This window comes from Spea bombifrons, chromosome 11 (assembly GCF_027358695.1).
Source record: "Spea bombifrons isolate aSpeBom1 chromosome 11, aSpeBom1.2.pri, whole genome shotgun sequence".
Taxonomy (NCBI): Eukaryota; Metazoa; Chordata; class Amphibia; order Anura; family Pelobatidae; genus Spea; species Spea bombifrons.
The window spans coordinates 1,857,702-1,912,914 of record NC_071097.1 but is presented as its reverse complement, the minus strand read 5'-3'; the positions used below and the strand labels follow the sequence as shown (position 1 = coordinate 1,912,914).

The 55,213-nt window shown below is 41.3% G+C and overlaps 7 protein-coding genes across 8 annotated transcripts in view; 3 read left to right on the top strand and 4 right to left on the bottom strand.

The window, feature by feature from the left end:
• LOC128468177 (pulmonary surfactant-associated protein D-like) overlaps positions 1–1,550 on the bottom strand; it is a 2,146-nt gene extending 596 nt beyond the window's left edge. The window contains exons 1-5 of the mRNA XM_053449872.1: positions 1,447–1,550; positions 1,164–1,362; positions 914–1,030; positions 720–803; positions 1–122 (exon numbers count right to left, since the gene is read on the bottom strand). The exon at positions 1–122 is cut by the window's left edge and continues 596 nt beyond it. Coding sequence (XP_053305847.1) covers positions 1–122; positions 720–803; positions 914–1,030; positions 1,164–1,344 — 504 coding nt within the window. The 5' untranslated portion in view covers positions 1,345–1,362; positions 1,447–1,550. The remainder of the gene's footprint in view (positions 123–719; positions 804–913; positions 1,031–1,163; positions 1,363–1,446) is intronic.
• Positions 1,551–6,154: 4,604 nt separating this feature from the next.
• On the bottom strand, positions 6,155–15,399 carry LOC128468172 (pulmonary surfactant-associated protein D-like). Of its 2 annotated transcripts, none has more exons than XM_053449864.1 (4): positions 15,104–15,399; positions 14,791–14,907; positions 14,316–14,399; positions 6,155–6,755 (listed from the first exon to the last, which is right to left on the bottom strand). In XM_053449864.1, the coding sequence occupies exons 1-4, from the start codon at positions 15,348–15,350 to the stop codon at positions 6,376–6,378; spliced, it is 828 nt and encodes a 275-aa protein (XP_053305839.1). In that variant the 5' UTR covers positions 15,351–15,399; the 3' UTR covers positions 6,155–6,375. The 2 variants fall into 2 exon arrangements, with proteins under 2 accessions (XP_053305839.1, XP_053305838.1); XM_053449863.1 differs by lacking the exon at positions 6,155–6,755 and adding an exon at positions 11,817–12,246 and having other exon boundaries at positions 15,104–15,393.
• Positions 15,400–17,378: 1,979 nt separating this feature from the next.
• Positions 17,379–19,818, bottom strand: LOC128469280 (pulmonary surfactant-associated protein D-like). The gene is made up of 3 exons (XM_053451101.1): positions 19,782–19,818; positions 19,310–19,393; positions 17,379–17,824 (listed from the first exon to the last, which is right to left on the bottom strand). The coding sequence occupies exons 1-3, from the start codon at positions 19,816–19,818 to the stop codon at positions 17,445–17,447; spliced, it is 501 nt and encodes a 166-aa protein (XP_053307076.1). The 3' UTR covers positions 17,379–17,444.
• Positions 19,819–21,495: 1,677 nt separating this feature from the next.
• Positions 21,496–24,171, bottom strand: LOC128469279 (pulmonary surfactant-associated protein D-like). The gene is made up of 5 exons (XM_053451100.1): positions 24,162–24,171; positions 23,715–23,840; positions 22,896–23,003; positions 22,558–22,641; positions 21,496–21,912 (listed from the first exon to the last, which is right to left on the bottom strand). The coding sequence occupies exons 1-5, from the start codon at positions 24,169–24,171 to the stop codon at positions 21,533–21,535; spliced, it is 708 nt and encodes a 235-aa protein (XP_053307075.1). The 3' UTR covers positions 21,496–21,532.
• A 3,957-nt stretch (positions 24,172–28,128) lies between these two features.
• On the top strand, positions 28,129–29,964 carry LOC128468188 (E3 ubiquitin/ISG15 ligase TRIM25-like). Its single transcript, XM_053449883.1, has one exon. It carries the CDS (start codon positions 28,138–28,140, stop codon positions 29,368–29,370), a length of 1,233 nt encoding a protein of 410 aa, XP_053305858.1. The 5' UTR covers positions 28,129–28,137; the 3' UTR covers positions 29,371–29,964.
• Positions 29,965–33,765: 3,801 nt separating this feature from the next.
• LOC128468183 (membrane-spanning 4-domains subfamily A member 8-like) lies at positions 33,766–39,437 on the top strand. The gene is made up of 8 exons (XM_053449878.1): positions 33,766–33,821; positions 34,247–34,309; positions 35,515–35,662; positions 35,840–35,959; positions 36,732–36,788; positions 37,177–37,314; positions 37,683–37,805; positions 38,713–39,437. The coding sequence occupies exons 3-8, from the start codon at positions 35,525–35,527 to the stop codon at positions 38,860–38,862; spliced, it is 726 nt and encodes a 241-aa protein (XP_053305853.1). The 5' UTR covers positions 33,766–33,821; positions 34,247–34,309; positions 35,515–35,524; the 3' UTR covers positions 38,863–39,437.
• A 1,202-nt stretch (positions 39,438–40,639) lies between these two features.
• LOC128468184 (membrane-spanning 4-domains subfamily A member 4D-like) lies at positions 40,640–45,619 on the top strand. The gene is made up of 8 exons (XM_053449879.1): positions 40,640–40,671; positions 41,114–41,176; positions 42,111–42,258; positions 42,481–42,600; positions 43,221–43,277; positions 43,678–43,815; positions 44,161–44,283; positions 45,240–45,619. The coding sequence occupies exons 3-8, from the start codon at positions 42,121–42,123 to the stop codon at positions 45,387–45,389; spliced, it is 726 nt and encodes a 241-aa protein (XP_053305854.1). The 5' UTR covers positions 40,640–40,671; positions 41,114–41,176; positions 42,111–42,120; the 3' UTR covers positions 45,390–45,619.
• Positions 45,620–55,213: the final 9,594 nt, after the last annotated feature.

Genomic DNA, 55,213 nt, shown 5'->3' with positions numbered 1-55,213 from the left:
CTGCGGGGAAGCCAACTGGCCTCCAGCCCTAGAACAGATTTGGACGGCTTCTCTATAAGTCACTTCTACGTCTTTTGAAATGTAGATTTTCTCCCCGCTGCTCCTGCTGTTCAAAAACAGGGCTGGAATAATGAAAGTAAGCGTGAGTCGTGTCTTATTTTATTTAAAAATATACAGTGGGTTACAGTAACGTTTTTGCAGGATGTCGAGATTCCTAGAGTATTTGGCACCCGGGGCAGACCCTGTATGTGGCACCATCCCCCCCCCCCGCCCACATACACACAAAAATTAATGTTGGCAGGAATATTTATTTCACTAATTTTGGACTTTATGTCAACTGGAAAAATAGAAATCTTGAAAAATAAATTATGAACTCATAAATAAATGAAATAAGTTAAAATAGATAACATTTACTGAACAGATATGGTACAGCATAACTCCTATCACTGTATACTGAACCAGACATTGACGGTAGTGCAGCATAACTCCTCTCATTATACACTAAGACAGACATTGACGTGCCAACAGCCTGCCTGTGCCACCGCTGCAGGCAAGGTGGTTGTGCCACTTTACAGATCTCTGGTCAGACATCACCTAGAGTATCAGGGGCAGGCAGACTAAATGGGCTTAATATTTACTTGAGGTCAAATGTTAAAAACCTAGAATCCTTCAGGTTCTCACTAAATGGTATATGGTAAATGGTAACATTTACTACCAACCTTTCTTCTGCGCTTCTAATGCAGTTTTCAATGATCTGAGTTCTTGTTCATTTGCGTTTACTTGAGCTTTGAGAGCTTCGAGAGCTGAATGAAGAGATAATCACGATAATATTAATATTACTTTACAATTTCATAAGAATAATTAGTAATAAAAATGATCCAACGTATGCTTGTTTTACTGGTAATACACATACCTGATGCCCCACTGTCACCTGTGTCCCCCTTTGGACCTGGTGGTCCTTGTGGTCCTCTTTCCCCAGGCACCCCAGGAGGTCCCTGAGGTCCACTTTGACCTGTGATTCCCCGTGGCCCTTTAATAAAAATTAAAAATGGTTAGAACGTTATTTAATCTTCTAAAGGACTTATTAAGTAATATAACAGTGGAGAACGCACACAAGATCTTGGCTGACCTACCACCAAGGGTTTGTAAAGTAGGTCACTTACCTTGATCTCCTTTATCACCCTTGGGTCCAACGTTACCATCTCTTCCTGGTAGACCGTCTTTCCCAGGCGACCCACATGCAATAGTAAAGGATTCTTCATTGGTGTCTTGGCATATCTGGACACTGCTTCGGACAAGGTCCACACTCAAAGCCATGATGCAGAAGATATGAAGACTCTTCATTTTGGCCAAGTTTAACACCTTTTTGTGAACATAGTGTTAGTGACCTGATCATTGATGGTCATTTTATGTTAAAAGTTAGCAGTTGGATATGGAAGATCTTACCTCTTGTGATGTAACCGATGAGTTACCAGAAGGTAAAAGCCGAATGTGGAGATCGTCTACTGAGGGGAATATATATACATGAGGTGACTCCCCTTTACCAGATAATATCATAATGTTATTATAACTAGATTTAGATAAACAAAGGAGAATATGTGACCAAGGAATGTTATCTATGTGAGAGTGAAACACAATCAACTCCTTTATCTCTCGATGTTGATATCTGAGAACATTTTGTGAAAATTGCCTGCGTTTGCATTCCTTTTGAATTCTGTTTGCAGGAAATGGCTGAAAAACTGGAAACTGATAGAATTCTCCCCCCAGTCTTAACCCCAACTGGAAACTGATAGAATTTGCCCCCCAGGTTTTTAACCCCATCTCAATGGAAATGGACAGATTTTCAGGGGTTTAAAATAGTTTTGAGATGAACGGGCGGATTCTCAGTCTTTTTGCACTAACCTCAAGGACTCGGGGTCATTGGGCAGATTACCCCAGTCTAAGGGTCTTAAGGCGAATGGGCAGGCCTCTCTGATCATGAAGTGGTCATGATGCATGGAATTATCCCATGTATTCTCCATGGATACCCATCTAAACTCTGCTATGGATACCCGTGATAACTCTTTGAGATAGGACAGCACCAACCGCAGAATCAGAGGCATCAACCTCGAGAAAGTACAGTCTTTGAGGTACCGAAAGAACCAAAATGGGTGCTGATATGAATTTCCTATAGAAATTGGCAATGCCCACAAACCTTTGGACACCCTTCCTATTTGTAGGAGGTGGCCATTGAAGGAGGGTTGTGACCTTCTTGGGGTCCATTTCAACCTTGGTACTGGACAGAACAAAGTCCCAAAACACATTCCATCAATTTGGGTACAAGAGATAAAGGTTCTTGACCATTATATTATTTATCTCCCTGTAGTCAACACTGGGACATTAACCACCATCCTTTTTTAAACAAAAAAGATACCAGCCCTAGCAGGGAGGTTGACGGACGTATGAAACCCTTTGTCTATGTAATCTTCGAGAGTAGCAAGTTTGGGTTCAGACATGGGATAAATATGGCCAAAAGGGATAGGAGGACCGAGACATAATTCTATGGGGCAGTCATACTCCCTATGTGGTGGAAGTTCACACGCACCTTTCTTTTCAAATACATCAGAGAATTGGACATATTGTGCTGGCATCTCGGGTCTCCCAGTTAACAACATGATTCTGGGTTCTCAACCAGGGGAGACCCAAAATTACTTTGAAGACAGGAGATGGAACCACATTGAAAATGATTACCTCAGCGTAATTGGGATTAGTATGAATACATAAAGGTTCTTCCGTGGCACCCCTAGGAGTAGTGTTGACCGGTGTCCATATTATCAGGCCAGCTAGAAAGGGAAGATGTTTGGCATCCAGCCTTTCTGTCCCAGAGTCTCCTGTCGATTTGTATAGTCAACCTGGGGAATTCTTCTAAGGATTTGGTTATGTTTTTTGTACAGGCCACTTCATCTCTGTTCACGACGTGGTCATGAAGCGTGGAATTATTCCATGTATTCTCCATGGATACCCGTCTAAACTCTGAAATATATTCTTCTGTGTTCCCTTTCCTTTGTTTTAGAGCCTGTAGAGTGCTAGGAGCGGATGTGGTCCTAGAAGGATCTTCACACAGGGTGTCCATAGCTTGATGGAAGGAGGCCCATGTCTTTGGGCCCAAAGCTGATGTCCTTCTGATAATAATGATATGACTGTATGGATCTTGATGTAGTCTGAAGCGTATGTTCGTGGTTTCAGATTAAACATTATCTGACAGGAGGTCATGATCGTGTTGTATTTCTTACGGTGTCCAGAGAAGCATTCTGGCATGGGTATCTGAGGTTCAGGGACGGCTGCTCCTTGTATGACTGCAGACTCAGAAAGCATAGGAGGGACTTGGGATTAACTTGTAACTGGTGCATTTGTTGCCGTATCTGTTTCCCTCCTGCTTGGATGTCTTGTAGTGACTGGTTAAAACCCACCATTTGTTGTGTAAGTGCAGCGTCAGCTTCAGCCAATCCCGTGGGTTCCATAATGGCTCGGTTGTTATGTTAGGGTTGTTATCTGATGAGGAAAACACTATGCAGAATTGGGAATGATGGCCGAAATCAGGAAACCAGAAGTCAATAGAATGGTCAGGCAAGCCGGGTCAGGAAAGGAGAAGTCAAACAAAGTCAAGCAGGCAATATCAGCAACAGAGGCGGTGGTGAGTGAGCTAAGTGACTGGGAGTACTCCAGTGTCAGGCTCCTGCGTGGACAGTGACGCCTGCCATCCAACTGGATGGGGTAAGGTCCTTTTTTGCTATTTTGATTCTTCCGACATTCGTGGGTCCACATTCATTCACACTCTCAGCTCACGTGAGCAGGAAATAACTTGCATTGACGTCCTCTCCCCTGGTTGGAGGGTTTGAGAGGATGTCAGCGCAGCGCTGCCATTTTGGAGGAAGTTGCCGGGTTATGTCCGCAGAGATGCTGACGAAGAAAGAAGAATAAGGATTGAGGATAGAATAGAGAAGTGAAGGTCAAAGATAGAAGATAAAGAAGATGCAGAAGCGGTTGGCAGAAGTTGAAGTGGTCAGCAGAGATGGTAGGGAAACACTTAGAGAGCGTGAGAGGGAGAGGGAGTGACAGTGTGAGAGAGTGACAGTGAATGAGAGGGAATGTAGGCACCAGTCAACAAACTTTGTTCCCGAATTAAAAATGTCCCCCCCCTCCGAATTTTCAGCCAAACCAAATGGGCAGGGAACAAAAAATCATTGAAAACCAATGGTCCAAAAAGGAACTGAAAAAAATTTGCCCAAAACCGCTTTTTGGCCCATTTGCACATGTTTAGTATATATATAGTAGGTAAAATTTTACTAAAAATTAAAACCATTATTAAATCCTGTGTCGTCTTTGGTGTCAAAAGATCAATTTCAGATTTTTTTTCCAGTAAGAGTGAAATTTGAGAAGAATAATGTGTAGGAATCTGCTGTGTCTTTAGGACCCACTGAATTCCACTCAACTCGTTTTTCTAGAGTGAATATTTTAACTCCGGTTTCATTATGGCCATTTTTCTTGTCTCTTTAACAAAAACCAGTATTATCCACTTTAAGTCAATACATTTTATAAGTCACTTTTTCTACATTGTGAAATAACATAATGTGTTTATAAACGTTACTAGAAAATGTGAGATCGCTGAAGGTTATCTACATGAAGAGGAAACAAAAACAACTCCTTTGTCTCTCGATCTTGAGATCTGACAACATTTTGTGAAAATTGCCTGCGTTTGCATTTTTTGTAAAAAAAATTGCGGTGTAGGATTATCTTATAAACTTTCTGTTTCGAGGAAATGGCTGAATAACTGGGGGCTGTTGGAGTTTGCCCCTCAGTCTTAGGTTTTTTTAACCCTCGTCTCAAGGTCTCGAGTGAAATGGACAGGTTTTCAGGGGTCTTAAACCAGTCTCGGGATGAACAGCCTGATTTTCAACTTTTTTGCACCAACCTCGAGGACTCGGGGTGAATGGGCAGATTACCCCAGTCTCAATTCCTTCATATTCTCCTCTGATTTAATGATATCTGAGCATTCCGATCGGTGCTTTTCTCTCTGCTATATCACAGCTGGAACCCCAGTCTCGGGATGAACGGCCTGATTCTCGGGTGTTTTTGCACCAATATCAACGACTTGTGGTGAATGGGCAGATTCTGAGTGTTCTTACCCCAGGCTCAGTGTCTTGAGGTGAATGGGCAGATTCTCACATGCCGCGATGTCAAGGTAAACCAAATGTCTCAATAACTACCCTAGGTATGAGGGTGATCGTCTGGTGCTGTTATGGGGATTTGGGTTTTCCTTTTAAATTCAATAAATTGTGATGCTAAGATGCTGGGCGAGCTGTTTATATAACATTCACAAAACACCTCAGATGCCAGCACACCAATCAGAGGGCAGGGACTGCCCAGCAACAGGCCTGGTGTCCCCTAGTTGACCCCTTTGCCCTCTCATTCGCTTACCTCAGGCCCTGTCATGCCGCCCTTTTTGCCTAGCTGTCTCCAGGGCTCCCTGTCTCTCAAAACAGCACCCCTGATGCCATGCTGTGCTTGGTGGGTTCTGATATCATAGTAAAGGCAGAGACACACAGGCCCGCTCCCCTCACATATATCCCCACCGGGAGGCCGGGTCGCCAGTCTTTCTTTCTTTGCTGTCAGAACGCAGATATTCGGGCCATTCAGGACAGGTAAGAACCGTGATGCTTTCCTGCTGTAACAACTCAAACCTTAATCAGTCGTCGGTCTCGTCTTAGATTCAGGAGCCGTATGTCTATCCCATGCGTGCTTAAATCCCCTCACTGTATTAACCTCTACCACTTCTACCGGGAGGCTGCTCCACTTATTTACCACCCGCTCGGTAGGTGACCCTACTATAGTGTGGCCCCACTTTGAATAATGTTACAACATATTGTGGCTCGCTGCAGGATGAGCTGATCCAGGTCGCAGTGGAAACCATTGACAGATATATTAAACAAAGGTATATCAAAATAAAATGAAAATGTAAAAGATTTTATTGCGGGAAACAAGTTACAAGCCTGACAATTCATAAAACTCACAAATTTACCATTATAATAGCCTGAAATGTAAGGATTTTTTCCCCAAAATAGATTAAAATCTATAAGATATGCAATTATTTAAAATACATTTTTTTTAAAGGTCTCTGTAAGGAAAACAATCATTTAGGGAAAAACAATCTAAAACATGTAGGGTTAGCTTTTTGTTTTATACGAGTAGAATTCTACTTCCTCTTTTTCTCCACTTTAATAATTAATGGCATCATTGTTAATGTTTTTCATGTCAATTGTGATTATATTTTAGATTATCGATATAATATGAAATGAAATCAACTTGGGTAATAAAATTGTAAAGATGAAAAAAAATTCAGGAGAATTCACAGATGACGAGACGTTTTTCCTCACATACTTGATCGTTCCATTTTCCGTTAAGGAACATTTCCACGCAGTCTTCAGCCTGCTGATAGTCGTCGGGTTGATTGGTTCTCCAGTTTGAGTAGCCAATCAGCTGTCCGTTCAGATAACGGTAACTTCCCTCAAACTGAATGTCGTTAATTCCGAGGAAAGGGTTTTTCTTCTTGTCCAAAGCGATGGCCAACACAGCGTCATTCTCTGCGCTATTCTTCGGGGAAGGCAACTGGCCTCCAGCCTTGGAACAGATTTGGACGGCTTCTCTATAAGTCACTTCTAAGTCGTTTGAGATGTAGATTTTGTTCCCGCTGCTCGTCCCTTTGGTGAAAACCAGAGCTATAATAATGAAAGTAAGTGTTGAGTCATGATTTTAGGGCATTAGGTCAGAAACTTAGGCAAAGGACCTCCAAGGTAATGTTCTCTGGAATATTACCAGTACCACGCGCTACATCAGGGAGACAGCGGGAGTTTAGGGAGATCAATGCGTGGCTAAGAGCGTGGTGTAAGGAAGAGGGATTTGGGTTTTTGGAGAACTGGGCAGACTTTACAGCGGGGATGGACGGCACCTCAATGAGGAGGGGGCTGCAGTGCTAGGGGAGAGGATGGCTAGGGGAATCGAGGATCTTTTAAACTAGGTTCTGGGGGGGGTAAAGATAGAAATGAAGTCCTAGCTGGAGTAGATGTCGCAATTAGTAGAGACCCCAACCAGAATGGATGCCTGTCTAGATCTGGTAATAACTAACAATGAGGAACTTATCTCAAACATTAAAGTAAGAGAACACTTGGGAGATAGTGACCATAACATGGTTTCATTGGAGATTAATTGCAAAAAGCAAATGGGTAACTGCTCTACCAAAACACTTAATTTCAGAAGGGCAAACTTTGATAGGCTAAGGTCAACCATGGAATGTATAGACTGGGATGGATTGTTCTACGCAGATGATACTACGGTCTGTAAGAAGGTAGACATTTCCGAGGAACGAGTCAAATTATTTAAGTATATATTAGAGGAACATTTGAGAGTGTGGCTGCTATAGTTTAATGTTGATAAATCTTAAGTTACGCACTTGGGGAAAAAAAATTCCAAAGGCAAAATGTAACTTTGGAGGGACTGTCCTGACAACAGAAGAGAGGGACTTAGGGGTAGTTATTTCTGAGGACAATGCAGGACAATGGTAAGCAGACAATGCAATAGAGCTTTAGAAAAATCAAGCAGGGTACTGGCATTAGTAGCAGGAAGAGCGAGGCGGTTGAGCCACGTTACTGATCTCTGATCAGACATCACCTAGAGTATCGGGGACAGTTCAGGAGACCTCATCTCCAGAAGGATATCGACATATTGGGGAAGATGGTAAACAGTTTGCATGATAACAAATATTAGGAAATACTAATGGAGGTCATTATCTCAGGGGAGGTGGATACATTTCACAACAAGATGCCATAATCAGAGATGGAATGGAAGGAAGGTTTACTTTGCTGAGAGGGTGGTAGTTAAAGGGGGCAGCCTCCCAGCAGAAGTAGAATTAGTCGATGCTAACACAGCGAGGAAATGAAAACATGCTTGGGATAGGCATCGTCTTAAGTTCAGGATATAAGTTATCCCGGGCTTAAGACTAGACTGATGAAGGTCTTTACATCAGGAAATACAGGCAGACTAAATGGGCTGAGTGGTTATCCGAGGTCAAATTTTATTTTTATGTTAAAAATCTAGAATCCTTCAGAGTTTCTCCAGTAATTGTATAATTTACGAACATTTACTAACCTTTCTTCTGAGCTTCTATGGCAGATCTGAGTTGTTGATCAATTGAGTTTACTTGATCTTTGAGAGCTTCAAGAGCTGAATGAAGAGAAAAACACGACAATATTAATAGAATTAATATTATGAGAAATAGTAATACAAACTATCCGATGTATCCTTCTTGTACTGGTTATACACATACCTGATGCGTCACTGGCACCTCTGTCCCCCTTTGGACCTGGTGGTCCTTGTGGTCCTCTTTCCCCAGGCACCCCAGGGGGTCCTTGAGGTCCAGTTGGACCTGTGATTCCTTGTGGCCCTTTCATAAAAATTAAAATTGGTTAGAACGTTATTTAATCTTCTAAAATATTTATTAAGTAATATGACACATTGACAATTCAGATGTCCAGGCACCTTCTGAGAACATTGACACCCTTCTCTCCTTCAGGATTCCATTGGAGAACGCACACAAGATCTTGGCTGACCGACCACCAAAGGTTTGTAACGGATGTCACTTACCTTGATCTCCTTTATCACCCTTGGGTCCAACTTTACCATCTCTTCCTGGTAGACCGTCTTTCCCAGATGACCCGCATGCAATAGTAAAGGATTCATTATTGGCGTCTTGGCATATCTGGACACTGCTTCGGACGAGGTCCACACTCAAAGCCATGATGCAGAAGATATGAAGACTCTTCATTTTGTCCAATCTTTTAGACCTTTTTGTGAACATAGTGTTAGTGACCTGATCATTGATGGTCATTTTATGTTAAAAGTTAGCAGTTGGATATGGAAGATCTTACCTCTTGTGATGTAACCGATGAATTACCAGAAGGTAAAAGCTGAATGTGGAGATCGTTTATCGGGGGAGGATATATATACATGGTCTATCTTCCAAGGAAGAGGTGACTCACCTTTACCAGATAATACCATAATGTTGTTTTATAGATTTAGCTAAACAAAGGAGAATAAGTTATCAAGGGATGTTATCTACATAAAAGTGAAACACAAACAACTCCTTGTTAATATCTGACAACATTGTGTGAAAATTACTTTTTTCTTTTTTTTAATATGCGGTGTAGGATTATTTTATTATCTTACAAAGTTTCTGTTTCCAGGAAATGGCTGAATTACTGGGAACTGTTAGAGCTTGCCCCTCGCTCTTAGGTTTTTAAGCCCGTCTCTAGGTCTCAAGGAAAATGGACAGATTTTCAGGGGTCTTAAACCAGTTTCGGGATGAATGGGCTGACTTTCATGGTTTTTTTGCACCAACCTCGAGGGCTCGGGGTGAATGGGCAAATTACCCCAGTCTCAGGCTCTCCTTTATATTCTCCTCTGATTTAATGATATCTGAGGGTCACAATTGGTGCTTCTCTCCCTGCTCTATAACAACTGCATCATCATACAATGGAGGTCCTGGGTAAATAAGTAGGTAATATGAACCTACATATGTTTGGATGATGACCCTAATGCTAGGTGGTTCGGTGATCATTTTGTTTTTTCATTTATGCACCTATCTCTCACAAATCTTTGGACACCCTTCATATCTGTAGGAGGTGGCCATTGAAGGAGGGTTGTGTTCTTCTTGGTGTTCATTTTAACCTTGGTAGGAGACAGAACAAAGCCCAAAAACTTGACACATTACAACACTTGCGGTGACGTCCTCTCCCCTTGTTGGGGGTTTAGAGAGGACGTCACCGCAGTGCTGCCATTTTGGCGGAAGTTACCACGTTATGTACCCGGAGATGCTGACCATGAAGAAGATTAAGGATTGAAGAGAGAATAGATATATGAAAAAAGATAGAAAATGAAGATGATACAGAAGCGGTTGGCAGAAGCAGAAGTGGTCTGCAAAGAAGGTAGGGAAACAGAGAGTTCAAGAGGGAGGGTGAATGAGAGGATGAGAGAGTGACAGTGTGAGAGTGAATGAGAGGGAATATAGCCCACATTCGTGGGTCCACATTCCTTCATACTCTCTCACACTCTCAGTTCATGTGAGGGAAAAATGGCGGTGCTTGTGGTGACGTCCTCTCCCCTGATTAGAGGATTGGAGAGGGCATCACCGCAACGCTGCCATTTTGGTGCAATTTGCCGGGTTATGTCCGTGGAGATGCTGACAAAGAAACAAGATTAAGGATTGAAGATAGAATAGAGAAGAGAAGGGAGAAGATAGAAGATAAAAGATAGATGAAGATGCGGAAGTGGTTGGCAGAAGTGGAAGTGGTCAGCAGAGAACATAGGGAAGCACTTAGAGAGCCTGAGATAGAGAGTGAATGAGAATGAGAGAGTGAATGAGAGTGTGAATGAGAGTGTGAATAGGAAGGGTTTGAAAATCGTTGCCTGGAAACGAATGGTCCGAAAACGAGCCGAAAAAAATTGTACGAACCATTTTCGGCCCAATTGCACGTGTTTAGTGTATATAGTAGGTGAACTTTTCCTAAAAATACTTTAATGCAGAAACAAAAATAAAAAATGACTATACCCTGTGTCGTCTTTGGTGTCAAAAGACCGATTTCAGATTTTTTTTCCAGTAAGAGTGAAATTTAAGAAAAATAGATTGTAAAAATCTGCTGTGTCTTTAGGACCCACTGAATTCCACTCAACTCGTTTTTCTAGAGGGAATATTTTATCTTCTGTTTCATTATGGCCATTTTTTTTGTTTCATTAACAAAAATCATTATTATCCATTTTAAGTCAATACATTTTATAAGTCACTTTTTCCACGTTGTGAAATAACATATTGTGTTTATAAACGTTACTAGAAGATGCGAGATTGCTGAATGTTATCTACATGAAGAGGAAACAAAAACAACTCCTTTGTCTCTCGATCTTGAGATCTGACAACATTTTTGTGAAAATTGCCTGCGTTTGCATTTTTTTTTTTAAAAATTGCGGTGTAGGATTATCTTACAAACTTTCTGTTTCTGGGAAATGGTTAAATAACTGGGGACTGTTAGAGTTTGCCCCTCAGTCTTAGGTTTTTTAACCCCTGTCTCAAGGTCAATGGACAGATTTTCAGGGGTTTTTACCCCAGTCTTGGGATGAACGGCCTGATTATGAGGTTTTTTGCTCCATCAAGGACTTGGGGTGAGTGGGCAGATTCTCAGGGTTTTACCCCAGTCTCAGGGTAAATGGGCAGATTCTCAGGGGTTTTTTTTACCCCAGTCTCAGGGTAAATGGGCAGATTCTCTTGTTTTTTTTGGCACCCATCTCGAGGACTCAAGTAGAATGGGCAGATTCTCTGTGTTTTTATTGTTGACAGATATATATTTAAAAAAGATTAAAATAAAATGAAAATATAAAATATTTTATTGCAGGGAACAAATTACAAGCCTGACAATTCATAAAACTCACAAATTTATCATTATAATACACTGGAATTTAAGGAATCCCCCCCCCAAATATATTAAAAATATTTAATTATACATTGTATTTATATGTTTAAAATACCATACTTTTTATAGGTCTCCCTGCTAAGTTAGGGGAAAACAAACCATAAAATAACACGTAGGGTTAGCCATTTGTTTTATACGAGTAGAATTCTACTGGATTCTTTTTTTATATTGAATAAAATAAATTCCTGCTATCTTCTACACGTCTTATTTTTCTCCGCTTTAATGATTCATGCCATTATTGTTAATGTTTTTTCAATTTTGATTATATTTTATATGAAATCAACGTAGATCAAAAACTGTAAAGATGAAAAAATTCAGGAGAATTCACAAATGACGAGACGTTTTTCCTCACAATTCTTATCGTTCCATTTTCCGGTGTCGTACATTTCCACGCAGTCTTCAACCCCTAAGTCGTCGTTGGGTTCACCGGGTTCCCAGTTTGAGTAGCCAATTAACTGACCGTTCGGATAACGGAAACTTCCCTCAACCTGAATGTCGTTAATTCCGAGGAAAGGACGTTTCTTCTTCTCCAAAGCGATGGCCAACACAGCGTCATTCTCCGCTTTATTCTTTGGGGAAGGCAACTGGCCTCCAGCCTTGGAACAGATTTGGACGGCTTCTCTATAAGTCACTTCTAAGTTGTTTGAAATGTAGATTTTGTTCCCGCTGCTTGTCCCTTTGGTGAAAACCAGAGCTGGAATAATGAAAGTAAGCGTGAGTCACGTCTTATTTTAGTTAAAAAGATACAGTGGGTGACAGTAATGTAGCCCATGGAACCAGCATAGCTAAGTGGAAGGGGCCTTGACTGGGTGAGGAGGTGGGCTTAGGATAATGGGGTCAACGAACATTGGTTAGGGGTTAGGACATTGTTTTTTCTCACCAGAATTTCCCACCCTCCCTCGTTGTTATTAGTAGGATGATTGAGGGTCTTCTCGTCAGTATAAGGTGAGGGTGGAACAATGGTTGGTTAATAGGAAATAGTGTGTTTCTGGTTTGGTTGGTCGGTGGCTCAGAACCTGGTGTGGGAAAGGTGCATCTAGGTAGGCTCTTTCCAGATTGGTTTTGGTGTTGGGGTTAATGGTGTTGTTATATGTATGGGAAGGGGATGTCATTGTCAGGGGGATGATTGGAATTACTTTATTGTGTTAATAATTGATTGTGATTGATTCCCATACATATTAAAATCTGTGGCCAAATGTTATCCAAAACAGTTTGTGTCCGCGTCTTATTTGGTGGGTTAAGGTATTGGATATCACCCGTGAAGTCTCTGCAGAATGGCAAGATGCTAATCTTTCGAAAATCTATGAACTCCGGCACAAAGTATATGCCATAGATGCGTAACCAACACAGAATAACATTTAATTCTAGGTTTCTCTACCCAGTTTCCAAAAAAGCTGCATCCTATGTCAACAAATGGCTGCTTTCTCAAGGAGCTCATTCATTGTTGGCTTGGTCTTCTGATGCCTCACCCCAATATGACCTCCGCACCTGTTCCTGCTGTTGTCCAGTTCCTACTCCCCTACCTCTCTCCACTCTATACCACATCCATGATACCAAAGGATCTCCCATTGTGACCTTCCTTATCACCTGACCCCTGGCCTGATTTTTTGGATCTGCCTAAGCTGCCTGCCAGAAGACTCCTGCCTAAGCTGCCTGCCAAGAGACTTCCGCATTAGCTGTCTGCCGGGAGACATCTGCCTGAGCTGCCTGCCGACAGGTTCCTACCTAAACTGCCTGCCGAGAGACTCCTGCCTGAGCTGCCTGCCGAGAGACTCCTTGACTCCTTGGTCAAGTGCACTCCCACTTGACCAATAGACTCCTGCCCTGCCACGTGGCCAGAGCCACCATTATTTGTCTTCAACCTCAGCTTTCTGTTTTTCGTATTGTGCCATCCAATTGGATGGGGTAAGTCCTAACAAAAAAATGTCTTTTTCATTTCAATGAATCTGGTGTAAATTTTTTTTTTCCCAGGACACGATCAATGGCAAGCAAAACTAAAACGACCTTTGAAGTGGAAATATAAACATTTTATGCTGTTAAACTCAGATTTTTTTTTAAAGGAATCTGCTTTATTTTATTTTTTTTAATCATTTAATAATATACCGTATTTATATATATATATTTTTTGGAAAGCTTCACATTTCTGTTGTTGTTTATATACAGCTGAAATTCAAACAGATTAAGAGGTGACCACACAAAAGAAGATTTAAGCGCAATGGTATTTAAGCACAATAACAAGCTGAATCTCATCCAAGTCGGTGCAATCACCTGATATGGTTGGGGAAAATATTACAAAAGGACTTAAAGGTAAGGCAAGGTAGCCTGCAGCTAATACTACGTTCTGTAACAAGGTAGACACATTATTTAACTATATTAGAAGAACAGTTGAGTGTGACCGCTGTAGTTTAATGTTGATAAATGTAAAGTAACGCACTTGGGGAAAAAAAATCAAAGGCAAAATGTAACTTTGGAGGGCCTGTACTGGCAAAAGAAGAGAGGGGCTTAGGAGTTGTTATTTCTGAGGACTTAAGGTAAGCAGACAATGCAATAACGCGTAGGAAAAAGCAAGCAGGGTGCTGGGTTGTATGGCCAGAGGCATTAGTAGCTGGAAGAGCGAGGCGGTTGTGCCACTTTACACATCTATGGATAGAGACCACCTAGAGTATCGGGGACAGTTCTGGAGAGAGAGGATTCTATATTTCCATGTTAAAAATCCTAGAGTTTCTCAATAAATGGTATATTTTACAAACATTTACTACCAACCTTTCTTCTGCGCTTCTACGATACTTTTCAATGATCTGAGTTGTTGTTCAATCGAACTTACTTGACCTTTGAGCGCTTCGAGAGCTGATTGAAGAGATAATCACGATAATATCACTCCGTCATACATCAATTCACAATTATTTATTCATTTTAACCCCTTAAGGACAATGGGCGGTCCTTAAACCCATTGAAAACAATGCATTTTGTGCCCGTACATGTACGTGCTTTGTCATTAAGGGGTTAATAGTGCTCTGGTGGAGATTATTGATAAACCTTCATTCTACGTTACATAAATTAAGGGTTATTAGAATTTCCCCTTATCCCTCTCTTGAACAATCGCTGTAGACATATATAATCACTCAGATAAATAGCATTTAATCAAAAAGCATAATAAAACTGATTTTTTTTTAACAATTTATGAGAAAAAGTAAAAAAAATTATCCAATGTATGCTTCTTTTATTGTTATACACATACCTGATGCCCCACTGTCACCTCTGTCCCCTTTTGGACCTGGTGGTCCTTGCTGTCCTCTTGTCCCAGGCACCCCAGGAGGTCCTTGAGGTCCAGTTTGACCTGTGATTCCCTGTGGCCCTTTAATGAAATGTAAAAATGTTTCGAAGGTCATTTGATCTTCTCATGGATTAAGTAATATGACATGTTGACGCTTCAGAAGTCCAGGCACCTTCTGAGAACATTGACACCCTTCTCTTCTTCAGGATTCCGGTGGAGAACGCACACAAGATCTTGGCTGACCTACCACCAAGGGTTTGTAACCTAGGTCACTTACCTTGATCTCCTTTATCACCCTTGGGTCCAACGTTACCATCTCTTCCTGGAAGACCATCTTTCCCAGGCGACCCGCATGTGATAATGGAACAGGAGCTTTTATCAGCGTCTTGGCATATCTGCGTACTGCTTCGGACGAGGTCCACACTCAAAGCCATGATGCAGAAGATATAAAGACTCTTCATTCTGACCAATCTTTTAGACCTTTTTGTGAACATAGTGTTAGTGACCTGATCATTGATGGTCATTTTATGTTAAAAGTTAGCAGTTGGATATAGAAGATCTTACCTCTTGTGATGTAACCGATGAATTACCAGAAGGTAAAAGCTGAATGTGAAGAACGTCTACTGGGGGGGGATATATATATACATGGTCTATCTTCCAAGGCAGAGGTGACGCCCCTTTACCAGATAATATCATAAAGCTGTTGTAAACTTTATTGGACTTAGTTGAACAAAAGGAAAATGCGCAACCACGGAATGTTTCGTACAAATTAATTGTGCATGAAGGCGAAACGCAAACAACTCCTTTATCTCTCGAAGCTGATATCATTTAGTGAAAATTGCCTACGTTGAGCAATCCGTTGCATAACGTGATGTTTAGTTTCCATTTATTTATTTATTTATTTATTGATTGCTTAGTTTCTGTTCGCAGGAAATGGCTGAATTATTGGGAACTGATGGAGTTTGCCCCCTTAGTCTCAGGGTAGTTTTCTTAACCCCCGTCTCAAGGTATCAAGGGAAATTTGACAGATTTTCAGGGTTTTTTTTACCCCAGTCTCGGGATGAACGGCCTGATTCTCAGTTGTTTTTTTTTGCACCAATCTCAAGGACTCCGGTGGACAGGTGACTTCATTCAGAATATCTTTACCTCCTGGCAAGTCACGGTTTCCATAACGACCTTTATTAAATGTGTTCTTTTAATATAAATATAAACCAATGACATGGTACCAAACAACATGTGTGTACTTGGTTACTATTACTTATCAATGATTTATTGTGATCTAAAATCAGAGCCCACGGAGCTTTCATCAAATCAAAGTGAGCAGAATTTTTCGTTTCTGTACAGTTTTTCTGCTGCATAATTGTCCGCCTTTCAACCGTAACAGCACAACTCCTCCGGCCCTTATTCCGTTGTTTGTAACCACAGGTATTCCGGAAGGAATGGCAACGTGGTTTATGTGGCTTCGCTCTTTTGAAAAAACATAAAAGGAGTTTATCTCGTCTTTATTGGCCAGGTAATGGGTGTTTGAAACATTAACTCTTGGCTGCTTATGAGATATTTATTCTAAGCGGTTATGTTAGGTCACTGTTAAGAAAAGAGATACAGTCTTCACCATATCTAGTTAACTCTCAGGGTATTTGCCCCAATCTCAGGGTGAAGGGGCAGATTCTCGGTGTCGCACTGACTCCTTCCTATTTTACCCCGCTGTGATCAATTAATGCCAATTAATGCTATTCCTACCAGTATGTTATGGTTGGTATCCCTGCTTGAATGCAGGTGACTCAGTTAAGTGGTACCTCATGAGAAATAATAGGAAGTCAAGGTTTCCATGATAGCTGGTATTAGAGCCATTTGGGTAATACGTTTGGCGAGTCACTACATAGAATCTTCACGATGGGCTATTAAATGGTTAATATTTCAAGAGTCTCTTATTTACAAAGTTCCCAGGTATGACCACATACCTTGCATTTCTTTAAGTGGAAATGCAGACGAAGGTAGAAGATAAAAAGATAAAGTGGAGAAGATGAAAGACAGAAAGTAGAAGAGAGAAGATGAAGAACAAGAAGACGTGGACATGGGTTGACAGGGAAGGTAGGGAAATATTTAGAGCTTAAGTGAGTGAATGAGAATGAGAGAATGATATACCCATCTGTTATACGTTGTGAGGTTGACAGAATTTTGGCGTCAATGTTGTCACCGAAGAACTCTTGAAACACAAATCTCATAGAAACATAGAGCATAGAATTTGCCGTCAGATCAGACCCATTCAACCCATCTAGTCTACCAAATAAACAAGGTGGTAGATAAGTGGAAGATGCTAATCCGGTGAGGGATATGGAGGACAGTTTAGGTGATGTCTACAACAATCATCGTACAAAGGTGATCCTGGCCAAGTGGGTAACGTGAGCCTACACCGAACCTAACTCTAGATGGTCCGTTGAGGAGCTTCAACAAATACCATAATTTAAGTCACTACCTTTGTTTTTCCCCATGGAACTCCACATTGTGAATTAGACAAATGACAACATTCATGCACATCATTCCATTTTTTATTTTCGGTTACCGATTTAGTAGGCGAATGAAATCAAAGCCCCTCAGAAACCATTAAAAATTTCAAATCAAAAAAATTCACAAATGACAAGACGCTTTTCCTTGCAATCCTTATCATTCCACTCTCCGGTGGCGTACATTTCCACGCAGTCTTCGTTCTGGTATTGATTGTTGGGTTCACCGGGATACCAGTTTGAGTAGCCAATTGCTTTTCCGTTTATATACCGGAAACTTCCTTCCGACTGAATGTCGTTAATTCCGAGGAAAGGACGTTTCTTCTTCTCCAAAGAGATGGCCAACACAGCGTCATTCTCCGCTCTATTCCTTGGGGAAGCCAACTGGCCTCCTGCCTTGGAGCAGATTTGGACGGCTTCTTTGTAAGTCACTTCTTGGTCGTTTGTAACGTAGATTTTGTCCCCGCAGCTCGCCCCTTTGCTGAAAACAAGGGCTAGAATAAAGAAAGTAAGCGTGAGTCATGTCTTATTTTACTTCAAAAAGATGCAGTGGTCTTTATTGTTTCCGTAGCATGTGGAGGTGGTAGCCTTCCAAAATATATGGATTCCAAGGCAACGACCAAACTGGTCAAAATACATATCGTAAGTACATAAAAAAACATAGAATTTGTGTTTATTACTAAATCTAGGGTGACCCAATGAACCCGATGTTAACATAATTGATATATTTAATTTCTGTTTGTATCTTTTTCATTCCAGTCAACGTGGTGTATATTTCCTGCTCGTGTTCCTGGAAACTCCATGAAATAATACAAAGCCGACACATCCATTAACGCAGATATATAAACTTCTTATTTAGTTAAACTCAAGGAAATGAAAAAAAAACCCTGTTTTTTGAAACACCTCGTGGCTGTCAAACTGGCGGCTTATTAGGTGGATCGGGTTAAGAGGTGGTTTTTTTTTTGGAAGGAATTGGGAATCATTACAGGCCGCGGTCCAAACAATTTACGAAAGTGTCTGCAGCCCCTCTGAGGTCGCAGTTCTCAGATTGACCAGCAGGTGGCGAACTTCTAAGCACATGGCTGGATATAATTCAAGACTGCATTTTAGTTTCATTTTCAGTTCCGAGCTGCATGTAAAAGGTGAAGGAGCCCTGTTAAGAAGCCTGTAAGGTAAGCTGTGCATCAAATTGCCTCTACAGACAAGCAAGGATTATATTATAATTTAGAGCAGCTTCCACAGCAGGCACTCCCTGTGCGCACTACGCTCCCCTTCCCTTAGTCCTGTCATTTTTTTCTTAGCAATAGGGCACTGTCTCACATACTGACCCCCTCCTCCCCTCCCTCGCTCCCCTTCACTGTCAGGAGGGTCTCCACATCCGCAGAGCAAGATCAGAGGAGGCAGATACACGGCAAGGGGAGGGTGCTGGGGCCACAGACAGGACAGAGAGAAAAAAAGAGGTTTTTTTCGGGCAAAAAACGGAATTTGTTGTCCAAAAAATAATTAGCCAAAAACAAAACAAAAAAGTCTATTGTGCAATACAAAGTTGTAGTTAAGTTAGCTCTGTGTCAGTGTTTGTTGCTAGCTTAGATATGTTCCCAACTGGACCCCACAGCCATACCCTGGAAGCCCAACTGGGGGGGTACCCCAACTCCCATGTAACAGAGGCTCAGGATCGCCCTGCGTATAGTAAGGAGGTAACTGGGGTAAAGGACCACAGGGATATTGATGGACCTACCCAAGACACCTTCACATATGAGAAAGCAAACGAAAATTGTAACGTATAATTCAAACTAGGAGACCCCCAAATGACGTGTCTACCCCCCGCATTATCAATATTATTATCTTCATCCTTCCTCCTCCTCAAAATGAGCAACTATTGAACATGCCAGGGAACGACCCACAATTTTTGTTTCCCCATCCATTGATAAGCCAAGAGCGAGTGGCCCGGTATACTTTTATAAATATCTGCTACTCACCTTTCTTCTGTGCTTCCGCAGCGATCTTCAACGATTGAAATTGTTGTCTGATTGAAATTACTTGATATTTGAGAACGTCGAGACCTGGGGGAGGAAGAATGATGAAAACATTACACATTATACATTAACCTACTTCTTACCCTAGTGTACCATTGGAGAATGGTACTAAACCTTCATACGGCTAAATGATCCAGGTTATACACGTTCCTGATGCCAAAGCTGTAGCCCATTTTGGACCTGGTGGTCCTTGCTGTCCTCTCGCCCCAAGTAATCTCCATGACCCCTTAACAAAGAATGTTTTTTTTTTTGGCAGAGACTTTATTTCCGCGTATAGATCGATTATAGATAATGAATACAACAGGTTGACTTTTCAGATGTCTCCTGAGAACACAGAGATCCTTCTCTTCTTCAGGATTCCACCAGAGAACGTTCAAAAGATGTGGTCATTAAAATCAATGTGTAGTCAGCTTACCTTGATCTCCTCTTCCACTGCTTGTGGTGAATGCCATGCTCAACTTCATGATGCACAAGATATAAAGACTTTTCATTTTCTCAACTTTTTATACCTTTTGGGGAAGAAAACATGTTAATGACCTGCTCGTCGGTGGTCATTTTAGTTTGAGGTATAACCAAGCCAATATCTCTTTCTTACCTGTCCAGTTGTAACCAAGGCTTACCAGCAGGTACAAGCTGAATGTGGAGACCCAAGGGGGCAGATCTATATATATATATGTGTCCCATTCATTTTCCAAGGAAGGTCACACACCTTTATTAAACAATAACGCACTTAGACTTAAACCAATAGAGGACATTTAAATTATAAGGGTCGGTACATATTAACTGTGTGAAAATGTAAGATGCAAATGATCGATTTGGCTTGGAATGTTGACGATTCAATTTGTTTCCAAATATTTCCTTAATTTTTTTCGGTTTAATTTGTACTTTTCTTTTGTATAACGACGTACTTCAAGATAGCCACATAACCAGGAACCGCCCAAAGAACTTGCTGCGCCCACCACAGAAATTTGGCAAAAGACATCAGCAGCCTCTCAAGTCAATGGGAAGATCAATAAAGTGAAAGATCTCCTTGGTTCAGGTGACTTGACGGTCTACTTGAACAATTCTCAGCTTATCTGAACCAAGGAGAGCTTTGGTTATCCGTCTTTAACCTTATTGATCTTCTCGTTGACTTGTGCCGACTGAGCAGAACGTGGAGCATAAACAAGGAGATACATGAAGGTCATGTTGTGGGTCTCTGTCACTTAGATGTTGAATAATGGAATATCTGGTAAAATTGAGACTTCTTAAAAGTTTACTTCCTACAAGCACCTTGGCGTTAATCAATGGCGGCTATAACTTGAATGGGCCATGTGGACCAGGCGAGATTTGAAAGTCTCTGATGTTGTTGATTCTGGAGTCACAAACAGTGATGTATTTTGGCCCTTGCCCTACACCTGACCTGGCGCCCCTCACCACCTCCTCACCTGGCTCCCTGTGTGCTAAGTTCCAGGATATGATGTCACAATAGATATTTCTAATTAGATATTTCATTACACAATACATTCTCGGTGGAAAAGAGGTTCATTGAAGGAGTGAGTTAAGACACACAATATCAAATGCACAGATGTTTGTATTTTTATTATGATCACACAGAAAAATATCAATTTATGAGTTTTTTGCCACACCTTATTCCGATAATTCAATTAATAAGACAAGCCAGTTGGTTTCTCTTGCATTAAAGATTGTTGATTTAGATGAGTGGTCCTTAGGCTGATACAAGGAGCATGAAGGCGAGGACATGAGTTAAAATGAGAGATTTATCTAAAGAAATGTTAAATATTATAGTTTATAAAACCGATACCATGGTTGTGCCGAGCCGGCCTAGGCTTCCTAGACCGCATTAAAAGGAGCGCTGTGCCCTTAAGACTTGGGGGGGTTAGTGGCTAGAGACCTTGGGCAGTGCCAAAGATAAATATGCCTCTGATCCAGACACCTCTATGGCCCAACTTTGGAATCAAAAGCCTCAAAGACGAAGCCCCAGATGAAGAACAACCAGCAACTTTCCATTGTTTGTACATCTTGCTCTTTGTATTAATAGAAAGAAGCCCAAGGGGATTGAGGACCACCCTTAGATTAGATTATACATTGAACAGCATAGGATGGTAGATTAGTATTAGATATGAAAGCAATCATTCCAGTGTAATCAACGTACATGGATCGCAGCTACTGAAATTCACATACAACCAAACGTTTTTCCTCGCAGTTTATATCATTCCATTTACCGCTATCAGACATCGACACGCAGTCCTTCACGTCTTGGTCATTTTTTGGTTGTCCGACATCCCAGTTGGTGTAGCCGATCGGCTCCCCGTCGGGGTAGGTGAAGTTACCCTCTTTCTGGAGGTCATTTATGCCAAGGAACGGACCCTTCGTGTACTGCAGAGCGACAGCCAACAGGGCCTCGTTCTCTTCGGCGTTCGTCGGTGACGGCAGCTCACCTCCAGCTTGGTTGCAAATCCCTTTGGCTTCGTAATAATCGGCAAGCTTGGAATTTGTGATATATAATATGTCTCCGCTGCTCGAGCCACTCGAGAAAACAATAGCTGAATAATAAGAACAATAACTATAAATCAATCGCACAGAAAATACAACAAGATTAAATTATATAATTTATCTTGTCTCGTCTCCTTTCAAAGTGATCACTCTCCACTTCATTTTTCTCTTATCCGCAAACACAGCAACAGAGTTTCTGTACCCCAACCCAAAAAGGGGGTTAATTCATCAACGATATAGTTGTTTGTTGGCTAAAGGGTTAACCCAATTCCCAAAACTTGACTTCATTAAGATTGGCCAAGCGTTTAACTTTATGAGTTGCAGATGAGGGCATGCGAGTTAAAATCAACTTTCTACCAACTTCCCCCAATCCACCATGCCCTTTGGAGTAGGATATGGAATAAATAATATTAACCATTTAGTGGGCTCGTTGTCCATCCATGTCTCCCTCCCACCCTCATTGACACCAAATCAGTATTAACCCTTTGAGGCCCATATATAATTTGATACTTGTACAACAGAGTCAATTTGTACAGTACACATAGGTGGATCCACTCACACAAGTAAATATTTGACACGCATGTAGTTGTTATCAAGTACTGTGTATATGAAATATGCATCAGGAAGATGGTAATTAAGATCACACAATCTGTAGAACACAACATAACATACACATTCAGTGCAGGTGGCCGTACCTTTTCTGCTCAGTTCTAGATGCTGCTGCAAAGTATTCACTTTCCCATCCAAAAGCATTATCTGGAATCTCAGAGCTTCGAGGACTGAGTGGAAAGAGAAGCTCATTAACGGTAACGTGCATAGTAACTTAGTAATTTAGGGTGACAAAAGACACAAGTCCATCAAGTTCAACCTTGCTTTTGAGCCAGAATAACACAAAAACACACCATAACTGAAGTGATTTCTAATTGTGCCTCAATAAACCAAAAAGTCTGTCCTTAGTGGCAATACCAACAACATGTTGCCTTCTCTTTTTAAAGAGGCTACTTAGTAAATTTCAGTTACTTGAATAAAATACCTGCAGTTCCGGGGTCGCCTCTCTCCCCTTTTTCACCTGGTTCTCCTTTTTCTCCTTTTAACCCTGGTGGCCCAGAAATGCCTTGGGGTCCCACAGGACCTCTTTCTCCTGTTGGAAAAAAAAAGGATGATGGCATATTCTTTTTTTTTTTAACTAGATCGCTTGGGTCTCACTTGGTCTGCAGGTCTCCCTGGATCTCTCCTTAATTAGTGATTTGTCCCTCGGAAGATCCTTATTCTTCACCAGAAAGTCTACCTTGGCATTCAACCATCTGACCTTCATTGCTTGAAATCAAGTTCTAGGATTTTTTTGTGTGTTCGACTAGTTACTAGACTTGGGCGCTGGCCAACTCTTCGTGTTCGTCTTCGTGGGGGAAAAATTATTCGTGTTCCACGAATATTCGCACGTTCCTGTGTTCGGTTTGGGTGAATATTCGTGTACGTTCTTCGTGTTTGTTTTTTCTCTTTATTTTTTGCCATTTTTTTAGCAGGGGTCAATACGGGGTTAATTCGGTAAGCAAACAGCAGCTTTGGCGCCAGGATTTTAAAGGTCCGTACGAACGACTCTATTGGTCGCAGGCAGGGGCCTCCTCTGCTATCAACAGCTGCTCTTCATTGGTTGATGTCAGAAGAGCCCCCTGCTGGCGACCAATAGAGTCGTTCGTAAGGACCTTAAACTCCCTGTTCCCTTCCCAGGCCGAGTTTCAGCATCAGGAGTTAACTATTCGTGTTCATTTTCATGTTCGCCCGAATACGAATGCATGAGTCTACTAATTACAGCCGGAGTACATTACGTTTTTCCATATTGTGGCATCATCACCTGGTTCTCCTTTCTCGCCCTGGGGTCCTTCCTTTCCTTCTTTTCCAGGGAGTCCATCTTTTCCAGGGGCCCCACACGCAATGAAAGAACACGAGTTTCGCTCATTATCTTTGTTGCGTTTGTCATCTGTGGCAACACATGACAACCCCAACAAAAGAACACACAGGGTATGTATGAAAACCACTTTGTTCGATCTGTGAGCCTATATGGAATAAAAAATATAAAATATTAAAAAACTTACACAACTGCATAATAAAATATTAAAAAAATTGATACAATTAAAAAATATATATCCCATGGATTCCTTAGAACATCAGACATTAAGTAAAAAATTACCATGTCGGTGAATATGCTCTGGAATGAAGGTAACACGCAAGAGTGATAACGTTCTAGAGTACCCCAGCTACTACTACAAAGACCTATATATATACCGGTACATCGAGTCACCTGAGGTCATGACCCTGTGTAAAATTCTTTCTTGAGATGATGCTATCTTGGTTTTTTTTATTATTATTAGGATTTCATGACCGATAAGCCAATTAATTGGACAAATAACGTATTTTTCCCTTGGACCTTCAAAGCTTCAGAGGAAGGACTAGACTTTATTTAATTAATATGGTAGAGAAGAGTAAAAGGGTCGATTACTTGCCGGGGGACTTCCATAGGATGGAAATGTTGGAAAATAGTTTGTAGAGAGGCAGAAAGAGTTGTGGCTCCATCACTAGAGGTCTTCCTTATACTTCTCCTTAATAGTCTATGAGTATGGAGGTTCTGGGTCATCATAACCTGGAACCTTTAGTCATCTTTAGTGAAACATGGTGACCACCAAGAGAAGAAGGACAGATCTGCTTCCTGTCTAGACCATCTAGCACTCAACTTGCTATGGCCGTACAAAGTTGATGTACTCTTTAGGACAACCTAGTGACATCTTCTAACCTTGATCTTCACACCACTTTAGTTCCATATGGTTCTAGTGATGGCCCTTATGGAAACCATCTCTACAGGGAGGTAGAGATGTTCTGGGTGAAGCCACCTGTATTCAAACAGGGATTCCAGCTGGTATATATCAAGGGAAAAGAACCAACTGGAATGCTCAGATATTAAAACAGAGGAGAATATGAGGGAGTCGGCTCTGTGTGACCTGAGAATCTGCCCATTTACCCCGAGACAGGGGTAAAAACCCTAAGAAAGTGCCTATTCACCTCAAGACTGGGGTAAAAACCCTAAGAATCTTCCTATTCACCCCGAGACTGGGTTAAAAACCCAAAAAATCTGCCAATTCACCCTGAGACCCTGAGACTGGGGTAAAAACCCTGAGAATCCGCCCATTCATCGTGCAAACTTTATAAAAGTTCCCAGGTATGACAGTTATTTAAGATATGATGTAAGTTTGTCTGATCCGGTGTTTGCTCATAAAACACACTTAGATCGGTTTATTATTTGGACAAAGAAATGCCCGCTAATAAAATATTTGAGTTAAATATTTATCATGAACTTGAAAATTTAGTTGCGTGTAAATTGAGGGCAGGGAATTATCTTAAATAAGAAATGTAAAAAAAAACCCATAATTTAAATTACATAATGAGATAAAGACCCCGATTTAACCCCGTAAGGACTAGGGCTTGGTTACACTATAGGACATGAGCAATTTATCGTGTTTTTGCTATTTCTTTCTTAAACCAGGGATTTAAAAAAAAAAAAAATCATATACGTATTATTTTTTATGATTTGTTTTGTTTTTTTTTTATAAATGGGACATAAAAAGAACCACATTTTTCCACAGCGTTACAGGTTTATAAAGTATTTACAGCTAGTATAACTGTTAAACATATATTTGTTTACTTTTAAAAAGAAAACTCCATTAATTCCTATATAATTTAATTTTTTTTGCATTTTTTAGGATTTAAAAAAAAAAAAATTAATGATTTTTTCAATTTTATTTTTTTTTAGCCCCACTTAACCATAGACCTAGCCGATCCTGCTAATTAACCACCACATTCATTTCATCGTACAAGCACGGCCTTGGTCATTTGACGGTATCTGTGCATGTGATTGGCTGTAGAAGGGAATCTGCCGTAGGCTGACCGCTCCGATCATGGAGATCGAAGCGGTCAGCCTTCACCAGATCTTGTAGAAGAAGAAATTCTGAAATAGCTGAAGAAGAGCATTCTTGGTGCCGGCTTCCCCGGGTTACTTCTCCACGCTCCTGTTAGCTCGTCCTTGATTCATCGAGCCCTTTGGTTGGGTGGAGGTGTAGACCTCTGGGTGGGGTGGATTGGTGGTAGACGACTTCACCGGCTGTGACCGGGGCAAAACCATAGCTTAGCTTTCCTGCCAGCGGTCTGGGTTCATGCACATAGCCTTTATCGGCTCCATCCTTGAAGTTAATGACATCACCCGAGATGGATGTTTTAATATATTTTACATGGTTACGAGACGGTCGTCAGGTGAATGTTCTAAAGGTAATAAACCCATAAATGTTATACTTCCTAAATTTCAAATGGCCAAAGAGGGCACATTTTAGTGGGTGTGGTTAGAGGTGGATTTGGGGGTGGGGCTTTAGACAGACTGTTCCCTATCCGGTGGGGGCCCCAACACCAGCTCCTCCACCCCCTCCCGTCCGGGCATTTAGAAGAAGAATACTGGGTTTTATTTACCCCGTTTAATTTATAAAGCCGTCTCCTGCTGTTTCTATACACATTATCGGGGCTTTTAGGGCTGTAGAACCCTGCGATACCCTCATACCCAACAAAAATTCTGACCTCCTACAAAAGAGAGGCAACAGGGGAGGAAAGAGGCTAAACAGGGAGGAAAGAGGGTATCAGGTAAAGAAAGAGGGGCACAGAGGAGGAAAGAAGGGCATCTACGGTGGGGAGAGAGGCTTTAGGGGAGGAAAGAGGGGCACAGAGGAGGAAGGAAGGGCATCTACAGAGGAAAAAGGGGCATCAGGGGAGGAAAGAGGGGCATCAGAGGAGTAAAGAGGCTAAACCGGGGGAAAGAGGGCATCAGGTGAAGAAAGAGGGGCACAGAGGAGGAAAGAAGGACATTTACGGTGGGGAGAGAGGCTTTAGGGGAGGAAAGAGGGGCACAGGGAAAACAAATTGACCTAATGAAGAGGATCCCTTTTTTGAAAGTCAGATAATTGGAGGTTCTATTTATCTCAATTAACCATCGAATAACCGCTATCAGCACACGCTTATTAAAAGTTATTCCCTTACTGATAAAAAGATACCCTCGGGTGAACTCCAACTATCGGAATAACTCCGCAGGGTGGGCGCCAAGAGAATACGAAGAACTTACAGTCTTAGGAACACGAAAACATGTCACCGTGCCTCATTTGCCAAAAGGGCAGGAAACGAAACCGTTATCAAGCTGGATTAACCCTTTCTGTTACGCTACAGCACCAGAGAAATTCTTTCTTCCATCGTTATGTCCCTCTCTCTCATTTAGTAGACCATATTCATATTTTTTATAAGTTTTATAAGTACATATATTATCCAAAGCAAGTATAAATGGGGAAAAAATCCTGATTTGGAAACAACTCTATATTGCCATAAAAGTTTTATTTATTTAAAGATTTTTCTATTTATTTATTTTTTTTGTTTATTGGTCCCTCCCTAAAATGTAAAAATCTACATATAGTAAATTATGTAGTTTAGTGAGTTTAATGACTTTGGTTAAAAAAAAAAAACGGACAAAATAACAGGATTATAAAGCCTTTGGGGGGGGGGGTGTCAAGGTTGCAAAGTTGCATGGGGGACCCTCTATAGAATCCCAAATAGGTTCGCAGTCAGTGGGGTTTATTTGTTAAACCGCAAGCTGGGATGAGATCATTCTCCTCCTAAAGGGCTTTGCCCTGCATCGTTCTGGTTCAGAGAGGACATTTTTATAGACAACCATTTATTTTCATGCGCAGTAACTGGTTTTCTCCACTGGGAGGCAGCATTCACCATTTAGGCCATGCACGTTTAAATTCCCTCACTGTATTAGACTCTACCACCTCTGCTGGGAGCCTGTTCCACTTATCTACCACTCTCTCAGTATAGAAACGTAAAACTTCCTTATATTAGATCTAAATACCCCATAGAGGCAATCAAGTATGCCTCAGGTGCAATTGGATAGGGGATGGTTTTTGAAGATGTCACCGGCTGGGAGGCAGATGAAGGCATGTTGTTAACCATTGGACTGCCGGGAGCCCTCCAAACCGCTGAAGAACACGGAAAAGTGATAGCTATTGCACCTGCTTCTACTTTGGTGTCGCTCTCATCACACATCACACTAACCTAGTACCTAGTTCTAGCAGAAGGAGTCTACAGGGTTAACATGAAGTATTTGGGACATATCCTGTACACCGTAGGCTACAAAACACTCCCTTTTTTTCTGTGGCGTCACAGAAGTTTAGTTTCGTTTCCTGATCTCGGCAATGGCGACTGCTGCTGTTATAGAAGAGCTGACCTGCTCCCTCTGCCTGACCGTTTACACCGATCCTGTAACCCTGCCGTGCGGACACAGCTTCTGTCAGGAGTGCATTGAACAAGCGCTGGATGCCCAGGGGCAGGGCAGTTATTCGTGTCCCGAGTGCAGAGAAGGTTTCAAGACTCGACCCGAGCTTAGAAAAAACCTGAGGCTCCATAACATAGCTCAGAATTTCGTACCGGCAAAGGACGGGCCGTTTCATTTAGGAATCCAATGTACCTACTGTATTCATTCTCAAGTTCCTGCTTCAAAAACATGTCTACTTTGTGAAGCTTCTCTGTGCGAGGAGCACTTGAAGGTCCACAGTAAGTCAGAAGAACACGTCATAACGGAACCCACCACTTCTTTCGATAAACAAAAATGCTCCGTCCACAGGAAGGTCCTGGAGTATTACTGCCCCGAGGACGCTGTCTGTATCTGTGTGTCCTGCAGCTTGGCCGGAGAGCACAGGGGACACCAGGTGGAGACTCTGAATGAAGCCTCTGAGAAGAAGAAGGAGAAACTGAGAAATGTTCTGGAGAAACTGACCTCAAAGCGAGAGGAGACAGAGAAACGAGTCGAGAGTCTGCAGGAGCACAGGAGAGAAGTGCGAGAAAAAGCAGCCGGAGAAACGGAGCGAGTCGCTGCCCTGATTAGAGACATCAGGGAACAGCTGGAAGCTCTAGAGAAGAGAGTCCAGAGTGAGATCTCCCAGCAGGAAGAGCAGGCCTTACTCCGAGTCTCAGATCTAATCCAGCAGCTGGAAATAAAGAAGGAGGGACTGTCCAGGAAGATACAAGACATCGAGGAGCTGCGCAACATAACTGACCCAATAACTGTCTTACAGGAACAGGAATCAGACTTTTGTGACGCTGAGAAGGTCAATAATGAGGACAGAGACAGACATATTGATGTTAAAGGAGGTCTTGATGTGAATCAGATTACAGTGATTTTACAGACAGGTTTAGCTGATATTGTGACCGCTGCAAAGAGACGTCTCAATGTTCCTCAGGCTTCAGGCATATCACTGGGTGTAAACACGGCTGGTAATCGTGTAGACAGAGCAGATGTAGTGAAAAAAATATCTTCTCCAAATACGGTCATGGGGTTCCCTGTAGGAATACCATATAATATGATGGATAAAACAAAGTATATGCGGTCCTCAAAAAACTGGTATCAGAGCAGTACCCAGAAACACTAGAATGAGGCTCTGTTACTACGATAGTGAGTGAGGGACAATAATTTAGGGACATGGGGTGTAGAGATGGTCCATCCCAGAATAAAAATAATAATGATTTTATAGCTGTTATAGACTGAACCAGCCTTGCTTCTAGTGGGGTTTGCAGAATATGTGTTAGGAACCCCCCTTTATGTGTGTACCATGGGAGCGGCCATCTTAACTTCCTGTTCCACATGACTACCCCCTCCCTTTGTAAATGGTAATTGGTTAGACCCCCACTGATTGTCCCTTCTCCGAGGGGCCAGGATTTTTATAGAGAGTAACATTTAATTTAGGAAATCTGATATGACATGTACTCATATCTCATTTTTTCAATATATTGAATGTATTCCAACGATGAACGTTCTAGAAACCCATAATGGTTGCTAGAACGTTCACATTTCTAGAACATTCATTATTTCTTTTATCTTTATCCCATAACGATTTAATAATCTCATGAATTATTTGATTTATGCAAATGGGATTATCTTCTAAGAATTGGTTGAGCTCCTGTTTAATCCATTGACTCCAAAATGTATTATTGTCAATCATTTAGAATATTTTAATAGTTTTTAATTATGCTCATTCTTCCAATTAAAGGAACGGGGAAGAGGGTGTTCCCAGAGGCTCCGCCCTTTTGCCCAATGTAACCTGACGATGAACCTCTGCAAAATGGCCGAGCTTTTGGGCATATCCTCTCCCCAATTGAAGGAACGGGGAAGAGGGTGTTCCCAGAGGCTCCGCACTTTTGCCCAATGTAACCTGACGATGAACTTCTGCAAAATGGCGGAGCTTTTGGGCACATCCTCTCCCCAATTGAAGGAACGGGGAAGAGGGTGTTCCCAGAGGCTCCGCACTTTTGCCCAATGTAACCTGGCGATGAACTTCTGCAAAATGGCCGAGCTTTTGGGGCGCATCCTCTCCCCAATTGAAAGAACGGGGAATATGGTGTTCCCAGAGGCTCCGCCCTTTTGCCCAATGTAACCTGACGATGAACTTCTGCAAAATGGCCGAGCTTTTGGGGCGCATCCTCTCCCCAATTGAAAGAACGGGGAATATGGTGTTCCCAGAGGCTCAGCCCTTTTGCCCAATGTAACCTGACGATGAACTTCTGCAAAATGGCCGAGCTTTTGGGGCGCATCCTCTCCCCAATTGAAAGAACGGGGAATATGGTGTTCCCAGAGGCTCCGCCCTTTTGCCCAATGTAACCAGGCGATGAACTTCTGCAAAATGGCGGAGCTTTTGGGCGCATTCGCTCCCCAATTGAAGGAAGAGGAGAAAAAGGGGGTTCCCAGAGGCTCCACCCTTTTTCCTGAAGTAATCTCATGATGAACTTCCATGAATTGGTAGAGCTTCCGGGCACATGCTCGCCCCCCTTTGGGCTTATGAGAATTGTAGATCCCAATAGTCTCAGCGTTTTCTGTGAATAACACCAAACAGAATGAAGAAAAAAAATGCAGATATCACAGGAGAATCCGAAATTATGCAATAGAAGGTAACAGAGTGAAAATAAGGAGAACAGCGACCAGCTGGTCGGACTGTCATATTTTCCGCTGATAATGAAGACGATGAATCCATATTTCCCATGTGACCCATATTTCCTTTCCGGTGTCCCTTCAACTGTAATCTGAGTTTAGTATCACGCTGCATTTTATTAGTAGAGCACCAGCAGATTCCATTGCACAATCGGGAAGAATACAAAGTCACCGGTGTTAAAATTGACGACACAATGAAATAATCATACAGACACACCTTCAGAGATACTTCTTAGGTGTTCCGCCCTTTAAAATCAGCTTAAAATCTAACGTTTTATAAGAAAAATTATCGAGGGATTTAGAGATATAGGAAAGGTCAAATGGTTTGGTCCATATGGACCATACCACTTAAAGATAAGACCTGGACTTTCCCCATAGTGACCTGGAGACCCAAATTATCGGCACGTAACCCAGAGTCTCCAGGCGAAACCCAGACAGGATCTTTCAATGTAACTCTAAGAAGATGCAGTTCTTTGAAATTCCATGTTTCTTGTAGAGAACATACATGTTGAACACCGAGACCCGGTTCAGGTAGATGGCAACCTTTTTGGATAATGTTTTGGTTTAAGGCAACACCAGGTACCAGGTACGGCTGTAGACATCGCCCTGAGACATCGACGCCCCCCCCCTACAAGTTTTACAATGATGTACTCATCTCGTTTGGCATGCGAGTAGAAGGTCCCGCTGATGACCCTGGTGAGATCTAAGTGACTTTCCTTCCCTTCATATATCCTGAAGGGCACGGTATATCTCATTCTGCTCCAGCAAAGTTTTTACAACTCTGATTTACAGCAGCATTTTGACGACATGTATCACCAGAAGTGCAGTCTACCCTTCAAAAGGACAAGAGCCTCGTCAATGGAGACATTCCTCTCTGGGGTGTAAATTTCAGGAAATGTATTAGAAAAGAAACAAAGAAATCTTAGAAGGTCCAGATATCTGGTCCTGGTCATGATACGGAAGAAGAAGGGTCAACATCTTCTAATGTCTTAAGGGTCAGTAGGGTGCTAGGTTTGACATCGGCTCCGTCACACACCGGGCAGGGTAGACATTAGTTTGAGTGGTTACCAGCTGCAAAACGGAGTAGTCGTAAAGGAGGAACAATAAATGGGAGGATTTTAGGATTTTAGGAGGTGGAACCTGGTCATCAGCCCCATCTGATGTGACGCTTGGCTTAATATCTGACGCTGTAAGAGTGGCTTCATCAGACAAGACTTTTTTTACTTTTTTATATATTTTTTATCCACCAAAGTACCCTAACACCATACACCGACCAGATATTTTTCCTAGCAGACATTCCGGTACGTACATTTGGTCACGAAGGGGTTAAACCTGCCGTGCCTGCTAGAAAGATGACATCACATCGACGCACGGAACATTTTTTTTTTTTCCAACAGTAAAAAAAAGCCATAAGATACTGACGGTTCTTATCAGATGCTCACAACGGACTAATCTACCCACAGATACTGAAATGATAATAATTTCCAAAAAAATATATATTACTTTGCGAATGAAATCTATAGGTTCTTGGACGTTGTTTCGTGTTTAACCCTTTGAGTGCCGGGTCCAAGTGTATTCTTTAGGGTTTTGCTAACTTAGGTGACCTTCCCATAATCTGCTTACACGTTCACTTGGGAAACCTACACATAATTTCTATGAATTTTTCTTTCAGCATAAATAAACCCTTTTCATGATACCTAGCAGTTTTTTTTTTATATACGGTATATACTTTTTATTATTTATTTATTCATTTATTTATTTATATTATTTCACCATAAATTCCAAACCAAATAGTAAAAGTGACTTAAACTGAGTAATTGCCTTAACCCCTTAGTAAATGTATCAAACACACATAGGAAGGGGTTAAATTCCATAATCTTGCAGAAAAAAAAAACACAAACCACAGCCCAAACCCTTCCCAGAAATAATTCTTAAATCGTGGAAAAAAATTAAGCTTTTTTTTTTTTTTAATTGTTTATATATTTTTGTTAGGGAATTCTTTATTGTCACGTGACATAGAAGACCGTACTGATTGGTTGTTGCCATAGAAACATTTAAAAAAAAGCATCTTGAACGTTTCTTGGTTTTAATGTGATTAACCCTTCAGAGGACAAAATAGAAAAGGCAGATCTGCCATGTGAGTGATTGCAAAAGACAAATAGCGATGCGTCGCTGTATTTTTATCGGTCATCAGAAAAAGATTCTGATTTACGGAAGGAATAAATTCAATAAGTTTTGGAAGAAATAAACTTCTATTATATAAATATAATAAACTTCTTCTATTCTATCTACTATAATTATTTTTGGCTTTCAAAGAGGTACAGCTAAGGGCAGTCCCAGGTTGGCACACGGCGGCCTGCCGGTTATTGGTGTCATAAGGGTCATGCGACATAAGTAGCCAGTGGACCAATATCAAGCCTTTGCACTTACACCATCAGGCGGCTGTGGGCCTTAAAGTGACAAGGCCACTAAATAATAATGAATTAGAAAACATAGTAGAAAAGAGTTTAGCGCTAATGGTTATATTGACCTACCCCGGGTCAAAAATAAAATAAAAAAAACATTGTTAAATAAAATAAATATTAAAATATTTTTAAATATTGGGGCGGGAAAAAATCCGTTAAGGTTTATTTCCAGGCTAAAGAGAAAAAAATGTACCTGGTGATAAAAAAAGAAAGAAAGAGGAGGGAAAAAAGATAATTACACGATTAGGCGTATCAGGAAATATTAGTTTCAAAGTCCAAAAAACCCCCAGGATGTCACCCTCATTTAGTAATGGAACACCTTAATGGCCATAAAAAAGGTACTCCTGCTGATTAGAAGTGTCCCTTTAAAATAAAGCGAGAAACTTCGACCAGGACAGAACAGAATAGGAGGCTGCATCGACAGACGGCGAATGTAAGTATATATACCATAACTATATATATTTCCCTCCGTTAAATTTACTATATTTCCCAAAAATCGAAAAAAATGCGAGGGGCTTTGGGTAGCGGCGGGACTTTTATTTCTTTAAAAAAAAAAATTTTTAGCTGATGCTACTTTATCAAGTGTCCTCGTAGTAAAGTAAATCTGCTTTACATTCTATTTAAGCCTCTGACCCCCTAGTTTTAGATATTCATGATTGTTTTATCAAGTTAATTCCTTATTTGAAGCACATATATATATATATATATATATATGTGTAATAAAATATATTTATATGTATATATATATATATATATTTATATATATATATATGTGTATTAAAAAAATTATATATATATGTATTAAAAATATATATAAAAAATAATTAAATTAATTGTATTAGTACTTCCTCCAAACAGTTCTTTTCTTCACCTCGCTGAGCCTCTTGCTTCTCAGCTCGACTTTGAACTATCTTTTACAATGTAAGTATATGGTATAGTATTTGAGTCACTCAGGAGTTAATAAGTATTAGAAATGCAGATAACAGGGCAGGAATGACATTGTTGGTAATGTATATGTGACTATGGATGATCCTATGGTTGGAGGGGAGATCTCTTCCCCATTTACACTATAGAGTCTGTCCCGGTTCAGACATGGAGCGCCGGAATATGACATCATATCCCAGGGGTCTGTGCCTTAAAGGTGTGCGGCGCCTTGTAATGCAGATGACGACCGCGTAGGGAGCAGCTGGGTAAATGCCTCACTAGTTTTGTCTCTTCTTTATATGAGAAGAAGTGGCCCAATAAGACATAGAAGAAAGCTGAGCCTTGTATGATTGAGCTCTATCTGTTAAGTCGTTTTTACGCCCTCAATGCCACTTATTTTTCTTGAATGATCTAAAAGAGCATGTTAAGTGCATGTTGGAGTCCATTTTGCAACGAATCCAACGCATTTTACTGCGTGTCAATCAGTGCAGGCATTCTTTAGTTATTGGAGTAAGAACGTGAGACTTCTGTCTCGTTTGACTCCTCCCCCTGTCCCTCTACTGAAAGCAGGAAGCATACTTCAGTATGCTCCTCGCACACGCTCAGTAGAAATCTCATTCTAATTAATGGGGACTGAGCTCCCACTGAAATCTATGAGGGTAACAGTGGCCTATGGCATGTATTCTATCGGAACACTGATGTTTTGTTAGCCTACATTCGATTGGCTGCCGCCTCAGTGACTTGTGAATGAGCATGTGCAAGAGATTTACGTATTAATGCTAAATAGGTTCCATAGAGACTGTAGCATAAATGTTAATTCAATTAGTTTATTTTTTCCCCCATGAAAATCATGTTTTTTTCTCTGTTTTTCCATTAACAACGAGGATCCTAAAACAGGAAGTAGATATTTAAAGGCGAGGTTCAAACAAGGAGATATACAAAAAAAATAGAAGAAGAGTGATGAAATAGGTGGACTTTGACAAGAACGTGACGTCATACGAGATAGTTTATCTACTTGATGGACACGTCATTATCTATGTGTGTATCCATGTTCTAGATTAACAAGACTTCTCAGATATCAGATTTCAGAGTCAAGTCTCGAGAAGTCACACAATTCCAAGTTCCCTTCAGATCCCAAACTTATGTACGTAAGGAAGTCTGCATTTGGTATGACCCAAGATCTATCTTGTATTTCCGCTTAGAGATCCCGTGATGGCCTCACCTCAGCCTACATTCGTGATGGTTCCCCAGTGGACCAACAACCCAGCCGTCCAACCCATGGCCTTTCCAACGGCAACTAAACCAGAACGTGTACAAGTGTTGTACAAAGGTGAACCCAAAGCCCTAGGGGTGAGTCCTAAAGCCGAACGGAGGGCAGCTGATCGGGGAGGGGGGAAAAGTAACAATGGGTAGATCATAGGTCACAGGTCTTCTCTTCAAATGGAATGGGATAGTAAAAGGGAGACATTTAGCAGCACTGAAGAACGACTACACCATTGTCTGACGATGCTTTCTCTTCCGACACAGGCAACACAACTCGCTCTGGCCTTTTTACAAATCGCTTTCGGGACCGTTTTGTTTTTCACTGTTACCGATGGGTTACCGATTAGCTCCTACAGTGGCATCAACTTCTGGGGAGCCTTATTTGTGAGTACAAAATGTATTGCTTCCTCTCAGTGGTCAATGTCAAAGGAGGGCCGACTGGGTGTTCGAGGGGTCTCTGACCCAGCTGTAACTTACTAAAAAACCCACTCTGGACACATATAGTCCCTATCCAAAAATAAATAATAATAATAATAAAAAAGGGGAAAAACCCTGGACCTATTAACTCCTTGTTTCCAATCACTTGCATGGCAGGGGGTAGTGGTAAATCAAACTAGGGGGTGTAGTACTCGAGTATGCCCTCTTACCTTCTCATAAGGATGGAGGAGAGGTTAGAACTTCCAAAGATATCCTTTTGGAAAACCAGACCCTATCCCATTCCCAGTAGGAACCCCTTTGCACCACTGACCCCAAGTGGTCGGAAGAGGTATTGCATCCTCTGTTTAGAATTGGGGACCATAAACTTGATTTGGCCCATTGCCGTCAATGAAGGTCATAATGAAAGGGATGGGAGTGAGTTAGTACATTTGAGGACTATACCCCCATTGTTCGTATTACCCCTTCCAGAGTGGGGAAGAGGGAGCCAATTGTCAACCTCGTTTGTTCAGCGAGGGGCCCTTCGGATCCCAGTTTTGTTTATTTTTTTAACCTGTTATTGTGCTTTTTATATGTATTGCCATGTTGGCAATACACTCGCATATCCTCACCTGAAACTTATAAGTTGTTAATAGGCAAGTTGTTGCGTGCAGCACTAGACTTTACTCATTGTACAGCACTGCAGTATATGATGGCACCATATATGACTTTTTCTCCTCAGTATATCATCTCGGGATCTCTGTCGGTTGCCGTAGAGAAGCGCCCTACTCCTTCCATGGTAAGTCTCTAATGTCCTCTTTTCTGAGGCAAAACGGGACATTTTAGCTCTTGGAAGAAACCTTTGTTTCTGATCAATTTGGGCAGTTTTAATAATTATACACAATTTGGGCAATTTGAGTTTATTAGGTGTCCATTTTTAAATGGACATATATGGGATTAAGACTGAGCCATTCTAACGTGCCACATTGCCACCATGATAACGAGTCGGGGTGTTTGTTTAGTAGATATGGCCCAGAAGAACTCATACAAATAGCTAATATGTAGCAATTACAATAATATTAAGTATAAAAATGTAGACTTTTGTTTTATTTTAGTTTTGTATTATATATATATATATATTTTTTTTTGCTAAAAATGTTTTTTTTTTTTGTTGGGTTACCCTGCAGATTCGTGGATTCCTAGCGATGAATATCATTAGCGCCATTATTTCTCTTGCCGCTGCCTGTTTGTTCATGACCGATATGTTTGTTTATTATTGCTATGACTACAATGGTTGCTATAACAACGACGATTACACGTTAGAAGTAAGTAAATACAAAACGGTCCTAAGCGTTCAAATAAATTATTATTATAGTAATTAAGTATAGTAAGTATAGTAATTATTTTTAATTTAACAAAAAAGTCGTACATGAAACTAAATATTTTTCTCTTCTACCTTAAAACAAATAAACCGCAGCAGATCTGTCGTTGTATTCTTTTCTATAAAAACAAACAGAAATTTCTGTTTCTATGGCAACAGCCTATCAGTCCCTGCTTTTGTGTCACACGACAATTATGTGTTCCCGGTACATTTGAAAAATTCACTTTTAGTTTTTACATTGATCCAATTATTGCTGTTTTTGTTTATTTATAAAAAAAGCTAAATTCTGTTTAATTATTTTTTTTTTTTTAGGCAAACAGAATTACATGTCTGGTGTTCCTTGTCATTGCCTCTCTCCTGCAGTTCTGCATCTCTGTTTCGCTATCTGCGTTTGGATGCAAATCCGTCTGCCGCCAGTCCAGCTCGCCGTCCCAGGTAACGGACCCCTAATACATGGACAAAAATACATGGACCCCCCCCCTCCTAAATATTGGGTTTGGGTGCTTCAGAAGCACCCATTCCAACCAGGTGTATAAAGTGGAGCCCATAGGCAGCTGTCTCCAGTAGAATGGGTCGTACCGAAGAGCTCAGTGACCTTAAACATGGCGCCGTGATACGATTGCCACCTTTGCCGGAAGTCAGTTCGGGCAGATCTGCCCCGGTCCACTGTAAATGCTATTATTGAGAAGTGGAAGCAACCGGTAGACCACTCACACTCATAGAGCGGAAGCGGGTAGTTCGTAAAGGTCGTCTGTCCTTTGTCGAAAGGCTCATTACAGAGATCCAACATGTTGGAAGCAACATCAGCGCAAGCGCCTTGCGTTGGGAGCTTCTATGGCCGAGCAGCTGCACACAAGTGGAAGATCACTGTGCACAATGCCAAGCGTCAGCTGGAGTGACGTAAAGCCACCTCCACTGGACTAAACTGGACTGGGGAAACGTGGAGTGATGGGTGATGCCAGGAGAATGCTACCTACCTGAATTCATAGAGCCTACTGTTAGGTTTGGTGGAGGAGGAAATAACCTTTCAGAACTTGACCTCTTTTGGCTGAATGGGCACAAATTCCTACAGACCCCCCCCCCTAAAATCTAGTGGGAAGCCTTCCCAAAAGTGTGAAAGCTGTAATAGATGCAATGGGGGGACCAACTCCATATTCATGTCTATGGTTTATGAATGGGGTGTCCAACAAGCTCCTTTAGGTGTGATGGTTAGGTGTCCACGTACTTTTGGCTATATAGTATGTATGTTTGACATGGTTTATGGTTATCCATGCCCCTTACCTTGCCCAACGTGCCCAATTTTGCACCATGATCTTATTGCCATGTTTTCTCTCCATTCTAGGTCCTCGTGATACCGAATGATTACAGAAATCCAGAAACCAACCAGATACCTGTCGCCGGGAACCCATATCCATACTTACCTCAACATAATGCTGGTGGTCAGGGGAATTCTGGGTTTGTGATCCCAACGGTTCATCCACCAAGGAATTAAACAACCCAACTGTCCCAAAAGAGCTCTTCAACCTTTACATACCCAATCAAATCAAAGATAGAATTTCAAGATGCCCCGACTTCATTCTAACTGAAGATACACAGAGATTTAATTATAGAGATGATAAGCTTGGGAAAGTTCATAGTCTTCTAAAGGTGGCTCATCGGCTTCAAATTACATCAATATGGATACTTTGGGTCACAAACAGAGGCGTATTTTGGCCCCAGCCACCCCCAACCACTTACTCCGTCGGCCGCAGTCTACCATGATGACATCATATGCCGGTGCATTGCATGTGCGGAGCAGAGGACGGTCACTATGGAGCCTGTTCTCCATAGTTCATTCAGGTCGGTCACAAGTGAGATTTATGATTTCCCCCACCGGCCCGCGAGTAAGTGGCGCAACGGGGAACCTGAATGGCCTAGGTCTAGGTGGCCTCCTAAGAGAATGACGGAAGTTGCTAAAACTCGAGCCTTAGTGAATAAACCCCATGTCCCTCTACTGTATCTTTTTACTGACTGTAAGAATATATGTACGTCCTGTGAATAAATAAAATATTAATTCTATAGAATAAATGATGCTAGAAGAATGATGCGTACCCGTCGAAATAATGCCGAAATAATCCCTCAAAAGACACCATTTCCATACTCGGTTTTATGAAAGATTTTGGGATTTCAACAGGCAAAAAAAGATAGGATTTTATAAATAGCATTAAGCACCAAATCCACAATTAATACATTAGAATTACTAAAAAGATTAATTTTTATTCCCCAAAAATGTATTTTTCTTTTAACTGGTGTCATTGGTGTACTACTTGATATCACCACAAGAGGGCAGCAAAGGTTAACCCTTTATTTATATTAAATCCAATTATATTACATAATTAGATTGAAGTATTATTATTGTTATGATTATTATTGTACATTTTTGGTGATAACGTCCCTTTTACTGCGACCGATGCGTAATTTCAAATACCTTATAGGTGACTAATAAGCATAATTTATATTATATTGAGAAAAAAAAATTAACGCCATTTCCACAAATTATTGCATTCCTGCAACTTCTTTTGGGAGGAGGGGCTAAGATTGAGGAGGTGTGGTTTGTCTGAGGTGGGTCGACAATAAATTGCCCCTGGGGTAAATCTGCCACTCATAAAAATGCTTTATAAGGCCAGGTTCAACACAAATTTAAGACGTTCCTTAAGTTGATGTGCAGCCCCAGCGACCTTTTGCATGTAAAGGTGTTTACAGATTAAAATGACCAAAAACCTCATCAGGTGCTTTTATGGCATCGAGATAATGAATGAAAAAGTTTTCACTTTCATATGAATGCAAAAAAAAGCCCAACAGCTGCATTACTCAAAGTGACCACTAGGCGGAAACAAAAGACACCATTATTAACCCTCATAAGCTTGTAAAATCACCGGCATTTGTATAGGTAAAAAAATATACCTTCCACATTCTATCACATGATGACAGGCATTGAGACAAGGCAGAGAGGGTTGTGGGAATGTGCATACAGCTGTATTTACTTGCATTAAAGGGACACTTAAATAGCATTAAAAAAGCAAAGCCAAAACAAGATAGAGAGGGGAGGGAAAAAAAGATAATTACACAATTAGGCGTACACAATTAGGCGTATTAAGAAACATTCGTTTCAAAGTCCAAAAAAAACCCAGGATGTCACCCACATTTAGTAAGAGCCATAAAAAAAGGCACTGCTGCTGATTAGAAGTGCCCCTTTAAAATAAAGCGAGACACATCAGCCAGGACAGAACAGAAAAGGAGGCTACATCGACAGACGGCGAATGTAAGTATATACACCATAACTATATATATTTCCCGCCATTAAATTTACTGTATTCCCCAAAACATACGCATGAGAAACGAAACAAATGCGAGCGGCTGGGGGTAGCGGCGGGACTTTAATTTCTTTAAAATAAAATGTAAAAAAACCATACCTTTTTAGCTGATGCTACTTTATCGAGTGCCCTCGTAGTAAAGTAAATCTGCTTTACAGTCTATTTAAGCCTCTGACCCTCTAGTTTTAGATATTCATGATTGTTGTATCAAGTTAATTCCTTATTTGAAGCGCGTAGACATTAATTTACACTTAATATAATCTGTGTATATATATATATTTTTTTTTATATATATATATATATATGTGTATTAAAATATATATATAATATGTATTAAAAAATATATATATAAATAATTAAATTAATTGTATTAGTACTTCCTCCAAACAGTTCTTTCCTTCACCTCGCTGAGCCTCTTGCGTCTCAGCTCGACTTTGAACTATCTTTTACAATGTGAGCTGTAGTATTTGAGTCACTTAGGAGTTAATAAGTATTAGAAATGCAGATAACAGGGCAGGAATGACATTGTTGGTAATGTATATGTGACTATGGATGATCCTATGGTTGGAGGGGAGATCTCTTCCCCATTTACACTATAGAGTCTGTCCCGGTTCAGACATGGAGCGCCGGAATATGACATCATATCCCAGGGGTCTGTGCCTTAAAGGTGTGCGGCGCCTTGTAATGCAGATGACGACCGCGTAGGGAGCAGCTGGGTAAATGCCTCACTAGTTTTGTCTCTTCTTTCTATGAGAAGAAGTGCCCCAATGAGACATAGAAGAAAGTGGAACCTTGTATGATTCAGCTCTACCTGTTGTTAAGTCGTTTTTGCTTTTTAATAGGGGTTATCACACTTGAGGCGGTCTTTATTTTTCTTGAATGATCTAAAAGAGCGTGTTAAGTGCATGTTGGAGTCCATTTTGCAACAAATCCAACGCATTTTACTGCGTGTCAATCAGTGCAGGCATTCTTTAGTTATTGGAGTAAGAACGTGAGACTTCTGTGTTAATTAGTTTATTTTTCCTATCAAAATCATGTTTTTTTGCTCTATTTTTCCCATTAACAACGAGAATCCCAAAACAGGAAGTAGATAACCAAAGGCGAGGTTCAAACAAGGAAATATACAAAAAAAAAAAAGAAGAGTGATAAAATAGGTGGACTTTGAGAAGAACATGATGTCATACGAGATCGTTCATCTACTTGGTGGACAATTTATTATCTATGTGTGTCAAGTTCTAGATTAACAAGACTTCTCAGATTTCACATTTTAGAGCCAAGTCTCAAGAAGACACGCCTTTTGAGTACCCTTCAGATCCCAAACTTAACTATGTACGTAAGGAAGTCTGCATTTGGTATGACCCAAGATCTATCTTGTATTTCTGCTTAGAGATCCCGTGATGGCCTCATCTCAGCCTACATTCGTGATGGTTCCCCAGTGGACCAACAACCCAGCCGTCCAACCGATGGCCTTTCCAACGCCAACTAAACCAGAACGTGTACAAGTGTTGTACAAAGGTGAACCCAAAGCCCTAGGGGTGAGTCCTAAAGCCGAACTGAGGGCAGCTGATAGGGGAGTAACAATGGGTAGATCATAAAATGCCCTAATTGTGTGGAATGATTCAACCGCATTGTGTATGGGATATAGCCAACCTCACGGGTCTTCTCTTCAAATGGAATATAATAGTAAAAGGGAGACATTTAGCAGCACTGAAGAACGACTACACCATTGTCTGACGATGCTTTCTCTTCCGACACAGGCAACACAACTCGCTCTGGCCTTTTTACAAATCGCTTTCGGGACAGTTTTGTTTTTCACTGTTACCTATGGAATACCGATTAGCTCCTACAGTGGCATCAACTTCTGGGGAGCCTTATTTGTGAGTACAAAATGTATTGCTTCCTCTCAGTAGTCAATGTCAATCACTTGCATGGCAGGGGGTAGTGGTAAATCAAATTAGGGGGTGTAGTACTCGAGTATGCCCTCTTACCTGCTCATAAGGATGGAGGAGATGTTAGAACTTCTGAGGATATCCTATTGGAAAACCAGACCCTATCCCATTCCCAGTGGGAACCCCTTTGCACCACTGACCCCAAGTGGTTGGAAGAGGTATTGCATCCTCTGTTTAGAATTGGGGACCATAAACTTGATTCGGCCCATTGCCGTTAATGAAGGTCATAATGAGAGGGATGGGGGTGAGGTAGTACATTTGAGGACTATACCCCCATGGTTTGTATTACCCCTTCCAGAGTGGGGAAGAGGCAGCCAATTGTCAACCTCGTTTGTTCAGCGAGGGGCCCTTCGGATCCCAGTTTTGTTTATTTTTTTAACCTGTTATTGTGCTTTTTATATGTATTACCATGTTGGCAATACACTCGCATGTCCTCACCTGAAACTTATAAGTTGTTAATAGGCAAGTTGTTACATGCAGCACTAGACTTTACTCATTGTACAGCACTGCAGTATATGATGGCACCATATATGACTTTTTCTCCTCAGTATATCATCTCGGGATCTCTGTCGGTTGCCGTAGAGAAGCGCCCTACTCCTTCCATGGTAAGTCTCTAATGTCCTCTTTTCTGAGGCAAAACGGGACATTTTAGCTCTTGGAAGAAACCTTTGTTTCTGATCAATTTGGGCAGTTTTAATAATTATACACAATCTGGGCAATTTGAGTTTATTAGGTGTCCATTTTTAAATGGACATATATGGGATTAAGACTGAGCCATTCTATCGTTCCCCATTGCCACCATGATAACGAGTCGGGGTGTTTGTTTAGTAGATATGGCCCAGATAACAGATCGAGAACTCATACAAATAGCTAATATGTCGCAATTACAATAATATTAAGTATAAAAATGTAGGCTTTTGGTTTATTTTAGTTTTGTATTACATATTTTTTTATTTTTTTTTTATTTTGCTAAAAATGTTTTTTTTTTGTTGGGTTACCCTGCAGATCAGTGGATTCCTAGCGATGAATATTATTAGCGCCATTATTTCTCTTGCCGCTGCCTGTTTGTTCATGACCGATATGTTTGTTTATTATTGCTATGACTACAATGGTTGCTATAACAACGACTATTACACGTTAGAAGTAAGTAAATACAAAACAGTCCTAAATGTTCAAATAAATACCAGTAATTATTTTTAATTTAACAAAAAATTCGTACATGAAACAAAATATTTTTCTCTTGCATCTTAAAACAAATAATCCGCAGCAGATCTGTCATTGTATTCTTTTCTATAAAAACAAACAGAAATTTCTGTTTCTATGGCAACAGCCTATCAGTGCCTGCTTTTGTGTCACACGACAATTACGTGTTCCCGGCAAATTTATGAAAATTCACTTTTAGTTTTTACATTGATCCACTTATTGCTGTTTTTGTTTATTTATATATAAAAAAAGCTAAATTGTGTTTAATTATTATTTTTTTTTTAGGCAAACAGAATTATATGTCTGGTGTTCCTTGTCATTGCCTCTCTCCTGCAGTTCTGCATCTCTGTTTCGCTATCTGCGTTCGGATGCAAATCCGTCTGCCGCCAGTCCAGCTTGCCGTCCCAGGTAACGGACCCCTAATCATTAAAAAAAATGTGACCAAAATACATGGACCCCCCCCCCCTAAATATTGGGTTTGGGTGCTTCAGAAGCACCCATTCCAACCAGGTGTATAAAGTGGAGCCCATAGGCAGCTGTCTCCAGTAGAATGGGTCGTACTGAAGAGCTCAGTGACTTTAAACATGGAGCCGTCATATGATGCCACCTTTGCCAGAAGTCAGTTCTGGCAGATCTGCCCCGGTCCACTGTAAATGCTATTATTGAGAAGTGGAAGCATCTAGGAGTAACAACATCTCAGCCACCAACCGGTAGACCACTCACACTCATAAAGGTCGCCTGTCCTTTGTAGAAAGGCTCATTACAGAGATCCAACATGTTGGAAGCAACATCAACGCAAGTGCCTTGCGTTGGGAGCTTCATTAAATGGGTGTCTATGGCCGAGCAGCTGCACACAAGCCGAAGATCACTGTGCACAATGCCAAGCGTCAGCTGGAGTGACGTAAAGCCACCTCCACTGGACTAAAATGGACTGGGAAACGTGGAGTGATGGGTGATGCCAGGACATTGCTACCTCCCTGAATTCATAGAGCCTACTGTTCAGTTTGGTGGAGGAGGGAATAACCTTTCAGAACTTGACCTCACGAATGCTCTTTGGGCTTAATGAGCACAAATTCCCACAGAACCCCCCCTAAAATCTAGTGGGAAGCCTTCCCAGAAGTGTGAAAGCTGTAATAGATGCAATGGGGGGGACCAACTCCATATTCATGTCTATGGTTTATGAATGGGGTGTCCAACAAGCTCCTTTAGGTGTGATGGTTAGGTGTCCACATACTTTTGGCTATATAGTATGTATGTTTGATATGGTTTATGGTTATCCATGCCCCTTACCTTACCAAACGTGCCCAATTTTGCACCATTATCTTATTGCCATGTTTCATGGGTGTTCTGTCTCTCCATTCTAGGTCTTCGTGATACAGAATGATTACAGAAATCCAGAAAACAACCAGATACCTGTCGCCGGGAACCCATATCCATACTTACCTCAACATAATGCTGGTGGTCAGGGGAATTCTGGGTTTGTGATCCCAACGGTTCATCCACCAAGGAATTAAACAACCCAACTGTCCCAAAAGAGCTCTTCAACCTTTACATACCCAATCAAATCAAAGGTAGAATTTCAAGATGCCCCGACTTCATTCTAACTGAAGATACACAGAGATTTAATTATAGAGATGATAAGCTTGGGAAAGTTCATAGTCTTCTAAAGGAGGCTCATCGGCTTCAAATTACATCAATATGGATACTTTGTGTTCAATAAAACCTGTTTCGTCTTGTTAAACTCGTACGCATTGTAACAATACCCAGAAACATCATAAATTTGATAACTCAATGAAAATGGTGGAATTGGACCAAAATCGGACCAATATGGGTGGAAATGGACCAATTAGACCAAGCTTTGGACCAATATGGGTGACCAAGGTCGAGATGCTTGGAGTGAGCCGGTTGAGATACATGATATAAGGTTATTTAATGGGCTCTCTTCAAATTAGTAGAAACTTCCGATGAAGACCGGGCTACCTTCTTATCATTCAAGCTGAGCTTCTGAGTCCTCAATAAATATTAGACTTGTGCATTCGTCTCCGGGAGAACATGGAAACGAACACGAAGAGCGTTCATTTCTATACTCGGTTTTATGAAAGATTATGGGATTTCAACAGGCAAAAATTATAGGATTTTATAAATAGCATTAAGCACCATAACCACAATGAATACATTAGAATTACTAAAAAGATTCATTTTAATTCCCCCCAAAAATGTATTTTTCTTTTAACTGGTGTCATTGGTGTACTACTTGATATCACCACAAGAGGGCAGCAAAGGTTAAGCCTTTATATATATATATATATATAAAAATCTCTATATATAATACATTAGATTGAAGTATTATTATTATTATTATTATTATTGTACATTTATGGTGATAACGTCCCTTTTACAGAGACCGATGCGTAATTTCAAATTCAAAAAAAAAATGAACGCCATTTCCACAAATTATTGCATTCCTGCAACTTCTTTTGGGAGGAGGGGCCAGGATTAAGTAGGTGTGGTTTGTCTGAGGTGGGTCGACAATAAATTGCCCCTGGGGTAAATCTGCCACTCATAAAAATGCTTTATAAGGCCAGGTTCAACACAAATTTAAGACGTTCCTTAAGTTGATGTGCAGCCTCAGTGATCTTTTGCATGTAAAGGTGTTTACAGATTAAAATGACCAAAAACCTCATCAGGTGCTTTTATGGCATCGAGATAACGACGAAGTTTTCACTTTCATATGAATGCAAAAAAAAAAAGCCCAACAGCTGCATTACTCAACGTGACCACTAGGCGGAAACAAAAGACACCATTATTAACCCTCATAAGCTTGTAAACTCACCAGCATTTGTATAGGTAAAAAAATATACCTTCCACATTCTATCACATGATGACAGGCATTGAGACAAGGCAGAGAGGGTTGTGGGAATGTGCATCCAGCTGTATTTACGTGCACTAAAGGGGTATTAGGAAAGCAAAGCCAAAACAAGATAGAGATAGGTCCTGTGGGTGACAACACTGAGTCAAAAGCTAGATCTTCCATAGTTTTTTTTTGGGGAGTTATATATTTATTTTCGGCAGTGGTAAATGCTGAAGTTATGTTTGCTTCTAAACTTTACTAAAGGGGTGGTAGATGAGTGGAGCAGCTTCCCAGCAGAAGCGGCAGAGGCTAATACAGCGAGGCAATTCAAACATGCATGGGAAAGGCATGCGGCTCCTGAATCTGAGACGAGACCAACGGCTGATTAAGGTTTGAGTCTTTACAGCAGGAGAAACGGGTAGAGTAGACGGGGGCAGAATAGGGCCGATCTGCTGACACGGAACAGGAACATCTCAACCTACCGTGTAAATCGAGCGTAAAAAAGGTTACTACTACGAATATTTTTTGTTTGTTTAACAGGGCACGGAGAGGAAATGAAGGACTTGCAGGGATTTCCTGCTAGGATGTAGGTACGGGGTGGACTGCTGTGGCTTCTCTTCCAAAGCTTTGTTTTGGAGAGAGAGGATTAGTGATCGGCCCTCACCTTTCATTATTCCTCACAGCCCAGGGCAGCGGATTATGCCTTTTATGAGTGACGCCCCTTGGATAAACACAGGTTGCCATCAGTGGTGTATTATGGCATAGACCTAGGGTGGCAGGTCCAGGGTGGGGGCAGCAGCAGCCCCTCTTCTACATAACACTCAGTTCTTCTTTTTACCCCAAGACAACAAGCCTTTGTAACTGATTTTTGCACCGTCTTAATTTAGAAGCCTCCTTTCCCGCACCTTGCTATTTAAAGGAAGTCGTCGGTTTTATCGGCTTTCTTGTGAATGTTCTTGTGAAGGACCTGTGAACTTCTCCAGAGAACATTGAAGGGTATAAAACTCTGTCATCTAATACGTGGAACAGCCTTCCAGATGAAGTGGTAGAGGCTAATACAGTGGGGGGGGGGACTGGATAGGCATATGGCTCTTAAATCTAAGTCTATCCTTCCCATGTTTCCAGACATAACAGATGAGGATTGACAAATGATGGAATTAGGTGGAAATCCCTGTCTAATACACCAGCGATAACGAGGGGATTATCACACTGCCTTCCAGTGGCCGCCATTTTCACCAGTTACCCAAACAGCCATTTGTATTCCTTTTACCCCAAAAAAATCCTTTACATTTCTTTCTCCACCATCATGCGACAGATCCTCGGTTTTCTGGTAGTTCTCACGAACATCAATAACTTAGAACCTCAGAATATAATAAAATGGGTCAGGGATCGGAACTTTCTAATTTATTTTGGAACCTGGTGATATTATCGGTACATTCTATTTATTCTTTTCCGTGTTCTTTTATATTATTATGGAGTTGCCCTTCGACGGATTAGGGGCCTTCTGGAATCTAAAGGGGGCCTTCAGAACATTTGGTGATCTCGGTTCCCTAACTGCACAGACCCCAACACGCGCGCTCGGTAACCGTCGAACGACAACTAAAGGGGGGGGTGACTAATTTGAAGGCCATCGACTTGCTGAGAACCAAGACGAAGCAGGTTGATTGCCTATTGATCAGAGGATGAAGCTTTTATTAAAGACCTATCCATTCACCGCCTTCACAATGGATGCTAATGTGCCTGAGCCCACATGCGCGGCGTGGGGGCGTTCCGCCAATTCTTCAGACTCCTACACAACCCGCTTCCCTCGTAATGAAAGCTGTTCAGGGAATAATTTGCACCATGGGCGTTCTCGGGCATGTGTCACTTCACTTAACCCTATCTAGGAGTAGACCTACAACGTGCTCGGGTAAAGACGTTCAGATGGAACGTTGGAACCCAAGTTTCCAGGAACAAAACTTTCACCCCAAGCTTACACCTATGACGTGTGGAAACAGACACGGGTATCACGAGGATCCGTGAGGCAGGCAACCAAGTAACGATTTGACGTCAGAGACAGGGTCTGCTCTACTTCTTCATGCATCTACTCTCTCACGGAAGGCTTCCCTAAAAGAACGTAAGCAAGTGAGGTGTGAGCTCCGATTTGCACTCCTACGCTCTTGGTGAGCTGAGTGGAGAGCCAACTCTGACCTGCCTTCCTAAATTGAGGCCAACAACTCATACTGCCATGCGTCTCGTGCGTGTTGCTATCTCCAAAAAAAGCCTGTCTCTTCCACCAAAAAGACATTTTCCAACAGAATTCCACGCCTTATGGTTTCAATCTTTGGTTGATCTAAAAGAGGGCAATGATGAAGCCAAGAAGATTAAAGTTTGGCCAAACGTAACCAGAGGTTGGCCATCGACTTCCAAAGAATGTAGAAAGTTCTCCTTGAGGACCTCAACAACTGGAGAACCTTAGCCGATCTTCATAGAAGGAGTCCACCACCCATGTAGACGATGATGTCACCATAACCAAGGCACGTAACCATAGCCATGGTATGGTGAGACTTTTATTACTTATGTGATGCAGGAATCGCTCCTCACCTAACGATCAGGGAACTTAGTCTTAAAGAATAGTTTAGAAGACTTAGAATAAATAAATAAATGAGGATTTTTTTTTCAGATCAGAACACAACATATTTGTTAACAGATGTATGACTGGAATGGGTTAAACCAGCCTGTTCCTTACAATCTTCAAACAAAATTGACTTGTTCCACATGCAATCTGCCAACCCACGGCTCCGAGCTGCTCGGGCATCGAGACAACGACACTCCGCCAATCATCCCCCCCCCCCACAGAACAAAAAGTGGAAGGCCGGAAGCCCAAATTGAGAAAGAATGCCAGGAAAAAAGTGACTGAAAAAGTAACAAAGAGGAGTTTATGGGTTTCATAGAAGCCGGCAGATCGGCCCCTTTCGGCCCTCATCTAGTTGACTGTTTCTCCTGCTGTAAAGACTTAAACCTTAATCACCTTTATTTTGAAACGTTTCTCTTTGAGCCTCTGTGTTAATCTCCTCTCAATTTTTTTGCATGATTTAAACCATGTGACAGGGCAACAAGATGGCGGCTCCCGCATACATCGGGAAATAACAGGGGCAATTTTAGATTTTTTTAATTCTATGAAAATCTATTTTCCCGTCTATGAATCGCTTCTAACCTTAATTATTTTTTTTCTAGATTACAGTAACTTTAATGACCTGAATTATTGGTCGTATTTTGGTAGAATTTTACAAAAACGTTAAATTGTAAAAAAAAAAAATAATAATAATTAAAAAAAAATTCCGTATTGTATTAAGAAATGACAAAAAAGCCAAAAAGCGAGCGAAACGACCGTGTTTCAGGGAAATAAACAGGTTTTATACGGCTATTAAAAACCAGGCTATTATTAATGCTTAACGACGTGTCTTTTTTTTAAAACGGATCTTTTCCAGTAATTTGAATATTTTGCATATTTTGGAAAATCCCGCACACCGCGCTCGCGTCCGATTCTGCGTCTGGAAATACGCGCTCGGTTGCTCCCAAATCATACTTTACTATTAAAAAAGCTGAAAAAAAATGCGAAATATGCCATCCATCTCCGTAAATGTGCCCGAGTGCGTCCATTTAACGAGGCACAGCGGCATATTAAAAAGAAATTATACCGAAAAGTCACTTCGGCATAAAAAAACGTGTAGCGCGGCGGCTAAATAGGCTTCTAAATGCCCGGGTGGGGGCTCATCCCTCCCAAGTGTCCCAGTTTTTGTCGGAAAAGTCTCAATTATTGGGCATTATCGTGTTGTAGACAGAGGACAGTGGGGATCATTGACTGGTGGGGGAGCTCCGCTGATCTCCCTTGATCATTTGATGGAGCTGTGGTCAACTGTTCCACGTGGCCACCTCGGGTAAGGTGGGTGTCCGCCACACCGCCGATCCCAACCAATAGCACCTCCAGATCACCCCTTCTTGACTTTTGTCTCCTCTCCAGCACAGATGTCCCAGGTTGGGCAGCTCAAATTACTATATCCATTGGGTTTTTGGTCAAACAAGAAGAAATGTCACATTCTAGTTTGTCCTCAATTCTACATTTTAGACCCAAAATAGACCGTTTCTAAAAAAATCTTCTTTTAGCTTCCTAAAAAGCCAAATTGTGGAGAGATTTGGGGATTTCATTCCAGAAAAACGTTGACCAAACAAAAATATTGGGTTGAAATGCTATCTTCTGATCTACTCAAGGGTTTAGCCGCTTACATCCGTTACCTAAAGAAGATCGCAGCATGTTGATACGATTGAAGGCTCGGGGGAGAGGACGCCACCAGAAGCGCCGCCATGTTGGCAGACGTTCACACCAGGTCATATGTCCGCGGTGATGTGGACGAAGATAGAAGATAAAAGAGAGAAGATGAAAGAGAGAAGATAGAAGATGAAGAACATGTGGAAGTGGAAGTGGTCGTCAGAGAAGGTAGGGAAACATTTGAAGAGTGTGAGAGAGAGTGAACGAGAATGAGAGTGTGAGAGAGTGAGAGTGTGAATGAAAATATGCTTTTTGGCCCACTTTTGGCCCATTTTTGGCCCATTTGCACATGTCTAGTGTTTAGACCACCAAATACACGATCTTTGATTGAAAACCAGAAGACAAAAATTCATAATGATTATAAAGATTAGAGAGGCGCCTCAATTGTGCCTTTTTGGGTAGGAACGAACAGGTTAAGAGTTTGGCTTCCCAACCTTCTCCATCTACTGTCCATGAACCAATCCACCGGGAATGATTTATCACGGAATGATATTCCTCACCTTTGACTCCTCCAACCGTGCAATCTACATATTTGAATTGCATTAACCCTTTGACATCAATAGACATTCAATAATAAGAAGTCATTTTTGGTTCATTTTCAGGTTTCATCAAGTTCTCATCTCGGAATTCCGGCAAAATAAACCGTTATATAGGCCTTCTCCAAAATTACATCGGAAGATGACTCTCCTGATGCTGGCGGGGAAATTAAGAAGACGAGGGAGGGAATGGCGTTCCTTTAATCACAGATGTTGGTCTCAGAAGGCCTAGATATGATCTTAATATTAAGCCAGGCTTCGTCTACTGATTGAAATTCAAGTCACAATCCCGCACAGGCAATAAAAATGAAACAGAAGAAGAAGAAAAAATGAAAACGCCACGTAAAGAGGACATAAGCCTTGGCTCCCCGGTCGCTGACCAAGGTAATAAAAAAACCTTTAAAAAAAAAAAAAAACAGAAGAAGAACCTGGAACGGTTAAAATCCATATAACGCAAATAATAAGAAGACTTTTTTAAAGTGATGTAGGCTCTGGACACAGTTTTTAACCACTTAATGACAAAATGCATTGTTTTCAATGGGTTTAGGGACCGCCCATTGTCCTTAAGGGGTTAAGGCATAATTACTCAAAAAAAAGACTAGAAATAGAAAGAAATCTGTAAAAAAAATAATTAGATTTTTTTAATTATCTATTGTCTATCCTATGTCTTCTACAGCTCTCCAAAAGAACTTGAACTTTCTCATTGAAACCTTAAAAAAATGCAGAAGTACCCCTCCCCCGACTTCTGCCTTTTATAATTGATTGCTTTTGTGGCTGTAAAATCCAGTCTTTTATCACTCAAACTAATGGAGCCTGACACTTTTATAACATTAACAGGCATTAGGCTCTGCGACCTTTTGTGTGATCTACAATGACCCGACTTTACAAGAACAAGAAAGCAATGAGAAGCCGGGGCAAGATGGAAGAAAGCTGGGGGGGGGGGAATAATTACAAATTCTAAAATTAACCAGATAGATGGAAAAAAACAAGTGAATATTCTAGTAATGCAATCTAGTTGAGTTTTGTAGCAGCTGCCATCCTCGACAACCTCATTTTCATGGCGGAATATGGAATTATGTTCTTCAAAAGCCAACTTATTGAACCCACCCCAAGGAACGCTTGGGCTTACTTATGAAATTCCAAACAAATCCAATGTATCGATGAGCTTTTGTGTAGGTTCTCTATCAGTTCTTGATGAATGCCCCCCCTCAATGATGTCTCCTCGGACGTCTTGATATTCTGGTTATTCTGGAACTTTCCAAGGTAATTTGAAGGAACATCTCTCATCTTTTTGAACATCTGGAGGAGGGACCTTTTAGGTCTTGAAATCTTGTGTGTTCTTCTTCCACATCTTCGCCTATGAGAGTTGGCCTACTTCATAGACGAGCAAATTGGGTCGTAAATAAGAAAACTCATGTGCTGACCTTCAAGGCCCCACGACAACAAGGAAAGTTTTGGAAAAACCCATTATGACCCTTCTAGAGCTTCCATGGAAACGTGTTAAAGTTCTGTATTTCTTGGTCCTAATTTTCTCTTTTGGAAACGGTCTTTTAAGAACTCTTGTTACATAAATGTATGTTTTTGTGCCATTCTTAGGCTCCTAAAACTCTCCAACTCCTGTGATTTGGCTTACATTAGCTCCTGCTGTTATTATTTCCCCACGTGAATCATTTATTACCGGCCTTTCAGAGTGACCCGACTCTCGACGTTTTCAATGGATCTCAAGCGTCTAAAAGTACAGTTTAGAAGAGTTTGTAAATGTCGCTCCCGTTACGTGCCCTCGTCTTCCGAATGTCCAACCATAATAATTACACGAGGCCAGCATATACATTTTTGAGAACAATTTCTGTCCTCGGAATGTTAAATACTGGTGGTGAACTTCGAATGTTCTAAAGTTCTAGTGCAGACATCTTAATAGGTGTTTCTTCTGCGTAATATGAACGTCTATTGTCAGGAAATGACATACAATATATGGAAAACACTTGATGATGGCAGGACAGTGGTGGGAATTAACTCTAATCTGAAAAATAAACCCAAAATAGCTTATTTATTCCTTCTAAATAATGGTAATAAAAGCAAGTTCGGTACTGCGTTAATCAGGATTCCCACATACAATCATACAGTGGAGAACCCAACATACTGAGGAGACAAAGATGACTAAGTCAAGTGATGGCCATTTGGTCCTTCTCGTTGGGTGGTCAAGCAAGGTTGGAGACTTTGGACCTAAAATCTTATACATATCACTCACAACAATAAATGAATAAGAAAATCAATAAAACCCTGAAAGAAATCAGCGAGCCAATCCATAAACTAAGTGGTTAATTGCGAAGAAAATCAATCCAATAAATCAATGACGTCAATCCATAAATCAATGAACTGAGAAAAAGGTCAAATTATGCTGTCATGATTTTGGTTCATTACTTTTAACTCCACATCAAAGGAGCTAATTGTTTTTCTCAAACACCGACGGGACCCGCGAGAAATAATTGTTCCGTCACCCAGACGATATCCGCAAGATCAACATGGACCCAGGTGATCGACCCCCTTTTTAATCCTAACCGATCATAGGCAAGCAAGTACCGTCACCCTTGGCTGCGCTCGCTACTTTATATGATTCTTCGTCCTCGGCTACCCATGCAACCTGTAAGCATCTCTGTCCCCGTCAGGTCAACTAGGCCTAGGGTGGCAGCTTAACTGTGTGGCTCCACTTCTCCTGGGCCAGTTGCGGAGAGCCCCCTTGTAACGGGTCCATAGCCACACTGTGCCCTTACTCTGTTCTGCACATGAAGCTTGCTGGGATAAGAGGCCATATCTCAGCGCTTAGCATGGTAGATGGAGCCGAGAACGTGGTAGGGGACACCTGGGGTACAGGCCTAGGGCAGCGCTCATCCAAGGTACGGCTCTACTAGTTACCCAAGAGTATCTCTGCCCTCAACTACCCTCGTAACCTAAGAAGTGTTGTTGGTCTCTCCGCGTTGTAAGCCTCATCTCCATCAGCTTTCCCTCTCATCACTATTGGCTATCACCGTCCTTATTGCTCCTGCCTATTCTTCCCCCGAATTTCTGTCTACCCAGGTGTCTACTGAGGGTGTTTACGGTCTCAACCTAGCCCCTAGGGGGCTGTGTGGAGCCTAGAACTGTAATCTTGAAGTGTCCTCCATTCTCCGGGCCGAGCAGGTCCGTAACTTATCATCAGACAGGTGGTGGGAATTAATGAAGAAGAAGCCAAAAATAGCTTGACTATAAAATTCAAGTGAGTGGGCTCCGAACCATGGCCGACGTTCAAAAGGCATCGGAAGAAACGGGTGAACGGGAGAAATACAGCCATATCTCGCACCGTCCCCTGAAACAGTAGCCTTGAAATTGCTTTTTTATGGTCCGCTGCCTCCTTCTCCTTGGCTTTTTGACAGGACCAGCTTTAGAACATCAAACAATGTGCTTTATCCCCCGTGTCAGCAGGTGGGAATTAAGCACGTCTAATAGAAACACGGAAATCGACGAAGGAAAGCAGACGGCCGGCTTAGCCAGCCCATGTTCCTGTTTGCCAAAAAATTGCTAAATCCTCATGCAATCACCAACCTTTTTTTTTTGATTAAGGGTTTTTTTTGCCTCGTTTGCTGCTCTTTTACTTGCGGCTACCTG

What these genes read in the sequence shown, in the direction of transcription:
- LOC128468172 (XM_053449864.1), bottom strand. Translation starts at nt 15,350, where the DNA reads ATGACCATCAATGATCAGGTCACTAACACTATGTTCACAAAAAGGTCT. An exon ending in AGGTGACAGTGGGGCATCAG is followed by an intron (nt 14,400 to 14,790) that starts GTATGTGTATAA and finishes CTCTTCAATCAG; the next exon opens with CTCTCGAAGCGCTCAAAGGT. An exon ending in CGTAGAAGCGCAGAAGAAAG is followed by an intron (nt 6,756 to 14,315) that starts GTTGGTAGTAAA and finishes TCATTATTATAG; the next exon opens with CTCTGGTTTTCACCAAAGGG.
- LOC128469280 (XM_053451101.1), bottom strand. Translation starts at nt 19,818, where the DNA reads ATGGCATTCACCACAAGCAGTGGAAGAGGAGATCAAG. An exon ending in CAGTGGAAGAGGAGATCAAG is followed by an intron (nt 19,394 to 19,781) that starts GTAAGCTGACTA and finishes TTCCTCCCCCAG; the next exon opens with GTCTCGACGTTCTCAAATAT. An exon ending in TGCGGAAGCACAGAAGAAAG is followed by an intron (nt 17,825 to 19,309) that starts GTGAGTAGCAGA and finishes TCTTTATTCTAG; the next exon opens with CCCTTGTTTTCAGCAAAGGG.
- LOC128469279 (XM_053451100.1), bottom strand. An exon ending in AGGCGACCCCGGAACTGCAG is followed by an intron (nt 22,642 to 22,895) that starts GTATTTTATTCA and finishes CTTTCCACTCAG; the next exon opens with TCCTCGAAGCTCTGAGATTC. An exon ending in TCTAGAACTGAGCAGAAAAG is followed by an intron (nt 21,913 to 22,557) that starts GTACGGCCACCT and finishes CTTATTATTCAG; the next exon opens with CTATTGTTTTCTCGAGTGGC.
- LOC128468188 (XM_053449883.1), top strand. Translation starts at nt 28,138, where the DNA reads ATGGCGACTGCTGCTGTTATAGAAGAGCTGACCTGCTCCCTCTGCCTG.
- LOC128468183 (XM_053449878.1), top strand. Translation starts at nt 35,525, where the DNA reads ATGGCCTCACCTCAGCCTACATTCGTGATGGTTCCCCAGTGGACCAAC. An exon ending in GTGAACCCAAAGCCCTAGGG is followed by an intron (nt 35,663 to 35,839) that starts GTGAGTCCTAAA and finishes CTTCCGACACAG; the next exon opens with GCAACACAACTCGCTCTGGC. An exon ending in AGCGCCCTACTCCTTCCATG is followed by an intron (nt 36,789 to 37,176) that starts GTAAGTCTCTAA and finishes GTTACCCTGCAG; the next exon opens with ATTCGTGGATTCCTAGCGAT.
- LOC128468184 (XM_053449879.1), top strand. Translation starts at nt 42,121, where the DNA reads ATGGCCTCATCTCAGCCTACATTCGTGATGGTTCCCCAGTGGACCAAC. An exon ending in AGCGCCCTACTCCTTCCATG is followed by an intron (nt 43,278 to 43,677) that starts GTAAGTCTCTAA and finishes GTTACCCTGCAG; the next exon opens with ATCAGTGGATTCCTAGCGAT. An exon ending in ACGACTATTACACGTTAGAA is followed by an intron (nt 43,816 to 44,160) that starts GTAAGTAAATAC and finishes TTTTTTTTTTAG; the next exon opens with GCAAACAGAATTATATGTCT.